General features: G+C 40.7%; 1 protein-coding gene across 1 annotated transcript; it reads right to left on the bottom strand.

Moving 5' to 3' along the window:
* Positions 1 to 2,178: 2,178 nt before the first annotated feature.
* On the bottom strand, positions 2,179 to 48,213 carry ZPLD1 (zona pellucida like domain containing 1). The gene is made up of 11 exons (XM_090058296.1): positions 47,738 to 48,213; positions 35,130 to 35,243; positions 29,685 to 29,905; positions 25,882 to 26,063; positions 25,145 to 25,217; positions 18,648 to 18,745; positions 18,022 to 18,102; positions 13,851 to 14,022; positions 12,133 to 12,241; positions 6,977 to 7,006; positions 2,179 to 5,813 (listed from the first exon to the last, which is right to left on the bottom strand). The coding sequence occupies exons 2-11, from the start codon at positions 35,233 to 35,235 to the stop codon at positions 5,638 to 5,640; spliced, it is 1,248 nt and encodes a 415-aa protein (XP_089914422.1). The 5' UTR covers positions 35,236 to 35,243; positions 47,738 to 48,213; the 3' UTR covers positions 2,179 to 5,637.
* Positions 48,214 to 72,089: the final 23,876 nt, after the last annotated feature.

Raw genomic sequence — 72,089 nt, forward strand, 5'->3', positions numbered from 1 at the left:
AAGTGTTTTAAATGAGTCCCCTTGCTATGATCTTCAATATCTGATCATCTCGCTTATCTCACCTGAACCACATTCTGGTCCGCCAAGTCAGAGGCAACTGGTGTTTTTAGTCCCAGGGTAAAAGATAAGAAGAATTAGAAAATGGATCCACATCAGGACTGTTTGCTTGCAGAGGGGGTGAAGACAACCATGGTCTGAGGTATTACAGTAAACTAAAAGAAGAATCTATGAAATACCTGGCCCAGTTAAGGCTAAAGAGGAGATGTTTCCTAATTAACTTCAGAACAGTTTCCACACACTAATATTTTAAACCTTGCCTTATGGCCAGAGATCTTCAGTTACAGCTGTAACTCTAGCAATCGTAAATCTACCCCTACTCATAAATCAGATTATTAGCATGAATAGTTCATAATTCAGAGTCAGAAGATGCTGACAAACAGTCAATAAAGTACTCACTATTCCTGGAATGGTGTTCCTAATTGTATGAATACAATTGCTTAAACTCATTCTGGAGTGTACAAGAATTAACTGCTGAGGGATAAAAATGTCGTAAGTTTCTGGAGTCACAGATATTTTCACAAATAGCAACAATCATATGAACTCTGACTCCATGAATACCAAATGAGGTCAATTTATTCACCAATATTTGTGCTTGTTGGGTCCCAACAATCACTCTCTGCACTTATGGTATTTGAAAGATTCAAGAGTTGTTTCCAAGAAAGTGGCAGAAATACAAACACTGATTTTCACGCTGCACTCAGAACTTGTCTTAGTTGATTGTTACATTCATTCCCTTTTTTCCCTTCTGATGAGGAGATGAGTAGTTTGAACTAGAGTTATCATCTAATCCTTTGAGCTTTCACAGGCAACCTCCCTGTGGAATGTTTCTGGTGCCTTAAAGATACCAAACAGTAGTAGTAAGAAACTCTGCAGGCCAAATAAAGTTGAATATGTGATTTACCCCTGTTCTCCTTATCCAGGAACTATTTCCCTAAAATAAATTCGACACTGACCAAACTAATGCCAATGATTTATGTGATGCATATCTTTCAAAATAAGGAATGAACAGCGTTTATAACTCTTCACATCTTTTCTTAAATTCCTTTGGATCAAGACCTACCTTCTTGAAATCCCATTTGGTTTTCGTGCCTTCCACCAATCATTTGGCTCACTGACTTTATAGCACTTAAGTTCCCCATGCTTGTTAGCTCCTGTGGACCTGAGCTTCCAGGACAAATAAAATGTTCTTGTTTTTAATAACTGGAGTTACCTTGAGGGCATAAGCAAACATTACATGCATCCTTAATACAAGCAATTTTATGAGTGCAGACACATTCTTCTACTATAGTATTTTCACTTACAACCTAGCAGACCCTCCTCCTCAAATATATATTTAACCAAGTTGAGTTTCTATGGTTTCTATACCAAACACTGCAACATAAAGTGCCTCTACGTTTCACCTACATGACACAGTTGATATTGGAGTTATGGGTAACCCTTCTCCATAGTACACTGTTAATACCCTTTTCAAGCAAAGGGATAAGGATATTTTTCTTCAATAACTACTCCTCTCCATCAACACCTTGTGCAAGCTGCAGGACATAGTAGCTCAGACAAATGCTGCATGGATCATATTTGCTTCCCCATCATGTAATGAATCCCATCTAAAGTAGAGTTTAAGGACACCAGAATAAAAGAAAGAGGTGGATGCCAGAAGACAAGGGCAATTATCATAGCTCAGTATGGTCCTCAAATGGCCCTAGTAGATCTCCAGAAATTAACCATCCAGCCTATTCTGAGATCTGGGAAATCGCCATCCTTGAAGATGCTATCATTTAAGATTTTTGGAATGACAACAACCTGCATAGAAATTCACTTTAGATTCTTATTATATATGTATTGGTTTGCATTATTGTATGTTGTGCTGTGCATATCAGATGCACTTCATAGTTTCATAGCTTGTAGGGTCGGAAGGGACCCGAGCAGATCATCAAGTCCAACCCCCTGCCATGGGCAGTAAAGAGTACTGGGGTCAAACGACCCCAGCAAGGTGATTGTGTAGCCTTGTCTTAAAGACCCCCAAGGTAGGAGCTAGCATCACTTCACTTGGAAGTTGGGTCCAGATCCTAGCTGCCCTGACAGTGACGTAGCGCCTCCTGATGTCTAATCTGAATTTACCCTCTGCCAGCTTGTGACCGGTATTTCTAGTCATTCCTGGTAGCGCTCGGGGGAACAGGGACTCCCCAATGCCTGCTGGTCCCCTCTGACTAGTTTGTAACTTCCTCAAAGGTTTGTTACTCTCACAGTACTCCAGTAATCAAGCACATATTTTAAAGGCACTGTTTACATATGTTGCCTGTAGCTTTGGTTTGGGAAGATATGAACAACAAAACCTGGATTCATCAGACTTACCCTGTGAAAAGGGATGGTCTTCAGTAGAAAAAAAATCCCAAGGAAAGGGGTTATTATTGTATAGCACATAAGAGAATTATAGACATCCAATGGATGATCAATACATGACAGTCAGATTTTACATGGTTATAACTCACTTTTCATCATGGATTCCCAAAGTGCTTACCTGTGTGGCACAATAAATATTACCACATGTTATGGATGAAGAAAGTAAAGCATGTGGAGATCTCTTCCCTGTAACTGGAGTGGCAGTCTGAGTAAGAAGACTTAAATGTGACTGCCAGTTTAGCATCCCATGCGTTTCTCCCACTGACTTGACTGGTGTGTGTTCTGTCTATACAGCAGGATATACTCATTCACCTAAATAAGGGAATCATAAAAGTTTGCAGAGTCTAAGCAATTTTAAAAAATCCTTACAGAAAATATTAAAGACCCTATGTAAAAGAGTGTTTGCATGCAATTTATTTGTACTACAGTAGCACAATAACCAGGCTGCCAGGAGACATGTGGTTAGTTTCTCGCTAAGTACTTTGGGTACAGAGAAAAGTCACAATTTTTGCCCAATCTGGCCACAGAAAGCGGTTTATGGCTGTGACCAAATACAAGTGCACAAATGCAGGCTTAAAAAATGGCCGATCTGGTGAAAATCTGACCCCTCATTACATAAGGTATCAGATAAATATGTTTCAAAATGGTAGTGTCTTCTGTAACTTGTGTCTGCAGAGCTCCCAGCCTGTCACTGTTTTCAGAATGGAGGGGTGGGGGAAGGAAGCAGAGGGAATTTAGTCTGGGTTGTTTCAGCCCTGCCTGTGCAGGGTGGTACAGGTGTATTGGAGCCCCCTGAGGTGCAGGCTCCAATTCATGCACCCCACACTTCAGCACCAGATGGGAAGCCTCAAGAATGAGCTCCCTTCGCTGGCCTTCCCCACCTCCCATTCTGAAAACAGGGAGCACTGGCAGAGAGCTGTGGCTGTTGCTGCAGGCTCCCAGCCCACAGCCAGATTCCCCTCCCCCTGGAACCAACAGTGAACTTCTGTCTGGTCTGGGGTAATGCTGTAAGTCAGAACGCTTTGCAGAAATAGTTCTGAGTTGCAGCTGGGAGCTGCACTTCTGTCTGCACCCATAGTTTATTGGTATTTACAGCACTTCCTTTAGGCTACCCAAGACTATCCCCAGGTGCATTCACAGCAGGATAGTAAAACTAGAAAATGTAACTAAAAGTGAAAAACTCAGATCTCAATTAACTTAGTTTACCAAAGGGAAGCTTAAAATGCAACTTTGCTGCAGCCTAAAAGTTCCCAGACAGGGAACATACATTTGCTAAAAGAACATTCTTCAGTCAATCAGGCAATGGTTTTATCAGCTTTGAATGGATGGAAGCTGAAGCTAGAAAATTCAAATAAAAAATAAGGCAGACATGTTGAGTTATGAAAAAAACCCATCACTGGAACAAATTAGGAAGGCTCAGACAAATGTTTCCTCTGATATTTTTTCAAATTATTTTATTAAACAATCAGGTTTTACATGTCATCAGAACTAACCCCTGAAGTGCAAAAATGTTTCTGAGGTATTAAGACTGGAGGAAAACATGCACAGAATCATTGTTAAAGATCCCACACTATCGCAGGTTGGAAAGTTTGCGAACAACAGGCCTTTACACAGCATTTTCTGGATGAGATAAAAGTGATATCATATGCTTGTATTTGCATTTAGTCTTGATATTCACAGGGCCCTGATCATGAACCATTTGTGTCGTATCACAGAAAGCACAGACAAGATTAATACAGGAAAGTGATAAATAACAATGAGGTGTTTCTGGATCTGGACCAATATATACAGAATGCAGTAAGTGAAATTAAGAGGTTAACTGCTGGGCCTGTAACCAAAATCCCAACTGCCTAGCAATCAAGTTTAATACACACTATATCTACCCTTGCCTCTCGTTTTCAGTACCACCAAGTTCTCTCAAGTCTAAGAGGCGGCATTGAGGTACTTACATTCCTATCTGTAGACACTTGTTTAATTCACTTAATTCAACTGATCTGAGGTCTAGCAGATTAGCTGGAGCCAATTTGGGTTACATACTTTGTCTGTTGGTTTTTAAAAGTTTGTCTTTAAAGCAGAGAGGAAATCTATTGCATGGGGGAAACCAGCAAGTATAATTCTGTGGAGAGTGGTTAGTGAAAAGACAACCTTGTTTTTGACCTATACAGCATTGTGGCTGTGGCTGAATTGGTTCTATCACAGGATGACGGAAGTGGAAGTATCACTCATTAACTGCAGAATTTGGCCCTAAAGATATTTTGGCATAAAAAAATTATTACTTTTGTTTGCTTGATTAATTCTTTAATTTTCTTTTTCTTTCATAAAAAGAATACATTCTTTCTACTTTTACATGACCTTGAGAGAGGAATTTAAACCCAGGCTATATGAGTGTTGGCTAAACCTCACTAAGCCTGAGTGGAAAGTAAAGAACCAATTATACACGCACAGCTCTCGTGGAAGCTATTATTCAAGGGGAGAGGCTTTTGTTAAAGTAAACCCTACAGAATTGTGCCCTAGGACTGATCTGAATATGCAGCAATAAACAACTGAACACACACAAAAAAATATCAGGCCAAATTCTGCTCTGACTTGCACTGTACAACCTCAATGGCTTCAAGGGACTTATAAGGGAGTGTGGTGTTCTGCCCATTGTGTCTTATGACCCCACTTCAAAATAAATGCGCTTAAAAACCACTTATTATTTAGAGTCTCTCCACAGTTCTTTTTAGTCCAGACAGAAAATTCTGAGCTACTATAAGTTGTTCAACAGGCCCACAGAATAAAATTGTGGCAAAATAAAGGAGTAGAAGTGTCCCTCAACAGAGAAGGTACCTAAACATCAGTACTTCAGATTTGACACGTTTGGTGTGTTTACAGAAGATTTCATCTTCAAGAATGCTTAGCTTTAAAAGCCCATGTGGAAGCTGGACCCCTTAGTATACCCATGAACAAAGTGTTACAGCACTCAATCATAAACACAATTGAGAATAAGCAGCTAGGATTTAAACCATCATCATTGCTTCTTGTGTCTATACTATAAAGTCTATAATGCTACACATAAGAATAGCTAATGCTCAGTATAGGCAGAATGTTGCCGTGGTAAATTTTTAATGGGAGCAGCCTTCATGGACAACAGAGGCAACCCCAAAAGAAAATAAAAGTGCAAATTCATTGTTGTTTTCAGTTGAAAACTGGGTTCCGTATCCCATCCAAAACTGAGTTGTTGGGCCACTTCCTGTGGAGAAGGGTGAGGGAGCATACAAAAAGGAAAATGCTCATGACTCCTAGGATGACTATCCCTGAAATCAGTGCACTGGTGACCGAGTTCAGGTGGAAAGGCGGCCCATTTGGATGAACTGCAAGGGAATAAAAGTACACCGAAAAGTGATGTTAGAATCTCTGCAGGGCGCAATGTCCTCTGCCTTCCTACTTCCTAGCTATAGAAAAAAATACAGTTTGGGGGCTATTGTGAAATGCCCAGTAAGTCTATTTAATATAGATAGGGTGGGTAGATGGTGCTTAGCCCCCTTCAGTCTCCATTTTGGCTAGTGTAAGAAGCTAGAACAAGAAGCATCCACAGGCAAGGCATACACACCATCATACTAATCAGAACTCAGTTCTCAGTTACGCAGGATGTCACCTGATAGGAATCTTGATGGATGCTACTTAACGTAACCTTGGCATTACATCCGAGCTGACAGTGGAGGAGACCCCCAATGTGCTAATGGGACTTCTCTGTATCCTGATGTGAAGTGGTGGAAGAAGGTTCAAGGGTTCCTTCTCAACAACTTTTGACATCAGAAGGGACCAGAGTGTGATTTTGCTGTAAATTGGTCTCTAACTAATATTTACTGAGATCAGGAAAAGGACGGTACCAAAACGACCATAAGTGGAGCAAAGGTGCATCCTGTTATCCAAGAGGATATATGATTGGGGGACCATTTCCACCAGTATCCCATATTTGCAAGCCACTTGTTTCCCTGCCTGTTTTCCCAGGAGAAGCACTGAGCTCTGTCGGTGCCCAGCCAGACTGTTCATGTGGTTCACTGGTTAAATCCAGGACAAAATACTAGGGAAGACAGAACCTGAAGGAAGGTTGCTTTAACTTTTTGAGCTGCAAAACTAAACTAGGCTGTACCATAATTTCCATTTTGTTGTTCACCTCATCTTTTGCATGACGAGGTCTTACTGCTTAAGCCTCCAATATTGCTTCTGGCAATTGTACTGTTTTCTCAGCCTCACATGCCATAGCAGCATAAAATAGGGTTGCAGCTGATTTTTATTTCAATTCCATAGCAGAGATTAGAATTTGCTAAGCTACTGGGGCTGGATACATGAACCACACAGAACATTCCAGATTTACCAATTGCTTTCTATATAACACATCAAGATTTTCTCATTTTGAATATGAAAAGCCGCATAACACATGCAGCTGAATCCAGATGGCTCATCTACTTGGTGCCGAAGCATACCTCTAATAAACTTTCCTTTTGTATTTCTTGGACTCTGATTAACTTACCAAGCTGTGAATTGTTGGTTGGTGTTTCATCTGTATAAAATATGAAAATATAAGCATTATATTTTACAGCACCTGCATCTGTATCTTCTCCTTCCCTACCCAAAAGCCAGGCCAGTGTACTTCTTGCTTATTTTTAAAACCTGCCCACTATGTTTGCAATGTCGGCTTGTCATTTTTAGTAAGCATTTTTAGTAGAATTGGAATAGAAATATTACTCATAAAAAGCCTTTTCATTTTTTAATGAAAGTGTACCGATATCACGTTACTGGTTATTCTGCTGCAAAAAAAAAGACTCTTAATTTAGGATCCACCGGTCTGAAAAATATTGCTAACTCTTTTTCTGACCTCTTTGACAAAAATACGATTCAAAACATCAAGCTGCAAGTAAGAGCCCTTATCAGCAGGTATTGCACCTCTGTGATGGTGAAGGAATTTTAATCTTTGTTTTAATAAAGAAATGTACATCAGGGACAGCAAAGGCAGATAAAACTTCCTCCTCCTCCACATATGCTTTTCTCTTGACAGTTGCATACTGGCATCATAAATAAGGATGAGCTGGGGTTTTTTTCCCCTGATTTTTACTCACTCACCATTGTCATTCTTGAAACTAAATTTCTTGGCAGTGTTTGTTTTTGCTCTTCTTTGTGTAAGCTCCTATCACCACTCAATAGGTACATCTTTCCAAGGACTTGAATGTTTGTTAAGTAGGCCATGCATTAAATTCTATAGAAATTGCACCTTTCACAGGAAAGTAACCATCTTGTTCCCATACAGAGAAAAATGTCTATTTTCTCTAAAATGACTTATTTCAGATTAACAACAAACACAATGCCTCTGAAAGCACAGTATTAGAAAAACTAGCTTAAAATACACAGCGGTAAGCTAGTCGCTAGCAACCGCAATCCTGTGTCTGACTAAATAATGGTATGCCCTCTCATGACTGTAATATCTGACAGCCCCTCACCCATTAATTAATTTTATTTTTACAACCTCACAAACTAAACCCAGAGCTCTTGAGTCCCAATTCAGGTCTTGGTCTACTAGACCTTATCTCTTGGACCTTAAAGCAAGGTTAAATGAAAAGCAGTTTTCTGTATGTACATTACATCAACCTTTCAAGCCTCATTTCTCAAATGGTAAACAATAAAAAAAATGACCTTTTCCCTTTTATACTCCTTCAGAATTAAGTTAGAATTCAGTGATGAGTTTCCAACAATTAATGTATTGACGAATTCAGTTGCTTCTTTGGCCATGTCACATCATGACTAGCTGTTCAACTTATACAATATCCAAAGGCAAACGATAAATACCTTCTCCAGTACCCCCTGCTCTACACCCCCAGCACACACTCCCTCTCAAAAGTGTTGCATATAATTGTTCAAATAAAAAAAACCAAACATGGTCTTGGTTTTTTACCATGACCTGATGAGCACTTCTGCTATAATTATGAGCTAAGGTAAATATCAAATTTTGTTTCTATAAGTTTTCCACAAATATTTTTCTGATGAATTGAATTGTCAAAGAAAAGACACGCAAAGGGGCTATGAATCTAACTGATGCAACTGTCTTCACATAAAACTTGTATTTGCTGATTTTTTCCAACATTCTCCCAGTTATATCAAAAAAGCACAAGCACACAAACAATAATAATGATGCTCCCTAATTCTCCAGGGCTAGCTTATCTGGCATATATATATACATGTGCATGTGGCATACACACAGGTGTGTGTGTGTGTGTCTCTGTGTCTCCATTATCCAAAGGAGATACTTCAATGCTAAATGCTGGAGAAATCTTTTACCATACAAGAGTAAATTCTGCTCTCAGTTTACTTTGTGTAATTCCAAATAAATGTTACTGATAGTAGCATAACTTAGCACCACAGTGAGAGGAGGGATTTGGCCAGCAGGCCCAGGCACTGCCTTTGTAAGAAGGTACAAAAAATCCCTCTACCACAGGAACAGTTGATCACACCACCGGAATCAGCATGGCAGCAGCCAGCACTGCCCTCTTGTGCATCATGACTGCCCTGGACACAGAACTGCCTCATGTATGCCCCTGGCTACTCAAGTTAAATGTTTTAATGTTTTTGGCTGATCCAGTGGTGTGATCTACATTAAAATGAGTTCCTTGAAAAGAACAATAAATAAGGTAACCAATTACCAGAGAAGATCAGAACGAGGTGAACAGAACCAAAGTCCACATATGGATGTTCCCAGGATGCAGTCTACAGTCATGCAGCTTGCTTTAAGTGGTGTGACTATAGATAGCATGCCAGCTATACAGAAGTTCAGTGGTGTCAGGAGCCTGATCTAGGTAAGTCAGAGTGGGGGGAGGGTTAGTGGGTCAACGAGGGAGGGGAGGTCGGTGGCATTCAGTGAGATTGGAGAGGCTGGGGAGGGTCTGGGGGGTCAGGGGAGGGAGGTGCAACAGGCTGCAGGTTTGCAGCCTGGATCAATTAGGCAGCTGGTAACAAGCCCTTTGCCTAAGGGGCCTCAGCTATCTTAAGAAATCAGCCAATAATGAGGGGAAGTTGACTGGATAATTGGGAATAACAGGGCAGGAAGAGGAAATGAGAGGAAGATGACCCTGGAGGGGGAAATGGTTACATGGAGAGAGAGGACTCCTCCAAAGAAGAAGAAAGGTTACCGGGTGAGAACTAACCCATGCTTTTTGGAGGAGGGGGGCATCATTTGAGATTGTTCTATATTTTCTGCTGAGCTCTGTTGTACAGATTAACCCAGGGCTTTAAAACCCTGTGTCGTGGGGCACAGAAAAAGACTGTGTTGCTGGGTACAGGCCAAAGACACTTATTTTGGGTTGCTTATACCTTTGGCTGATCCTTGTGGAACAAAATAACTCAGGACATTGAAAACCTGTGTTGTGCTGCCCAGAAAAAGACTGTGTTGCTGGGACCAGATTTTAGGAGAGGGGAAAAGGGTTTGGAGACTGATTTGAGCCTGGACTGAGCTACAGGGGGGGTGGCAGGATTCTTTTTTTGGGGGCGGGGGGAAGGGAGGTTGGTGGCACCCAGGGGAAAGCTTGGCAGGATCGGAGGGGTTGGTCTGTCTGAAGGGGGAACTGTCAATTCAGGGGTGAAGGGATTGGTGGGATAAAGACAGTCTTTTCAGGGTGTGGGGAGAAGGGAAGAAAAAAGTGCAGCTCCAGGGCTGGGATAACAGCTGGGCTTTCCCAGCCCTGGGGCTGTGTTGCAAATGTGTACACTCATTCCCAGCACCTGATCTACACTCGGGCAGCTCACTTTAAGCCACATGACTGTAAATCAAATCCTGCATGTATAAACATTTGCCAATGCTAGGAGTTGGGCCAGGAAACCTATCTAAGTAGGCTGGGGTGAGTGCAGGAAGTGGGGAGTTAGTAGATCAGGGACGGGGATGGTGAGATCCTGGGGGCAAAGGGCTAGTAGGTTTGTGCTGTACACATTCAGGTTAGATTGGCACAGGTTAAAATTATCCACTTAGTTCACCTCCTAAGCGAACTGAAGTCAGATTTAGAACTAAATGGGGTGACCATTTTTTGCCCAGTCAGTTCTTCCTAAAACGTTTGTATTGCTTGGCACTTAGATCAACCCAACCCCATGTTAGGTCAATCTCAGTGCAAGAGCCGCATGTTAGTCAACCCAGATAGACTGGGCAGCCATTTTTTTGCCCAATCTAACCTCCCAAATTTGTGTATAGTTTGGCACTTAGATCAATATAAACCTAGTTTAGTGTAATGTCTGCATAGACCCAAAGTCTCTATACTTGGTAGAAAACAAAATCATATTTGGAATTCAGGTACATTCATAAGCCATATTGATTAGTTAATCACAATGATCATCTATGTTTAGCTTTATATGATTGGATCATGTTATGCATGATAGGAAAGAAAGTAAAATGTGTAAAATAACTCATTTGCGTAAAAAACTTTGAAAGTAATGTATTCCTCCATTAATCCTCACTGACAGAAGTCTGACAGTGATTAAAGGCTCTTCCAGTGACAAACTCATGCTTTGTGTTTTCAAATTTAAGGACAACAGGTTGTGCTGACTACAACAAATGCCAGTCTTTTATGTTCTCTGGAAGGTGGAGTTTTCCCCAAAATATTTTATCTTTATTATGCTACCATCACTAGTCACAAAGTCAGTGCTTTTCAGAGATTGCAGGACATATACAATACTTTCAAATTCTTGGAATGAGAATCAATAGGAGTGGGATTTCATGCTGGATTTACCCCTATGTGCACAAAAGCAGAGCTTGGCCCACCAACACTAAACTGAAAATGCCTATTTAGAGACAAAGACAGAGAAAATGTATATTACTAGGTTATGCACAGTAAATAACATTAAAATGGAGGTAAAAGATGAAAGAAAGAAAATTTGGTGAATTTTAGCTTCTAAACAATATTTTCCATGTTTGTGCCTTTTTCCATCTTGATGTCTGCTTCTAAGGAAACAGAAAAGCATGAATTCTACTTGGTTACACGAACACAACTTCCATGATCTCCCATGAAGGCTGCATCCCTGTAACAGAGAATTCAGCTCAACTGAGTTTAAATTTTTATATGGGCCTCAAACACAAGCACATAACCTACTCTCATTAAACTACAAATCATTTTACCATCATTTTTAAATTTGTGCACTATGTAGTAGTGCAACACATCATGGGCCACTGCCAGTACTCTGATTCCACCAGACGAGCCATCGCCGGATCGGACCCGGAGGGGGACCACCTGAACCGCCCCCCTTCCCCTCCGCCTCTCCCCCCCCACACCAGACAGACCTTCACTTCACTCCATTCCATGAGGATTTTTCGACCATGGACGAAGAGGACCCCCCACAATGAGACTATATGGACTGAGGCACTTCCTTCAAACCACTTCCTTCACCATTGTAGACCATTGTAACGGGTTTGTGTGCATCTATCTCCTTTCTCTCAGCATCACGAACCCCCTCTCTCCCCTTCCCCCCATCCCCCACCCCCGGGCTTAGTTGGCTAACATTATATCTCCTGTTACCTAGTTGCATTCCCCTCCTTACCCCCATCTCTCTATTGTTAGTCCCTTGCTTGGGCGATCTGTATTTCCCTATCAGCTTTGTCATCTTTTTTCTGGATTCCCAATCCTAAACATTTACTAATAAAGGTCTAATCATTCCTACCACTCCTTGTGATGATGGGGCCAGCAGAGATTACAGCATTTCCAGAGGTGCTCAGGATGCTCCAGGTTGTTCTCCTCATAGCATCTCTTCTTTCTCTGTTGCTGCAAATCTGAGTGGTTAATCAAAACAATCAGTTTTAGAGTGGTGTAGAATTATTGCTCTTTTGTGCTTCCACTCCTAATGTAAGCTCTGTTATAAGCAAGACTACAACTTCAGTTCTACTTCTTGTCTGTATTATATTACTTTGCAATAAAAAGCTACAATATTCCCTGTAAATGCCTAGCTTACAGATGTATTTTGCCTCATTTCATTTAGAGAACCGCAATACTCTCATGTAAGATCTGTATTATGGTATATTAAACTTTTCAGCAGTTCATTTACCAAAGCTTTGTTCACAGCCAGCTCCCCTACCCAATGTTTTTGTACTAGACTAGGGATGTACAAGATGCAACAGTCCAGATTTTAGCAAACCTCTGACGTTAAGGAAAAGCTGTATTTGATCATGTATCTTCAAGTGACTTCATGATGATATGATGATGACCTCAATTTTTAAGAAATTCATGCTTTAGGCCCTGATTCAGCAAAGCATTCAGGCACATTATTTTAAATTCTTTGCTGAAATGTTTGTATAAGAGTTGTTTTGGGGGTGGGTTTCAAACAATTTTTATGATCAGGAAAACAAGTAGGTAAAGATGAGTGGGCAACAGAATTGCATTTTATAGGAAGTTGTATGGTTTTGAATTTTTTTCCCCATTCAAAACAAAAACCAAAGACTTTTCAAATTTCCCATAAAAATGGGGGGTTTAAATCTGTTTAATAGATTTGTGTCATTCAGTTGTAACTTCTTTACAACATAGAATTTAAAGTTCTAAATGAAAAGCAATTATGAAAAACCAAATTACTCTGTCCTCCAGATGTCAAAACAAAATGTTCAGAGCCTTGTTCTTATCAGGAAAAAAACTTGTCAAAATTCAACATATCACTGTAAAAAGATTCAGTTTTGACAAACTCAGCATTTTCCAACAGATATGTAGTCAGAATATTTTCAAATGGCTCTACTGCTAGCCTGGAGATATTAAAAAAAAAAAATCACACTCTACCATGGAAGGGTTAGTTGATTATGCAAGTTCCATCAACACCCTTGCACCTAATGTTCTTCAAATTTGATTTGCCAAGATAATGCCTAGAAATGAGTTGGTAGGTCAATCCAATGCTCAAACTTATTCCAATCTTAAGGTTTCTATTGCTGTTATTCCAAGATATTAAATTTGTCGTGGTGGTTCTTGTGACAGTTCATTTTTCTAAGAGCTAAAATAAGACTATTAACTCACTTTTTATAAAGTATTTGAATAGCTTTTGAAAAATGATTACTTTTGGTCAGTGTCAACAAAGTTAAATTTGAACAAATGTCTTAACAGGGGAAGGCCTCTTCCTTAAAGCGAGTTCCTTAAACTTCAGAGTTTCCAGTACTATTTCACGTGGGTCTGTTGGCTTTCAAATACACCCTCACCATCAACTATGTGCACACTTTCCAGACAGAAGACAACCTATTTGATTCAAAATCAATTGGTTGAGTTCACCTGTACTATCCAGACACTCTCTACCTTCCTTTAACTCAGTGTAAATTATAAATATAGAAAATGACCCTACAATTCTGCCTCTCTCAGAGTTCAGGCTGGTAAGAGAAGAACCCCAGTGCCAACCTCTCCAAAACTTACAGGCACAAGAAAGGGACAGTCGTCTGATCTGCACAGCTTTGTCACACAATGAAGGAAGACCGTAGACATCTTCTGGTTCTTGTGCTTCACAAAGCGGAACACTTCAAAGGAAAACCGGCCCATCTGACTCTTGCCATTTTCAATGATAGTTGTCTGTGGGTCCTTATCACAGCTAATTTGTAGAGAAGATTAAAACTAGGATGACCACATGTATTTCTGGGTTTTAGCTCCCATCTGAGAATATGGGAACTTCAGTGGCAAAATAAAGGCATTAACTGGGTGCATCTACACATGCAATTAATGCAAAGCAATAAACTCTGGGGCAGTTTAAGCTAGAGTAATCTGCTCCTATGCACAGCATCCATATGTGCACCTGAGACAGAAGCAATTTGAACCAGGGTAGAGCAGGCTCCCACCTAGCTGGGCTGACCGGGCACAATTTACACCCCCAGCCAGTGTCTACACATGCATTTCAGTGCAGTAAAGTACTCCGCCAGAAGATAGTACTGTCCCAACAGTACTAACTTACAGCAGAGTTAATTAGTATGCTGGGTTCTAATACATGTAGACAGCAATGCTTTACTGTAGAGCTAACTAGTCTATGCAGTAAAGTGCACATGTAGATGTACCCACTGTGAACAAAGTAAAACAACACCCCAATAACCAACTGTGAGCTTCTTCTTCCTGCTATACAAAGTCAAGAGCCTAGATGATAACAAGCTATAAGCAGAAAACCAGTCAGACAGTGAATCACCAGGGATATAGCTCTCAAAGTCATAATTACCATTACAAACACTCAGAAAGACCAATACTCATCTTTCTTAAATATTCAAAGTGTCATATTTCTAATACTTTCTTTAGGCAATGCACTCATCTATAACTGACTGGGATGCAGTGTTTTGAGGTAGCTAGGCCTGACCTTAAGGTCTTTGTTCACAATGATGCCACTGGGTTTTGCTTTACTGCCCGTATTTTTAGCTAATACAAATAGATAGATGTTCAGCAATACTGAACACTGGAAATCATGCCTCCTTAATATTATATGGCTAAGATTTTTGCAGGGTGACTTGATTTTTTTGGAGGACATGAGGCCACAGCACAGAACAGATAAGATGTCTTGCTACGGTACTAAAGGGGTGTGTTCTAGTTCTGCATTGGCTGTAAATGAGTACCTGGTCATTCAGGCTGGGAAGCCAATGGTGGCTGGACTTGAAACTCACTACATTACTCTCTTGTATGCCACTGAGTAAAGAAAAAAGTAGCAATTAACCTGTTAGTCTGAAGTCAGGTAGTCTGAAGTCAGGTCAAAGGCAAGGTAGAGATGCACCTTATAGACTAACTAAATCAGAGATACATACGCTTTTTTAAGCCTTAGCTATAAGGTACATTAAGTAAGAAACATATGCATCTTAACCACTCTAGTCTAATGGGCCATTTGGGTTAACCAGACCAGTGGTTCCTAACTTTTTTTTTTTTTTTTTTTTTTTACTGTGGCCCAGCGGGAACAGGACAGGGCACACAGAACCAGCTGCCTGCCTCCTGGGGCTCCTCCACCACCCAGCTTTAACCCCAGAAGCTCAGCCATGACCCCAGAAGCCACTCACCTGGGCGGACAGAGGGGGCTCTGAGCAGGGAGCTCGTGCCACAACCCTGCAGCCAACCCACCGCACCCAGTACCTCTGAACTAGACTTTCTTTCAACAGGGTTCAGCTGTACCTGTGTCAGATTTGGCCTAGCTCCCCAAGGGGAGACAATAAGTGAAAGGCACCCAAAAAGGAATCAGGAAATGAGACGTGTGGACACGTGACTTTAAATGCAATTTAAACCTGAAACAGACAGGCATACAAACCTATTAAACCACTCTAAAGAAGCTGCCTGAAACTGTTCAAAAGTGTACCTGGAAAATACAGTACTCTTCTAAACTGGTTCACAGTGCGCCAGTGTTACATGTGGACACAAAAAATTGCATGACATGGGTCTGGTCAGTCCTCCAGGCATCCCTAACTTTATTGCTTCACACCACATTTCCCCCTGCTGCAACTGGCCACTCTGGTACTTGGCCAAAATTTTACTGCTCCCTTTTTTTAAAAACCTTTGTTGGCACTTTTTAAAAAATCAGCAAGCTCTCTCAAACTGTTTGTTTAATAAAAGCTATCTTTTTACCAGCCAGCAATGTCCTTACTTCCTTTTTGACTGAAACCCCTCATCATGCCCCAACCCAGACCCTCAGGACCCAAAAGCATGGGTCTAAGCACTCCTGCCCACCCTGGGCACCCCCAAGTCAGGCAAGCATACTGCAAACAAACTTTGGTCAACTGCAGGCTAGTGCAGGTTACTGAATTCATGTTTAGGAGAGAGGGGAAAGCAGAAAAATGAAAATGCTCCAGCCATAGGCCATCCACCCTCTGGGACCTGTAAAATATGTGTACAAGAACTCTCCACAACCCACCCACTGTAAAGCATGCTGGGCTGGGCATTCCCTCACACATCTTGGTGTCAGAGCCACAGCACCTCAGTCCCTAAAGGTGACTGTTTTGCCTTGAACACTAAGACAGCATATGTCTGTACACCTCTAACCCACAACTCTGAACCAATTCCCAATCAGTGACCTTTGGGATTATTTCAATTGTTATGTGTATCCACCCCCTAGGAGTCAGGCCTGGTGAGGATAAAAGATAAACATAACATATGAGTATGTGCCTTGATGCTGAAAGGAGGGCTACAAAAGGGATGCTCTCTTCTGCAGAAACAATAGAAAGGTATGTGAGAGCTGAAGAAGAATAGGGTACATGAGAACTGAAGAAATCCACTAAAAGGGGTTGACTTTGGGCAAAGGGCAACCTGACTATGCAAAGGAGTTTGGACAGTTGCCTGCTATACTCTCTGGCCTTGCAAAAGCCCAGGAGCTTACATGGGGTAAGGCAATGAAAACATAACAAGTAACTGTATTTCATCTTCAATTTAAAATCCATATCTTGATATTAAGTTCTTCACCATTCTAAGTAGGAAACAGCCTCTAATTACCAAGTTTGATTCAACACTGAATTTCCCTAAAGTTCATGGGATCTTGGTTTCCAATTTGGCTTATATTTAACTCTGAAATTCATGAATATATAGGCACACACATTTCTTTGAAGAAGTACTTTTAGAAAAGAGACAGCTTTAAAATGTAGGTTTTCTTGTCTTCAAACAACTTCTCAAATGCTACAAATTCCCACCAAAAACAGGTTACCCTTAGTAACTGTAAGGGTTACTAAAACTTTGTAATTACAGCGCATCAGAGCAGACTCTGTTAATTAATCCAGTATGCTGCAGCATGCTAATTAGCATGCTTCAGCTGGGCTCTGTGTCTTGTGCATCAGTATCCCCACATTTCAAAATGGTGGTGGGAGTGTTTTAACTAAAGTTAGTTCAATGAGCTTTAGAAAGCACCTCCGCCACCATAAGTGTAGGGATGCTGATACATGAGATGCTGCAGGCACTTTAAAATGGAGCACATGTAAAATGCCCGGAATGTCTCCATGCTGGTTCCATTTAATTCAAATTTACCAAGCAATTTTGGGTTCCAAAGAAAAAAATTGTCAGGTAAGGTAATAAATGCATACAGGCACCTCCAACTGAATGTAGCAGCTCAGCCAACAGTCATTCATAAGATTTTATCTATTGTACTGCTAGGTGCCAAGTAGATCTATAGAATATGTTTTGAGTTCCCAATTCAAGAAACTATTCCTATGAATCAAAGAACTTGAGCATATATTTAATTTCAAGCACGTGCTTAAGTGTTTTTTCTGAACTGGAACATAACATGTTTAGTATGGTTATCATTTACCCAGAAGGCATTCTCCTACATACTCACATTAAAACAAACAATATATATCCATTAAAATCTTAGGAGTAGAGGACCTCCTAGTATAAGTATTCAGCATGCCCTTTTTTCTGTCTTCATATCCATTTCTACACCTCCACAGTTTTCACTTGTGTATACCTGTGTGACATTTATGTTCACAAATGCTAGATAAGTGGCTAACAAGGTATTTGTCAGATTGACCTTTAGCACTCTCTTAAGACCTCTCCTGTCTGTCAAGCAGTCAAGCCAAACAGTATTAGAGATATTTATAACAGCGGTCATAAACAGAGGTCATACAAAAAGGTGGGTTTGCAAAGTACCTACCTAAAGAAGAGATCATAACGAAGAAAGTCATTAGGATTACCAGATGGAGTGGTATAACAATAGTCCATCAACACATTCCATCTGCATGGGGAGGAATTTAATCAATTATCAGAAAAAAAGATTAAAAAGAGGAACATGATACATGCAGGTGTACAGACTGATAACACTGGCTTGGGAATTGAACCTATGTTGTTACATACAATTATGGGTTGTGCACAGAATTCTTGCACTCTCATTGAGACCATTTTATCTCAGTATAATTGCTTTTTATTTTTCTCCATCGCTTAAACTGCTCAGAAGTGTATATCATGATATATAAATGGTACAATACAGATTAGATGGTTTTACAACCCCTGTCTGTGCCGCAATGAAGGAGCTATAATAAATCAAAGGCCACATCACAATTCATGGTTATCACTTTGTTGCACATGATTTCCTCTCAGAATTTCATGGCAGCATTGGGATAGAACTCAGACTCTCCAGCAGATGTTAATGAAGCTCACACACTAGCTACTTCATTATTTTACATAAAAGACTGGGAAAAGCCACTCTTTATTCAGATTATATTTATGATGCCAAAGAGGTGAGACATTGGAAAGACAAGAAACAACATCCTTTTACAGTACCTGCCATCAAGGTTGGTTGCTCTCACAGCTGCATATATTTTTGTTTTCAAAGGTAAACCTGTACTAGGGATAATCAGCTGTTGGCTGTAGGTTGAGTCCTGGAAAAACAAACATTTGCTGTCACATACAAGAAATTTCAACACTGACAAGCTACAACTTAAAAGCTCCTGCTTAGTTTTCTGAATGACCTGTATCCTCATGCTTTTGGATGTTGTTTACTGCATTTATACCTCTCACTTCTTGTGAAAAGACCTAGCAGGATGGTATCTGCTGATGAATAGAGTGGAGCATTTCTGTAGCCATGATGGTCCAGAAAATATGCAAGAAATAACGTTTTTGGGTGATATCCCAACTGTATAATTGGAAGAGATGTTAGGCAAGTTTCTGAGTATCAAGCGTGCTTCTTTACATGAAGAAGATGAGTTGAAGAAGGGCTGAATGGTATATGATGCCCAAAAGCTTGTTTATATCCTTCTCAGCAAACCAATTGGTTCAATAAAAAAAAAAAATCACCAAAAAAATCTTGCTTCTATGAACAGGTTGGCTCTTGGTACCCAAATAGATTGGATCAGGTGAAATTAGTAGGGTATCTGTCTTTGTGTAGATGTGATTTTTGTTTAAATATTACAAAATTGTTCTATCAGCTTGTGCTCAATGTGTAACAAGTGTGTCATTGACCAGGCACGTCTCTACTAGGGACCTCACCCACCCTGTCTCATAGAAGCTACAGCACAAACAAAAAGGAATTAACCTCCCTGGACTGCTCAGATGGGACAATGAAGAGCCTCTGAGCTGAATGAAAATCAGGTCAAGCAAGGTTACATACAGGAAAAAAGGAGTAAAGTGTGGAACAACACCAATTTGGAGAATAAAGGGATAAGGGTGTCAGGACTGGAGTTCAAAAAAGACAAATGCTTTTAGAGGAAAAGAGTTGTTTTTATTTTAAAGCTGAGGGACCAGTTAAGGTCAAAGGGACATAAACAATCGGTGGACTCCATGTTGAAAGGGAAAGGACTGGTGGGTGTCCAGAAGGAGGAGTTTGACCAAAAATGGGACAATGAGCCCCTTGCTGCCCATGGTTTTACTGTCAGCTGAGTTAATGCAGGTGGCAGAATATCAAGGTTTACACACCACAAGATATGTGAGGATCTGAACAGATATTCTGAACCCTGCTACAGACAGTCATATGATAATAGAATAATAAAGCTGTACGGGGCCACATAGGGTCATGTAGTCCAACACCCTGCTCAAGGTATACTAAGGGTGTGCAAAGTGGGCCATATTCAATTCAGATTCAGCCCAGTTTTGGGGACAGTGATTCAATTGGTTGATTCAGATCACTGCCCCAATTCAATTCGGTCAAATCCAAATCTGAAGATGCGATGCTGATTCGGAGAATCAGTGATTCAGCCAGACACAGCTCTAAATGTTTTTTCCTACATACGTCGAGGTACTAGACGCATGGGGCAGATGAAGCATCCCACAGGAGCACAGGGGGGCCCCTTGTGTGCTCAGTGGCACAACACCCCTGCACTCGCCTGGCTCAGTGATTGGCCGCGGGGGAACCCCGGGTGCCCCTCAGACCAAGGAGGCACCAGTTGCCAAGCCAGGGAGCGGAGGGAGGGTCCCCTGCATGGTCTTCGGCGGACCCAGAAGCGGAACAGAAGTGCTTCTGGTCCACTCCTAGGTCCACCGCCAAGAGCACTGGAGACCCCCCCTGTGCTCCCATGGGACACTCCATCCACCCCATCATCTCAGCATTCATGAGTCACGTGGTGTCCGAATCATGAAATCTCTCCAAACTGATTTGGAGGGATCTTATTTGATTCAGAGAAATTAAAGGATCTCCTGATTCAGTTCGGATTCAGAGATTCAGCTGCCAAATCAGGCCAACTCTCCGCCAATCGAATCAGCGACCAAAGCTTTGCACAGCCCTAATAATCACCCCTGTCTAAACCATTTCCTCCAAGTGTTTATCTAACCTGCTTTTAAAGACTTTCAATAAAAAAGATTTTGCAACTTTAGATCATCTGTTTCAGTGCTTAACTATTCTTCTAGTTAGAAAGTTTTTCCTGATATCCGACCTACATTTCCCATATGACTTAAGATTATTACTTAATTGTCCTTTCCCTTGGGACCACGAGGAAGAATCCATCACCATCCTCTTTATAACCACCGTTTTTCTATTTGAGGATTATTATTAAATCTTTTCTCAATTTTGTCTTCTCAAATTTTTTCAACCTTTTCTTCCAAGTCATGTGTACATCTTTGCTGAAATGTGGTGCCCAAAGCCGGACACAGTATTCTGAGTGAGACCTCACCAGTGCTGAGCAGAGTGGAAGAATCACTTCCCTTGATTTGCAGATGACATTTCTGTTAATAGCTTTAATGGAAGCTAGTTTGCTGAAAGTTTTAGATAAATATTTAATAATATATATATAGCTAAAAATACCCACTTTCAAAGGCTTCATTTCAATCATAGTGTAAGATATTTTAAATCTGCTATATTATATCACTGAATTGTAGATTCTGGTTCAGAGGCTGAATCATGCATGCCACTTTAGCACTAATGTACAGTACCAGAAAATAAATATGGAGTGACAGATATAATTTATCGTGTCAAAATATACTTATGGGTAACATCATTTAATAATGCTGCCACTGAGCATCAGGAGGGGAGCTCAAGATATCATAAAAAAGGCCTCTGGAGGAGATTATAAACACCCAAGACATAGAAAAAACTGCAAGGCAGGATTTTGAAAATGGAAACTGTCCCAATAAAACCAACCTGGTATGGCAGGAAACACCAAAAATATGGTAAGGATTAAATTAATTATATGAGGCCATGTGGCTTTCTAATGGAACATAAACAAAAAAATCACGTATCTCAACCTATACTGTCAAATCCTTTAAAATGGAAGAGGGAATTAGATAAATTTGCTTTGGGATTTTAAACTGAGCTTCAAAATTTCATAGCAGGAATAAATATACTTTTCAATATCTTTTTAAATGGGTTAAAAAATCATTTATTCTTATTACTTGAATACCTGAGGTCTGATTCTGCTCCCGTTGACTTTAATTGGGCAGGAGCAAGCTCTTTAAGCACTTAATAAATGGGCACATCCAGGGAAAGGATTAATTTATTTTACTATTGTCTTACTGAGCTTTTTTGTATATATTCCTTTTGAACATACTCGTACTAGCACATGAAAACATTAAAATATTAATTAAAATGTAACCAGTAACAATGAAACATCAATCTAGGACTTAATGTTTGCCAAAGTTGAGATAATGAAATGAACAAAACATAAGTTTAGCATTTTTTCAAGATTGCACACATTTCTGTATCTAAAGTAATTCAGAATAAAGATTCTGTCACCCACACAAAACTCTAGCCCCAAATGCAATGCAGTTTGAACAGAATACGTTACATTTCAAATTTACAGCTATGAAGGTAGCTGACATGCATATTAAATTACATGCCCTTGTTAAGCTGTAATTCAGGAAGACATCGCTGTCCAGAATTGCACTTATATCCCACTGACTTCTGCAAATCCTGAAGCACATGCTTAAAATTATGCATGAAATTAAGTACTATCCTAAACCTAAAACTAAAGGCAGCCTCTTTACTTAGGAGTGTCCTTTGTAAGCAAGCAGTCCCCTGGAAATCAAAGGAAAATGTGTATTCATCAGTATGAAGACACTGGGAGACCTGCATGGCTAAAGGGGTGCTGGTCTATCCAGAATCAAAGTGCACCAGTCTTAGGCTCCTACATGTTAACCATAGCATAAAATGGCAAGGGTGCTATACGCACACCCAATTTAAAGCACCATAAAATGGCAAGCAAACCATAAAAATGTTCCACACACAAAGCAGAACATTTTTAGGGATGGCTTATATAGGACCTTAAAATTGAACAGGTTCTGGGACTGGGGCCAGCAATCAGCTGATTGCTGACTTTGGCCTTAGGACCCCATCCAGGCTGGTTTGAGACCTTGATATGGTTCTGGGCCTGACAATCAGCTACAGCCACATGGTCTCATTCCAAGCTTTTCCAGCACTGGCAAGTAGAAAGTATGTAATTGGGATCTGATCCCCAAGTCCAAAAACTGTACCTTTAAACGAACATGTGTCAAGGGCCTTAGTGGCAACAACCATGTTAAAAAGTGACTTAGATATGCAAGTAATTTCACTGGAATCAGAGGGAATAATATTCATTCTAATGCTATACTTTTTGAGGCAAGGACTGTCACTTTATTCTATGTCTGGAGACCCATAGTTGGGACTCTTAGACACTTTCACAAAAAAGTCTTAGGGTTGCAGGGTGGGCCACTAGCCATCAGTGCATCACCAGCATTCCCAACATTCAGTTCCTGTGCTTCTGAGAAACTTACCGCCCTCCTTTCGATTGCAAGCTTATTTAAAAATGCAAGAAATATTATCTTCCTTCTAACATATTTTAATTTGTTTTTCAGGACTCTGACCTGTCAAACAAACTTACAAACAATTTTAAAAAAAAAAGAATGCCTTTGGAAAATGTCCTGTTACAATATTTATAGCTCATTATATTCAAAGTATAAAGCATTGACTTTTAAATTAGTCGCATGAATTATAACTCATCGTCATCATGACATGAATAATAATGCAAAAATCGGATTCATAATTTATAAAAATGTTGCTTGATAGATTGAAAAATTGATATTTAAATCAGGTATTTAAAATGTATGAATAAAAATTTTAATCAACACAAAAATATCATTTCAGGGATTAATGTTGCTATTAAGTAGAAGTCTGTACTTTTTCATGTGTTACTGTCACTGTCCATATTTACATAATAAAAGTTTATACAATATTGTGTATTCAAGCCATATTATCTCAAAGGTATGAAAGAGGCATTAGCAATCAAAAGCTGCTATTAAAAATATTAACTCTTGCAATATTCAAAGTGCATGCAAATGAAGCAATATTTATAAAAACCTGTTTGAAGGGCAGGGGGCAAGGTGGAAACTTCATAACCTTCGATCCTATTTTATATGGTCAGTTTGACAAGGGTTGACCATATTCATGCTTGCAAGACATTTGGGCCAGTTACAGACTTAACAGTTTTATTGATGAAAGTGCTTGGAAACCAGTCAAAACTCATAACAGTGCAAAAGTTTGGTGCACAGACTAGTTTTAAAATGGCAGAACCCAGTCTAAGATAGGCCTGGATCAATGTGCATTCAAACTTAAACAATTTAGGTTAGACCAGAGGGATGAACTTAATAGATTTAGGTTAGACCCAGGAATTGGGGCTAGTGGTACTGTATCTTCCTGTGAGTGTGGGCTGGTGGGCGGCCGTAAAGGAACTTGGGATGCCAGCTGACAGTGACCTAACAGATCGCTTATCAATTCATATTAGATCACTTCCTGCCAGCATCCCAGGTGACTTGGTGGTCCCTCTCAGGGAGGTGCACTACCACTCGCCCTGCACTTCACTGTTCCAGTTGAGTGCCCAGCTACTCCCACCCCAGGGCGCTCACAGAGTCAAGTCAGCACAGCCACTGATGATGATGAGGGAAGAGGGGGAAGGGGTTCTCAGCAGTGTCCTGCAGCCCAGTAGGGCTCCCTGGGGCTGTGCCCACCCAAGAACCACCATGCTTCCTGTAAGTGGATTCAGCACCAGGGAGCATGAAGGGCAAATATGGGTGCCTCCACTGCCTGACCGCAGCTGACATGCCTGCAACTGATGATGGTGATGATGGGGGAGAGGGGAGCATAAAGCATGCTTCCCTGTGTTCAGCAGCCAGTCAGGTGTGGCCCAGCTGCTTGGCTGCACTCGGCAGTCTCCAACAACCTGGGGAGCCTGATGTGAGATGGACAGAAGCACCACCAACCTGCTGACCTCAGCCAGTGCAGGTAGCCTGCACACTCCTCCTCCCCACAATCACCAAGGGGTGAATGTGTGTTCTGTTCATTCCCAGGCTAACCTACTCTGCTTACAGAAACCTGCACAAGTTAGATCGATTCTGCCTCAGGCTTTTTGAAGGTCTGTATTTAGCCTAATATATCATCATCGTTAATAGTAGTACCATTTGATCAAATTTAGAATACATTTTCCAAATGTAACAGAAATATTGTATAGGAACTAGGGATACCACGTAGATAAAAGTTCTAGGGTATCACTGCTATTATTAGTTGTATTGTAATGGAACAGAGCAATCTCAAACATAATTCAAGACCCCATTGTGTTAGGAGATGTACAAATACAGATCAAAAAGACAATCTCTTTCCTGAAGGACAAGAGGCAATGGCTATGAGTGGGAAGTGGGGGGAAAAAAGGCCAGGTAAAAAGGAAATAAATGACACCTGTATGTAAGCCTCGTTTCCCTCATAAGGGAGAACAGGACATGATGAAAACATAAAGATCTTACTTGTGGTCTTGTTAATTGGAGTTATACCCATGAAAGTCAAAGAAAGATTTACTCCAGATAGCCTTACTGGTTTTTATACTTACATTGTAAAGCAGCAAATTCAAAGTGCTGATAAATGTACCATTGTTCTCTCTTACAGAAATAGCAGCTGATGACCTGAAACAGATTTAGAAACTACTGAAGAAGATGAAGGAATTCTTTTCTACTCTTGTGTTTTTACATTTCAGGGTTTCTTAACTGCTAAATCAGACCTTGCAACAAGGAGAAGTGTTTAGGATTGGGTTGTAAACCTCAGAAAATAAGGATTTATAGCGAAGACAACAGCAGAACCTTAGCTACACTGGAAGTAATAGATGCTATTAAGAACATGAATCAGGAAAATAATTAACAGAGGCAAAATGACTAAAAGAAGACTTTTTTCCATGATGTACAATTGCTACTCAGGAAAAGTATTCTGTTGCATACCCATTCATATAGTAGCCTTCCTAAAAAAATGTATTTCATAGGAATTAAAATGTGTATGCGGACACTTTTCTGTCATAGAAAAGAAGTATTTTGGAAGAAAATGTTTAATTAAATTAGGTGACAAAATATAGTAGCTTCAGTAAACTATTTTTAATAACAATTCTACAAAGTGTTCCTTTCACCTTTCTCCCTGTCACTGTCACATCTTTTACAATCTTGAGTGTTACTTATTTCACCAGGAGTAGACATCCACCATTTCATATAGACAAATCTCAATATTATATTCATGCTGATATGTGTGCATATTGTGTTTATGTACATGGCTGGGTGGTATGGCAAACTAACGCATACTTACGAAGCAAGCTGGGTATTGTTGACCAAGTACTCCAAAGGATAGCTACAACTAAATTTGTACAGAAGTCCAGGTAAATAGCTGATGATTGTTGGTGGATCTGGTGTATCTATATATCCTGAAACATTACCTATCTGTACCATTGATGCATTCCCATATGCATTAACTCCTGGAACTGTGGATACCTGTTGAGAGAGATATAAAGACAGGTGTTATGGAAAGATGTGATACATATCAAAAGGGAAGTCTAAAATAAAAGGGAGAACAAGGATTTTTTGGACCAGAGTCCCCCCAGTAGAATTCTTTGAATATTCCAAGGATACTTTTGACTTACTATGGGTATGGGCAAATGAACACATTATAGTGAATTAAAAAGAGCAGCAACATATATATCTGTCAGCTCTTCCTAAGTACTTGTCTTCATGCCTGCTTTTACTCAGCAGTAAATGAAAGCTAAACCACAGTCTTTTACCCCTTACTGAAACAGGGTAAATCTACCATGGATTTAGTTTTCACTTACTGCCAGGTGAGTATGGACACACAGGTTGCATCCATTCCACATACATTAGCTGTCCCCAGTCCCTTTCAACTCACTATGTTTGTTATATATCATCTTGTATATGAAATTCTATTTTCTCCTTTACCCAGATAACCTTACTGAAATCAATTTGAATTACAGGAAATTAACACCATGAAAAATACAGATTTGCTGCAACTCAAATGCAGAGATCTGGGCTACATGAAAAGTCATGAGGGTCCCGGGAATAATATGTCTCACAAGCAGTTTCTCTGAACTTTCCTGATGAATTCCCATGGATCACTGGGAAAAGCTGGAGAAACAAGTCCACTGGATTCCCAAGGTAATTTAGTATTTTTGGCTATTATTCTGAATTTTAAGGTTCAGAGTTGAAGCTACTGTGCAAAGAATCCCATTCGTTGAAATAATTCTTGACTACCAGTGGCATATTTGTTTTGACCCCTTTCAAAATCATTTAACAAATGACTGAAATAGGCAAGTTAAATAACTTTTAAACAACATTTTAAATGTGATTTTAAAACAAATTCAAACCCAGCAACTGAATTTCTGGTCATGCCTGCAGCTGTCTGTGTGAAGAAGGGTGTCTATATAAGATATATCACAAAACAATGCCTCAGCTAGATGGTAAAAGTTGCAAAGCCAGGCATTCTACAGCCAGGTACTCCATCTACGAAGTGAGGGAAATGATATCTATCTCTTGCTCAGTAATGAAGCTGAGATATTCAAAGAATTATCATCTCTAGTAAATGGAAGTTCTGAAATAAAACCATCATGGTCTTCTCTTCACTCAGGGCCAATGCACAGCTACAGCCAAGGTTGATGATGGTTGGAGATTTGTTTTTGGATTTGGCAGCTGATAGTTTGCCTCTATGCCCTCTGCAGCTGCAATGGGAACTTGGTAGAGACAGAAAACTCTGGGCAAATGTTCAGAGATTTTATCAGGAAGCTTTGAATAGGCTCCTCTGAACATGTGGAAATGGCAAGTTTCACACATTCATAATATGGCCCAATCTGAGTGTTTTTTGTTGGGTGGGGAATGACAACAAACGCAAAATTTTATAAACCTGTCAAGTCTTGAGTCATTGTTCCAAACTATGAAGGATTTGGATCTCCCTAGAGAGGCAGTTAGGAAATTTTTTAATTTCATTTCTACAGTCAAATCAGTTTCAAATTCTATTGGGCAAATCCCTATAGTCAAGTTCCAAATTTCGATTGAGCAGAGCACAGTCATTCAAATCTCAAGTCTGTGTGACTGTACCAGTGGGCAAGTATCCTCCCTCCAAGACTCATCAGTCTGGGACTTCACATGCTCCCCAAATCCATGGCATGCATCCTACATGCAAGCCCCAAGCCCAGAGGCCCTGGGGTTTGGATGCCCCCTACTTTTGCTTGCTCCTAGCCAAAATCCCAAGGAGCAAACCAGGGGGAAGCAAGAACAAAGTGCCCCATTCAGCACCATACCCAGAATCCTGGCAGCTCCTGGCTAACTTTTAGTATCAGGCTCCCCTTCACCACAGTTAATGATAATAATAATTTAAAAAAAAAAAAAAAACTTTCAGGCCCCCTTTCTGTCCAGGCCCCAGGAGCTGCCTGGTTCACCCAGGCCTGTGTCCAGCCCTGTCCCCCATTACCACAAAATTGTGCAGTCAAGTCTCCTGCATTTGGAAAAGCTTGCAGGGGTCAGCCTGCTCAGAGTGCAAGGGACAGGCCTTGCCCTATAACTACACTTGACCAGCTGATTGTGGTATGTCCCTCCCTAGGTAGGTAATTAGGGGAAATTATTGACATTATCAAAACTATTTATATTTTCATAAGGTCATTCTTAGAAACAGTTGAACAGCTTTGGTTGAAACTTTAAAAATAAAATGCATGCTGATACATATAATACTCAAAGGGCTCATCTACACAAAATGGTTAACATGGAGCTGCCTAATTAGCTCCACAGTAAATGTCTCAGCATCTACACATGAGGCTTTATTAGGGCCTGACTCAGCTATCATTTACACTGAGTCACACAGGTATGAAACAAAGCATCAAATTCAGGCTCTGACTGAGATATTGAATATAATAAATTTGTGGTTCTCTACTACAGACCAGATATCAGAGTAATTTATTCATCATAGAAGAGATACCAAACTCTTTGGCTCCAGAAATACTTCCCATTTCACAGCTTAATCAATTGTTCACACTATTCAAACACCCCTTCTGCACATTAAATATATGATACATTTAACTGGTGAATTGTGTAATAAGTTTAGCCCAGCCACATGGGCAAAGTTATTATCACACGATAAAAGTGACCCTCCATCTATAAAAGAGTCATCCAGCTACCAAGTTAGTGTTTGAAAATGTGTAACAACTCTATAGCTGATTTCTATCCAGCTTTAATTTGAACGTGAAGGAGGGCCTAGACTTCCTTACTTCTGCTAGCCAACCTCTAGAGAACAACATAAACACAGATACTTAAGCCAGCCTCATGCCATCCAACATAGCCCTGTGCTATGCTCCTGGATGGTATATAAAGTAAAAATTAAAGCTGAGTGAGAATAGAAATATCAGTCCCAGGGGAAATACTAACGTTTTTATAATTGTGTTTATCATGAACAGTGATGAAAAAAGATCCTTGGAACACATTTATTTTAATTTTTTATTCAGTTTCAATTCATTTTAGGTCCATTCAGCACCAAAGGAGACTGGTGCATTGTCTCATGTGAGGAACAGTTCAGATAGCTGCTGTCCCCATTCTGCTGGAAGGGTTGGAGTTCCTAACCAAGCTACATTTTCCCATGATGCACCAGTGCTTCAGAGGGGGAACTATGTTGCATCTCAGCCCAAAACCCTGGCCCACCGGAGAGAACAGAGCTATCCAACTTCCCATTTTGTCTAGGTAAAGAAAAGAAACCCCAAATTAAATATTTTGTTTTAGTTTTCTAAATGGAAATCCAAAATGTTTCAGTAAAATTCACTGTTCCCAAGGAAAATTCTAAATTTGCCAAAAATGGCACTCTCCATCAAATAAGTAAATAAGATAAATTAATCAGAGAAAAATTCTAACTCATTGAAGTCAAAATATAAATTTCTTGGCTATTACTCTTTCCTAGTCCTCAAATTCCTGTTCACCATCAAGATGCCTGGCTATCAATTAAAAGTAAATATTATTGTAAAGAATTATCTGAACGATGTCTGTCAATGAAAGATCCTGTGCATCACATACGTGTATTCCATTTACAAGTAGCATTGTCACCGTTTCACTGAGATCTTGCCTTACCACTAAAGTGTTTCCACAGACTTCCAAAGTGCTGAGATTGATGATGAAAATGACCACTGCTGGAAAGGTGTTGTTATTGATAAACCCCCTGCAGTGAGCATCCCCATGTTTCCCATTCAGTGCCAAATCTGTTTCAGAATAGCCGGAAAAAAGAACTGTGCAAAAATTAATCTTCATAGTAATTGCCTGTACTCCACAGTAGACATTGATATCTCGTTCAGCTGCAACAAAAATGCAGAAAGATGTAAGAAGTTGCATTTCAAGTAACAGCCCTGTATAAATACTAAAATAACAGCTACGACAATTAATTTGGACATATTCTAAATAATTCTCAACTCTGTCCTTACAGAGACTTGCTACTCTCAGAAGAATATCAGGAAAAGTTGCTAAAGTTTTGTTATAATTATACAGAACTTCACTAATCTGTTCTTTACCTTGGCAGAAGAAGAATCAAATGCCTCAACAGTGTAATCTACCATATAGTGAGATGACTACACAAAAATTCACTGTTCACTAAATCAAACAGACAGGCAATGCAACGAGATAGAAGATGTCAAGTGATCAAAGTCCACTCTGGCAATCCTCACATGCTTGTGGTGGCCAAAATTTTCAATAGCAATTCAAGAGGCTGAGTTTTGCCCCCCAGTACACTTGTACAACTCCTGTGGGAAACCACGTGTGCATATTTGAGGCAGGATGAGGTCCCCTTGGTGCAAGACCTACAGGCCCAAGCAGAACAACTAATCACTTTGAACTTAACAGTTCATGACAGCAACTTACTGCAGCAGTTCCATTTTTTTTTTTTAATTTCAGAACTGTCACCCTGAGCATTAACAAAAAAATCAGTTGGCTTGTGAAAGGTAATGATCAGTGCTGTAAAATACGTTGGCACTTGATCAGATCATACATTATGATGATCCAAAAGACGGAGAAAACGGCACTTATTACAACTAATCTTGTTTTGGCTTGGTTTGTTTTGATTTGTTCATATAAAACAGATGAAGATATTGCCTTTTTTCTTTGAAAATTCTGAGACTCCTGTGATCTCCAATGGAAACCTGAAAGCATCGCATTAGGAACAAATGATGGTTTTGTTTAGCTACTACGCAGGATAATGTAGCTCTTCTCTTCAAGCACACTTCTAATGGTAGACTATGAAACATTTTTCCTAGTGCTCTACAAAATGACATCTTTCATTGTGTTAAATGCTGGCATTACTCCTTTAAACAACAACTAATTTATTACTGCTCCTCAAAGATTTAATGCTATTAAAAATGGCAGAACAACCTGAGTCTGATTAAATGAATTGTTTTGCTGCATTGCCACAACAGAGGGGAACTGAAATCTTCATTACAATACACCGACTCTTCTGAATGACACAAAGGTACGTACAATTTCATACAAATAGCCATAATGGTGGCACTAAAGCAAAAAATAATCAAGGACAGTACATGATAGGCCAAGCACCATCCTGAAGTACATGATGTTAAACATTACACACAAGACATAATCTAGGTGGAAATGGGTATTAGAAGCAAAGCAGGACTTGGAGGGGTAGATTCAGTATAGGATTCTCCTGCATTCCTATTGAGTGGAATTACTTGCAATGCCTAATGAAGAAAATCAGGTCCTTCATATCCAGGAGGGGAGGATGAAGTGTAATTCAGTCCAGTTGGATCTCAAGAGGAGGGAGCAGCAGGATATGAGGGAATACCAGGACAATGTGTCATTAACCTTCTCTCTCAAACCTGCAAGCAGGATACAAAACTCCCTTCTTCCCTAACCTCTTGTAAAAGGTGGTTTTACTTCACAGTTGCAGTCACTTCCAAAATCCCTTATACTTTAAAGGACTTAAGGGGCTGTATGACTTATATATTATTACATCAGGTATACATTGCAATGGCTTTTATAAAACTGAGGCTTAACCCTGTCTAATTTGCCTGTTCTGCAACACCGAAACCCAGCATATATGTTAGAGGGATGTGTGAATCCAGGTGTAAATACATCTACATGTCTCTGAATGCTGTAGTTCAGGATCTTTTTTCTTCAGTTCATGATACTGAAAAATATTAACTGTGTTTGTGTGTGCACACATACACCCCTCCCCACCCAAACAAATTGTTTTCCCCATAAACTATGAGAAGTATACAAAAAGATTCATGACTGTTTAGCTAAGTACAGATGGTAAAAAAGCCTGCGGCTAAATTGCTTCATCTTCGCAAGTTAGCCTAGAGCACACCTCCCTGCTCAGCTGCAGACAGCAGACAGCTTGGACCAAGGGTAGCCCACCCACCCGATGAAGGGGGAGTTGTCAAGAAGGTACAAAGCATCCTGGAATGCTGGGAGACCATGAGTTAACTTGAATCTGAAAGGGATCTGGGACAGAATTTCAATAAACCAATTTAACCTAAATCAGTTCAGTCTGATACTATACCCATTCAGGTTTATCTTAAACCAGTTTCAGCTATTTTGAAAGTGGTTTTTGTACACTGAACTTCTGCTGTGTTATAGATTTGAACCTGTTTCCTATCATTTATAGCCTATAAGATAAATTCATAGCAGTCTGAGAGGTCCTTAGCTCAGTTTGTCAGGCACATTTTTTATCTGTTGCCTTATTCTAGAACTATGTGAGAGGTACTCAAACCTTTTTAAATTCAAGGCACCCCTTGTTACATTCAGGGCACCTCTCAGAAAATGCCAGCTCTTAGCATCCACTCAATTTTTTACTACAAAAAAATAATATAGCATTTTTTCTGCTGCAAGGAACTCAGAAAAATCACAATAGATTGGAAATGTTTTTGACACTATGGATTCCTATCTAAAATCTCTGGGTTTATCTTATGAATCACATTTAGGTGCCTGCAGACCTAACAGTACTAATATTGCATGGCATCCCACAGCACTCTTAGAAGGATTTTGCAACATCCCAGCTGGATCTCTGGATTTTGGAAAAATGTACTGAAGACTAAAGCTGATCAGAACATTGGATGGAATTCTGTTTTATCAGAAATAGCTGTTCCGTGGAAGTCAGAAATGTTTTGTGGGGATGTATTTATCTCGGGGAAATTTTCATCAAAATGGTTTTTAGGGTTCAGTGCTCTCTAATTGCTTCTGATGAGAGCTACCTGAATTGCTAACTTGAGTTTTACAATCCAAAACAGTCACTTTGACACAATTCTTTTCCTCAAAGCTTGTTTAGAAAGTATTTCTTTTCCATTCCGACTCACAAAAAAACCCTGAATCTCAGCTCTCGTCATGAAAAAAAGCTCTGTGAAGACCTCAGGTATATGATCCCATTACAGATTTGTAGACCAAGTCTAGTCTTCAATTAAAAGGATATATCCTTTTCAGTTCATTGAAATAATATTTGTCTTCTACCCAGTTGACTAGCCTTAGTTCTGAATCAATCTGCAAATAGCATAAATCAAAATCTGTATGATTAGTATTTATTATTATTATTTATGCAGCAAAGATGTGCATGATGTCACCCTAGCAATAAATGATAAAAATAAAATAACATGAAAAATGGATGGCTCGCTGCTGCCTTTCTGTGGCTTGCATAGAAAATATTTTATTTACAGAAGCTGTTTACAAAGGTTTGTAGAAGCCAAATTCGCCAAACTTTTTCCAGTCATTTTTGTGCAAAACACCTTTAAATCTGTGCCCAGGGCTCATGCCCCAGTCATCTACTCCTAATTAGGCTACTGTTTATTGTTGGTGGCAAACAAGCAGTAAGGAACCTAAGATGACTTTGAAGTTTGGCATAAATTTGGAGGACTAGCAGTTAGAGGGGAAAAAAGATGCTCTGCTTTTGAACTGAACAGTTTTAATCTAGAATTCCTGACACAACAGTCTTAGTATCCAACAGGACCACTGATGCAACAGAGTTGCACTTTAAAGGTGGATGCACAGAGTAAACTAACAGATAGCTAGCTGGAGTTCATGAGTATCAAGATGCAAATATAAACCTCCCTATACATATGAAACAGAAAAACTAATCATAACAGATGTAATCATATGCCAAAAGGAAAGTATAGTTCTAAAGCTGTTAAAACATTCTTAAGCAGTCTGAGTGCTGGCTTGTACATACAGTACAATAATTACAGATAGATTTGAGATGCAGAGGGCATGGTTCATTACTGCTTTACTTTGGCTTTCTGCCAGTGTAAGCTTTGGTGATAGCCAGCTTAGAAGGGCAGCAAATAACACTTCAGGGAAACTGTTATTTAACTTAAAAGAGGTGTCACTGGACACTCATTCCCTCCTTCCCATGGGCCCAGCATTGGGAGAGGGCAGGAGTCAGGTCCATGCCCTCAGATCCTCAAGTTGTGCTGTGGCAAATCAAGTCACTTTGGCTCAAAGGCAGAACCAACAGGGATGCAGAGGTGTGGCTTAATTGTACCCTTTTCAACTGGCTCCACTGAGGAAGGAGTCCCCATTTTTGTAGGTTTTCAGCTAGCTCATAATTTTAATAAAAACTGACTCTTGTCAGGAAAGCTCTTTAAAAAGTAACACAGCACAGTGCTGTCATAAGAGTTCAGTGCTATACTCTTTTCATTCCATTTCTATTGGTGACACAGGATATAAGTCACCTCTGTAACAATGGCTTTTTTTTCCAACCACAAAACAAATAAGGGAGGCAAATGGCAGAGGTGAAGTAGACAGAAATAGGCTGAAGTCAGTCAGAAGGGAAGGTAGAGATGCACCTTCACAGACTAACTAAATAAGAACGTGGGTTCATGAAACCTGGTGGGTTTTTTATGCATCTTATTTAGTGAGATGATTTTAGGAAAACATGCCCCAAAATACAGAATGCTAAAAAATGTCATTTCATTCCTGATTCTTGGTGTAACATGGCCCATAGCACTGGTTTTCATGGTATTTGATGTTTTCAGTACTTCCTTATTAAGTTACAGCTTTCTTAACTTAGACAACAATGTTTATATAGTTTCATTTATATGTATTCACTCTCTCTTTTTATGGCTTGATTTCTCTAAGTTCAAAGGCAAAATTAAGTTTGATTTTTAAAATTTATCATGATAAATATAAAGTTGGTCTCTTTCACTCTAACAAGGTGACATTTTGAAAAATACCAACTGAAAGCACCCAATTCTTTTAAATCTGTAAACAATAATTCTGCCAATATTACCTGTAATGAATGTCTTGGATATAACTCAACCCTGGCACAAGTGGGTCAATTCCCATTATGTTAATGTAGTTACACTTGAGGTTTAACTACAGGGCTAAATCTGCCCCTTCTGCATTAATATGGATATAAAGTGCAACTCTGGAGGTGTTTCATTATCATTTAGATAGTTAACATTCAGTTAGTGTGAAGTTCTGCCCATAGGCTTCACACACATTATAGCTTTGTATTTAAAAATAATCATTGCTGCAAATCAAGATGATAAAGAACCCACTATAAAAAGCCAATTAAACACTTACCAGGAAATCTGCTATGTAGGTTTGCATCACAGTTATATCCATTGAACTGCGCAGTCACTGAAAGCACCTTAATTGTCAGCAGGAGCAGTAACCATACCTGTTCCATTGCAAAACCTAGCAAAATATTATGTAGTTATTGCATGCATCTGTTCATATCATTAGAGACTTCCTACAAAAACTTAATGAACCCATTACCACTTCGGGGATGGCATGCAGCACAAGAATTGGATACCAGTTTCACAGGCTTAAGGGACAAGAGACCAGGGGTCCCATTTCTCAGAGTGCTGAGAAAAAGTAACTCCCATTGTTTTCTAGTGGGTTTATTTACAGACTTTAGCAAATGGATAAGGTTCAGGGAGGATGAAAAGAAGCCCCTAAAACAGCTAGGAAACAAAGTCTTCAAAAGTGAATTACACAGATTTCAGAGCACATTTAATAGTTTACATACAGACGGTAATTCTGTTGTTTTAATATTATATATTTAAGGATGGGCAATGCCAATTTAAAACAGCTTTGCTTCTGCAAGTCTTTGAAAACTGAGCAGCTATAAGGATTGTTAAGTTCTCTATGTCTTACTGCCAAATTCCACCTTGGGAAGCATGGATGCAGTTCCACTAGCCCTCAGTATAGAACTGGCTTTGTTTTTTCCCCTGTTCATTTTCAATAGAACTAGACAACCAGACTAAGAAATTAGAACAAACAGACTTTTCAATCTCCACCTTGAATATTCTCCCTGGGAAAAAACCGTCAGGAGATTGCATATGTGGAAAAGACACATACAGGCAACCAGAAGAAATGGTTAAATTTACCAAAACTTACACAATATATCCCAAATACATTTGACAACAGATCTAACAGTTGGGGAATTTAAAAAATATAACTTGTAATAATATACAAAGTGTAAAGTGATGTAGCTCCAACAATCCAGAAATTATGCAAGAGGCAAGATATCTTTTGTTGGACCGACTATATAGTTGCTTGAAAAAAAATCCCTGCTTCTCCAATAGTATACAAGTAGTAAGTAATTTCCCTCATTTGGAAACCTTGCACAGTTCTTGTACAATTCTGTGCATTTCTAGCAACACAAGCTCTCTAATTTTAAGAGGTTGTAAAATATAAGGTTTGTGCTTCTGTAGTGTGAGCATCACTGACCTATCACTCTGACATGACAGTCATCACTATCCTCTCAAAGGATCTCACAGTCTTTCACAAACTGTGTGTGTGTGTATACACACACACACACACACACACACACCAAAAATGCAGCCACTTCTGGCATGCTGAGTGGCAGCCAAGTATTGCCCCAGAAGAGTTGAAAACAGTGGAGGGAGGAAAATCTCTAGGCAGTGACTCTAGGTCAAATCTGCAAAAGTGTTAGTCAATCTTCAGTGTCTACAGAGGGTTCAATTCAGCGAAATTAATGGAGACTCCCAATGCCTTTATTTGTTTGTTGTTTTTATCAGATCCACAGAAAAAGTAAAACATTTTTTAAAGTCTCACTTGGGAGACAATGCCCATATGGCACTTTATTCTATACATAAACATCCCCTTTAGCCTGGCAGGAGCATGGAAAATATCAGATCAAATTCTGAAACCTGCAACAGGAGACGAGCAAGGGGTAGAAGATTCAGGATATGCCCTGCTAGCCCTCCCTCTCATGATCTTCTCTCTACCACCATGTGAGATAGGATATGGTGATAGATGGACCTATTGTCTAACCCAGTAAATATTTTTTATATTCTTATGTTTTGCTTTCATTTACACCTTAGCCATCCCAGTAACATTAAGGCAATTAAATCAGCACTGCTTAGAGAAATCTGGCCCATCAATTTCTGTTATATACTGCTGGAAGGTCCATTGAATAAAAACCAAGTACTGAAGGTAAGCAGTCTCTTGCTAAATGTGGAACATTCAAATAAGACTGTAACTTGTCCAAAAGCAGCTTGGTCTGGCAACATTTGTGCAACTTCTAGGTAATGATATTATCTGGCACAAAAGGGCAAGGCCATTTTGCTTCAAAAGGATTGCAAAGGAGTTAATGAGAAAAAAAGGTTTGCCCTCCATCTCTCTCCTATTATATCCTTCTGTAGGTTAAAGTTGATGGAGAGAGTTGAGAAAGCCAAGAGAGAAAAAATACTTGCTAAATACTATAAAAACACTTTTTTGCATTCATATGCTCTCCCCTCCTCACCTTCTGTGTTACTCCTTCTTGGAAACGTGTTTTTTTCCCTACACCACTTGATATGTTTTATTTTGTAAGAACCATATTCTTCCTTCAGAAAAATGAAATCTTTCCTACACTGAAAGATCCCACTTTACACTGCCTTTACACTACTGGATGGATACAGCAACAATTACTCTCCTGCTGTATATGAACCAGCTTCTTATCTTAGTTACACTGGTAGAAATGGTATAAATGAAGTTAGGGCAGAGTGCCACTTTTTGAGACCAAATGATTCAGAAAGGTAGAAGTTTTCATAGCTGAAGACTACTTTGTTAGATGCTATGAATGGACTCTCCTCCTATATATAAAATCACTTCATGGAATCATAATCAGGATTTACTTTTCTGACTGCTGTGTTACTCACTGCCAAAAAATTCTGCCTGACGAGCAGCTAAGGGATACACTGGCAAAAACATAATCCTTCTTAATTTCAACAGAAAACAGATTTTATGGTAAATTTTAAAACCTTAATGTAGTTAGCATAACCTCTGCTACTGCTTTGCACAAGGAGGGTAATCATTAATAAAAAATGTATTGAAATTAAGAAGAAATGCTTTTACAGTTCTAGTTTTCCCATGACAGCTAGAATAGCCCAGAATCTGAAATACCTCTTCAAGTTTTAGGGATGTACACTGTAGCCGTGTTGGTCTAAAGGCAAAAGTTTGGGTTTTACTTATTCTTCAGCTGTTGATTTCAATCTAAAATTGCTTGAAGAAAAATTGAGGTCTAGATCCTCACAGATAGTACCTCCCAGAGTTCCTATTCTTTTACATTTTACAAATTAATAAAGTTAATTCATCTTTATGTCTTTGGAGGAGTCACAGACTTCAACAGAACCCTGTCAAAGTGACACTTCTAAATTATGAGCACAAGGTTTCAAATCAGAAACCACTGAACTTGCTTTTGAATGGTTTCACTTGATTTCTTTTTTAAATCATAACTTCATTTAAAAAGAAGACTAAGTTCTCAAAATCAGACAGCCTGTGCATGAATATGAAGTGAAAAATCTTAATTGAGGGAAAGAAACATATTAATAGGGACATAAGTGACTACAAAGACAGTTACTGTGTTCGGTACCGATGGCTACCCTGACTTTACCTGGGTTATGGGAAACTCAGGTTCAAGCCCTGCACCAATGAATAACTATTTATGCTAAATAGAACAGGAGACATTCCTACCCCAAAGAGCCTGGATATCGGGTCATTGTGGAAAAGTTGTCTCTAGTCTTAATCAGGCAGAGCAGGAACTCAAACCTTGGTGTCCCTCATCCCAAGTCACTACCCTATTCCCCAGCTATACTCGGACAGGCACTCTTGTCTTTCACTGTCCAGAGCATGCATTCAGGACCCAAGAAGGCTTTCCTATCAGAAGTGATATGGCTATTAATGCAAGAAATTTTGATTTGGACAAATTGTCATTAGCTGAAAGAAGAAATATCGCTGGAAAACTCCAATCAACTCAAGTTAACTCTACTATCAACATCTGGATTCAAAGAAATTAAGCAAAGCAAAGAAATTAAGTCTTTCTCTTTAAAGAAGACCCCTCCCCCAATACCCTGTTCTTCTATATAATATTTATAATAATTGTATACAATAATAAATAATATATAGTACTTTTTACTTTTAAAAATATATAGTGTATGGCATACTTTTTGCTTAAAGAATAAAACACATTCCAAGCTCTTGAAAATACTTCTTAGCCTAGGAATAAATATATTCAGTTGTCAAAAAGACAGTTTGAAGTTTTACAATTCTAAGGATGCTGACATATGCTGTGAAGGAAATAGGGTCCCTTAAGACTATGAAATTCTTAGTTGAAAAACCTACTCCAGTTTACACTGAGCTCTCATTTATTTTCCTTAGTCCTCCTTTCCCATTTGCCTCTCTACTCAGCATTTGCTCAAGTAATCTTTAATGCTGAAATGATTTACAATGTTTTGTTTATGACATTTACTATGATGTTTTAGCTTGCCAAAGAAAATGACAGTGCAGCTCTAATCACTTCAGAAATCTTTTCCTAAAGAGTTTAATAATTTCACTTCTAAATGAGTTTGCTTCCATCCCCCAGAACAAAGTTTGGTATTTTCCATTTAGAAGGGATCTGTTCTCCCTGGGGATTGGGAGCAGAGGTGAAATCTGTGTGCAAGACTTCCATTAACACGAACCGAACTTCACTTGATAAATATCTCAAGCGCTAATAGGAAAACAGACCTTCAAAGCTAGAATATGGACAAAGGGACAGTCAGGGATTTAGAAACCTTTCAAACCTGGTTCATTAAGTCATTTCATATGCTGTAGTTTATTTAGAGTTTTAAAAAATGAATCAATTCAACTATAAATGGTCCAACAAACTCAGCTCCCAATATAATACAAGAGTAAGTTTTCAGAATATAGAACAGCTGGCAGATCTTTACTGAATCAAAGCTGTTTATAAATGCAACGCAGAATCTATTCAACTAGATCTGACTGTTCTATGCTGCACATCACAGAGAATACCTAGTAAGAAGAGAGACTGTTTGCAGCAATCCCTCTATAAATTTAATTTTTAACATTTTCCCAGAACCTTGTTTCTACTTTTATAAACTTTGCCCTTTCAGAAAATCTCCACAAACTTCCAGCAATAAATGTAAAGTTTTTGGGATCTGACTTAAAAATGTTTCTTTGTATTCATTTGGTTATTTGACTTTTGTAGCAAAGTGGATGCCTGTTGGTTATCTACTTAATGCCTTTCCCGCTCCCTATTTTGTGCCCTCTGATAACTGGACCTTGTGTCAATTATGTTCATTTTCTTTTCTTCTCCTCTTTTCTTTAAGACCCAAGAGGAATCTTCATTAGAGCTGGGGGGATTATGATGGCCAACACTGTTTGTAGCTAATCTAGCCCTATATTTTTATCATAATTCATTCATGGACACAGCTGATTTCGGTGAACATACTTGTTATTTTGTGGCATTTACTGAATAGCACATACAAACTGAATGACAAATTTCAATCTACTGCTTATTCTCCACATTATGTTCCTCATGGCATGTGGCAGATCACCAAAGCTGCATGGTAATGTGATCCATGATGGCGTAGCAACTGTTTCTTTAAAGGAAGCTAATTAACGACAACTCCTCTAACTATGAACCATGTTCAGCTATGAAAAATCAATGACAAAAAATTACGAAAAATTTGCTTACATTTTCATATGTGTTCAGCAGCTATCTCAATGTGCTTGAACAATATATGATGTGATCCTACAAGTAAGAGCATGTCAGAATTATACACTTTTATTCACATTGTTGAAAAAAGGTTTGCACCTACGACACGAAGGTGTTATAGCCTGTGTTTAATGAGACAAATACAGTTTGAGTGTACTCCACAATTAATGGATTGCTTAAAGAAATTACTGTTTCTCTTTTGAGATTTAGAGAAACTATAATGAAACTCTCATTTCAAACTGTACTGTGAAGCATTCATTTCAAAATCAAGCAATACACAAAGAGATCCTGCCCAGCTGCAGATCAGTATTCCCAAATGATAGACTGTAAAGCTAAATTTACTGAAGCTCACAAATATATTTTGCCTGTTCCCAGGACCGGGCAGCCTTTTTAGGGCACTTGGCACAGAAATAAAAATTTAATTTGTTGTTAAACAGTGTTTATGGAGAAACAGTGAAGCCAAAGATGCCAGAGAACAATTTGTTATGAAATGCTGTCAGTGAAATAGGATGTGACAGAGAATTTTACAAAGGGGAAAAATAGATTTTGAAAGGGTAAATTAAGAGTTGTTGTTTTGTTCCCTTCAGGCCAAAATCCTGAAACCCTACTTAATCAACCCCCATTAAAATCTAACACGAATTTTGCCAGAACATAGACTAAATAATTACCAAAGCCTGGTAGTGCCAAATACTTCATAAAGTTATATTTTACATACTTGTAAACTTAATTAGGTGCCCACAAGTTTTGTAGGATGAGGCCTTGTGTGACACCAGATTTAGATATTCTTAAATTAGTATCATTAAAACAAAGCAAAACTAAGTGTTTTCAGTGTTTTTGGTTACTTTCTAATTTCTATCTGCTAATTCTTTTTAAACAGGGTAAATAGAAGAAAGCTAGAAAACAAGGCAGCAAGTTATAACTCTGTTTAAATCATATTCTATATATGTTCTAAAACATAAATCCCTTAAAAAGAGGCCACGTCCAAGTTTTGTAGTTGAAATTATTATATTTTCTTGAATACAAGATTACCCTGACTATAAGACAATCCCCATAATTAGATTCTATATCTAGAAAATGTTTTAAAAAAAAATTATAATTTTCCAGATTTAGAATCTAATTATTGGAGGTTGGCTCTGAATTTCTTCCCCTACCACTGCTACAGCAGGGAAAATAAATAAGGGGAGGGCAGCCAGTTAGCCCCCTGGCCTTCCCCAACACCTTACTTTCTCACTGAGCGCATAGAAATGTGGGGCAAAATTTGAAAATTACTACAGATGGCCATAGACTTAGTTATTCCATAAGTGATGCATTTTCCCTTTTTTGAAACTGTGACAAGTTTTACCATGGGTAACTCCATAAACACCTTTTTAAGCAGCACTTTTGTACCCACTTATATAGTACAAACTATACATGATGTTGGTGAAAAGCCAAAAGGTTCATGATTTGTTGCACAGTTCATTGGGCTGGGCCCCAGTAAAGTCAGCATTTAAAGACAAGGTAACCCCAGCTCAGCACTGCTCAGTATGTGTGTAAATTCCAGATACCACCACAAAGGATCCATGTGCTAGTTAGTCCCCCACACATGACTGGAACCAAGTGTTCTTGTTACAAGTCCTGGGATCCTCCAAAAATGTACATGCAAGATGAGGCACAAGACAAACTGGTTCAGCTCCACATCATGGAGGGCAGGACAACATTATTTTTGCGCAGGATGCTGAGCAAGGGACAACAGAGGGATTCTGGCTCAACTGTTTGGGGCCCCATTTGATAATATTTGCCAGACATTTAAGGCTGGTGCAGAAATAGGAATCATTGGAAGTGGGAAAGGAAGATGCAGCTCAGATATGGGAGTGAAAAGGAACTTGAAATGTATTCATCATAGTGGCTCACCATGACCTGAAAAAGCACTGGCACTAAAGAGGATTCAGCACATTAGGCATTACTATATATCTTATTCAGATAGGCTACACTGACTTATCCTTGTGGCAGGTTCCCATCAGCATATCAAATGTAGTAATTTTGGCACAAAGAAGAGGGTGCCAGGGCTGGGCTCTGGCCCTCCTGACGGTGGCTTGATATTGCAGTGCCTCCAGGCTTGGCACCAGTTCCCTGTGAAGGGATTACCCACCCATTTTTAAGAGCCAAAAAATGTTAAGAACAGGTTCCCATCAGCATTTTTGGCACCAGGGGACGGTATCAGAGCTTGCTCTGGCCTCTCCAAGTGCCAGCCTCATATTGCAGTACCTTCAAACCTAGTTCTCATTCTCTCCTGGGGGAATAACTGTTTTTTAAGGGACACACACACACAAAAAGATGCCCTTTTGGCTAAGATTAAGTGAAACTGGGGGCATCTGAACCCTGGGGCCTGTAGGATGTGTTTCTGGATTTGGGCAGTATCTGAAGCCCCAAAGCAATGAGTATAAGAGGGAGGATATTTGCTGGGTGGTAGAGTCACACAGACCTGACGATTGGGCTCTGATTAGTTGACTTTTGAAACTTGACTATTGGGCTTTGCCCAACTGAATTTGGAACCAATTTAGCCTTGAACAGGATAAATAAATAATAAAAAGGTGCCCATCAGTATGTTTATCCCATATGGGCCATGTGCTTTACAGCCATGCTTGGTGTTGGCTGCATTTAATCAGCTTCACAGTTGGTTTCCATTACTGGACCACATGCTGGTTTTGGCACCATTTTAAGGACAGACAGTGTATTTAACAAAGTTTCCCTGTATGCAATTATAAGATGAGGGACTTTTTTTGCCATGCTAATTGGGGGGAAAACCTCATCTTGTATTCAAATAAATACAATTAGTGGTAACAGCCTAGGAAAGGTTTCAGACACAGACTGAAAAGTTATAGCAGTCTATGAATCCAAACTCAGATTTTGAGTGCAAATTGTCTGACAATTAAAGCACTACTGAACTGCCCAAAATCTAGCTCTGGATCCAAATGGGCAGCTCAAATTCAGCTTTATTGCACTAATGCTAATGGGCATTAATTGTGTGTCAGGTGGATCACAGAAGTCTCAATGCCATAGAATGCCCTCAACTTATAAAGACTTGTCTATGCAGTGAGCAAAGGAGTTTGACCATCTGGAGCTTCACCCTGCAATCTTCAGATAGGCAAAAACTCCAACTAATGTTACTGGGTTAGATAGGTTAAAGTCTAGGCAGATATATATAACCTCTATATATAACCACTGCACTGTATAACCAAAATGCTGTCTGCTACATATCATATGTTCTAGCATATAAGACCCCATCTGCCCTTACATCTCCAAAGTGGCCTAAGATTAAGGTGAGTCTATTCAATCAATGTACACACTGAAAAATAACTGAAATCATTGTAATAAGAATGGAGCAAAATTTAATCAATTAAAAACATTTTCTCTCACAATTTTATCTTTTCAGGGGTTCTCTCAAACACAGAAAATGCAGTAACCAATATGCTGTTGAATCATAAAGATACACATAAAGCTGAGTGAAGTACTCTGCATATTTCTTAAATAAATGCAGTCTCTATTTTACCATTACAAATTCTCTGCATGATAATCACTCACCTACTATTCTTTACATAAGAAGTGCCATATTGGGTCAGACCAATGGTCCATCGAGCCCAATATGCTGTCTCTAGCAGTGGCAAAAGTTGGTGCTAGAGGAGGAGCACTGAATATGCTTATATTTATTAATATTGTAATAATTCCCTAGAATATACAGATAGATTGTGATCTAGAGAGGAGCCAATCTACATTTCAAAAATTGACTGTTTGCGTGTTTGCACGTTAAAGGTAACAGTCATGGTCAAATAATTTATTAATTAACATTTGAAATGTTTCATTGCACTTGTATGAAGCAGAGTAGTGGTTTCCAAAAAGCCACTGACATCTGTCTGATTATTAATATTTGTTAATAATCATAACTAAAATGGGAGTATAACAGTGGATCAATAGTCTAGAAAAGACAGAGATCCTGCCTCCATATGTGACTACTAAAGAATTCTTGAGATAAAGCACAAACTTAAGCAACTCTGGCCAACTGTATCCTGAAAAGTTTTGGGTTTTTTTTAACTTCTTCCAGCTCCTTAACAATTTATGGCACAAAAGAAATGCTATTCATCCCACTGCACTCCTGACTATTGTTCCCAAAGAAGCTATTCTTACTCATAGAAAGGTCTGATTAAACTTTGAAAACTGCCAAAATAATTGCTTTAATGTCTTGCAATGCTGAGTTGCATATAGCTTCTTTATGTTACACACAAAATATTTTCAAAATCTAGAGAGAGGTTTTAACCCCTCAATGTGCATATTATTTAAAAGAGTCATTTTGCTTTCAAATCACTGCAGTAAAAACAAAACCCATTAACTAACAAGCCCAAAAATTCACACTGAAGTCTTAAACTTAAAACAGTGAGAAGCTCTTATTCTGTGGTCCACGGGGACCACAAATATTTTCCAAACAGTGTGACAGTGTGTGCATTTCCACAGTGCAGTTTTAGCAAGCTTCTACAGAAAACAAGACAAAAAAAAATCTCCTCCCTCTAAAGAGACCAACATTGTTTTGTGTAAATGAGCTAACCATGTCTACAGAAGATCCACACTAATAAAGAGTGAAGAATGTCACCGCCGGTGGCAAAGTTGAGATCAAGATTCTGTCAAAAGGGATTAATTCCAACAGGAATTCTAATAATTTTACATTTTGGGATAAAATTCTCCTCTTACTTCTGCACCATAGGTTCTCTGATAAAAAGAAATCCTTTATATTGGTAGAAGATTGGAGAAGGAAGAGAGCAGTTTATCAGAACTGAGATCTGCCACACTGCTGTGAAAAGAGAACTTTAGTTCAAATATTTGAAGTCCTTATTAAGCAAAAACTCCTTTCAAGGTTTAATTGCTCATATGCCACAGACCATGACCTTAGCCCTTACCTCTGAATTTACTCCGTGTGTGGTAAAATCTCTTAATATAATATTTAGATAGTTTGCTACTGAAATGCAGAGAACTAGCTCCTATACCAGCATGTATGAGGCACACATACATTGTCACCCTAAGACTCATTTCTGTATTATGAAACTCCAAAAAAAAACCATTCTGGATGTTTCTTCTTTTGAGTAACAGAATATCATATAAAGAAAACAGGTAGGGCTGCAAGCTTTAAGTGACTGAATAGAAAATGTCTATAAACACAAGCACTGAGTAGGTACCTCATACATACTACATTTTTCTTGAACACTAAGTCTACCAATATTATATCCAGCCATTTGTGATGGGCAAAATTATTTTAATGTTTGTAAAATAGATATTTTGTTAATTCTTTCTTTTTTAATGTATTTGAGAGACAGGCAGTCTGACTCTGACTTCATTCACGCAAGGTTTTCATTAGTGTTTCTCTACTGACATTTGTAGAATTGCTTCTGATTTCTGTATGCACAAGACTAATATTAGTCCAAGATTTCTTCCTTTTCCAAATGCATTCTTTTCGTGACAGGGGCCAGATCATAGGCATAGAGACTGAAGCCTGACATGCAAGACATAGGTCACAGCTGGGTAAAATTACCCCTATGGTTCCTGAAACCTGTAGTGAACAGGTCATGTTCAGTCCACTGAATTTCTCCTGAAACTGTTAATTGTGATCATGGCTGCATACTCTAGAAATTTTACAGAAATCTTATGTCAGTTCACACAGACCACCGAAGAGCCATCGGCCACTAATGACTTTCAGTCACTTCTAATCCTGGGATAAATTCAAACCAGTGATTTAGAGATGAGACACTGTTCACAGTAACGCCTGTGTCCCCAGTCATCCAGCCACAGGGGTAGATAAAGATCTAAATGACTATCGTTCTATTTTAATGACTCCTTTTACTCTTTTGAAGAGACCAATATAAACATAAATCTTCCATAAATAACTGTTTGATGTCAGTAGCAAATAGATTACGCTGCGGCCATCTGCTTCCTGCTCAGAAAGCAACTATTAAAATACGATTTCCTTTTACTAAAGTTGCAATAGCTTATAGAATCAGGATCACTGCAACTCCCCTGTTTTTAGAGAAACAAATATTTGACAATGAGGTCTTAAATAATTCCTAACAGTTATACTGTTTGGGCATATAATACTTCGTTTTGGGAAAGCAAGCAATACCTTAGGTTTCCTAAAGCATTTTAAGTCAAAACACATACACAATGTTACTATAATTTTTTTTTTGCAGGGCGGAAGGCAGGGGAGAGAGAGGCACACACACACAAATGGATTCTGTTCTGAAATGGAAAAATGATTCATTTAGGGACATTTCTTTCGCCTTGTTTTGAGTCCCTCTCATAACCATTTTGGACCCAAAACAAAGTTTGAAGTCATTTTTAGAGCCAGCCTCTATAAATGGACCTGACAGGGGCTGCTCAAGATCTAGGTGAAAGAAAACATAATATGCCAGGCACTGACAGAATATTTTTTGATCAAGAGCACACAACAGTACTAAGCAGAGCATCAAGTCCCATCAGCTGTCATCTTCAGACCGTGATAACATTCTTCTCAGGATACATCTAACATTTACAATAACCGTGTCCATTTGAACTATATCAGTTCATCAGTTTAACAGAGTCTTGATTTCAAACTGCAGCTATCCTCAATCAAGAATATATTGTCATTTTTTTAAAAAAATACAAAGCTGGTACAATCATTATGTCCATTTGTCGTAACTGGAGATGCTATTTCCAATCATGGAACTAATGTCTTTCAGTTGCAATGGGAGCCAGATAAGAAATCTCACTTATCAAAATTGTCTGTTTGTTTCTGTCAATGCAAAGATTGTGGGAACTGGCAGATTGACACCACAAATCGGATAAGATTGTTTCCTTGATGAAATTACTGAGAGAGGGTTTGCCAATGTTTGACCTGAAGAAGTAACCTCAAGGCTTCAAGGGACTCATTCCCTACTCCCATCAAACAACAATAAAACCAAAAAATAAACACTTGTTTTCACACTTGGATATGAATTTGTTTTCCTTTTCTAGTAATTGATTCCCAATGTAACTCTTTCTCCTCCACCTCCACAGCTAAAGTTGCCAGTGAGGTCAGTGTTGCCTGACAGGTGATAAAAAGATAAATAGAAAAGTATTCATTCTTTGATAGTTACCAAAATGTCAATAATTTATAAAGTTTTAGGTGGCTTACATGATGGGCACTTACCCAAATCCCCTGTAGCTGTTGAGTCAGCTGTACTCCATCTATCCTGTACTGCTGCATGTGATTAAGTGTTTGACTTCCCTGCATAGCAAAACTTTTTCAGAAATTACTCCGACCCTTCAGATGGGGGAAAGAGACACTCATTATGAAAATTCTTTTTAAAAGTATGCCTGGATTTTAGATGGGAAAATGTGACAGGTCTCAAAATGCTTAACAAGTCTGTTCATCACCAGACTGAAACCTGAGCAGGTTCTTTTTTTGGTGGCTTTTTCAATCCTGCTCTGCGCTCACTCTCATTTTTTTTTTTTTTGCACTCTTTTGATCTCCATCTTTCCACTATACAAATATCTCAAGAGGTCCATGTGGGGCAAACAATCAATCTGGAGAAATTATTCTGTCATCAGCTTGTTCAGGAAAAACCTTGTCTGCCTTTAAAAAAAATAATAAAAAAAGAGAGAGAGAAAGAGAGAGAGACAAATACCGAGATAGGATCAGGAACTAATCTGCAAGGTTATCAATGTCCCGTTGTGAGAAAAGTCTAGCCTTTTCAAATCTGGGTTAAACTCATCCTAACAGACAAAAAAAGCGACATTTCATGTTGTGATGAAAATGTGATATGGAGTGTCATCATGAATATGGGTGTCAGCAGAATGATAATTACCGACAGGACATCAATGCACACAAAGCCTACTGTACACAAAAGCAAAGATCAAGCTGTTAGAAACTGAACCTGCCTCACAACATCTATTCTCATATCTCTGGAATTCTGCTTTTTTCCCACTACGTTTTGTTAGTTCTTTTTTTTCCCCCTGCCCCTCTGGTTTTTATTTCAATAATCCATACTTATCATCTTTATTATAGTTCAGTTAAAGAAATGGTAATCTACAGTTCCTGGTGCCACTGAAAAAAGCTTTGATGTGTCTTGGCATATTAAAGTTTTTCTTTTTTTCCCTTTTTCTTTTTAAAGGGCAAACCCCTCCCTCTGCCGTCACAGTACTTAGGATACAACTTTAAAGACCAAAACATGCTGTGTAGGCTCAGAGTCCTATGCAAGGTGCCTTCATAATTTTCCAAATGTCTGCTAGTTACAGCTATGGCAAAAGCCAAGTGGGGCTGAAATAACGCATTAAAGTCTTGCTCATATCATTCTGTTAAACACTGGTGTATGAAGGCAACAGCAGAAGCAGAAAAGAAAAGCATACTATTGCTTTAACAATACAGTTGCTTTCAGTAGGCACTGTCCATAGTAAAGGGTCGCATCTCATCACACTTTTCTAGTTAGAGCACCAGGAAGCTTTCATTCTAGGCAAAATGGCCCCCAGAAATCCCAGAAGCTGCCGGACTAAGGGATACCGTCAGCCACAGCCATGTTCCAGCATGTAACGAAGCCGTGGCACAGTCCTCCTTCAAGGCACTGTGCAGCCCCAGTGGAATTAAGAAAGATGTCTATGATCCTCTGCCAATCCTTAAAGTGGGTCATCCCTCCCCTCAGTATTGTGATGCCTCAAGAGAGGAAAAATCTGGCCCTAACCAATTCAAAATGCTGATGGAGAATCAAACCCCACTGTCCTTATGTCTTCACAAGGCAAAAGCCTCACTGATAGCAGTGGATGGTTTGCTTGGATGCAGACTGTGGTCCATAATAAGAATTAAAATAAGCCAAACCCTGTGGGCTCGTGTTACCTAGGCAGATCCCTATACTCTGATTCAGGTAAATGGGTGTTTGGCTGAGTAAGGACTTAGTAAACACAAAAGTCTGTCCCATGACATTGTGATGCGGTACAGTCTAGAGTAAGGAGCCCAGATATGGCCTAATAAAATGAAGACAAACACAGCAACTCTTATTTATTAAAATGTAGACAAGCTAGCTCAGTGCTAGCACAAATCTACAGTGGAATATCTCCCCATCCCATAAACCTGATTGCTATATACCCTTGAGCAGATATCCAAAGCACAAATCTCCTGTTGGTTCTTTTTGTTTGTTTTTTTTTTAAAGACACCTTTAGCATAAAATAAAGGTCATGGCTTGCCTTTTGGCCATGAGATGAGATTATTAAAAACATCAAATCATCTTAAGATGCTCCTTGCAGCTTCTGTCTGTTGAAACAGACAGCAAGCTCAGCCTCACAGGGATCTCCAATGACATTTAGGCTGCTTTTCTTTGTATAGGAACACAATAAAACCCTGAGCTAGATTCATAGATATCATTTCACTTTTCCATTTCAATATAAAGCAAGTAGCACTTTCAGTAAATAAACGGTACAGCAGACTCCAGGAGAGGTCTTCAAACCCTACACTGCACTGAGAAGATGTGTAGCCGGTGTAACAGTGCTCAAAGGTCATTGTAGTGTTAGGCCTTTAAAGGGGGCAAAAAGGGGTCAATTTTTCTTACATTCTGCAGCAAGCAGGGAGTCGTTTCACCAAGAATAATGTAGTTTCACATTAGCCGCACATGAAAATGGCCAAATCAAAGGCCAGCGTGCTTTGCTATCACTGCACTGCAGTGGAAAGCAATGCTCTGCATTCTGCAGCTATGAGGCCCTGGTAAGACATGCACCTTTGGAGGCTATTACCACTGTCATTAGCACAAACAATTCCCATTGTATAATCTTATTAAAAAGATTACTTACATCGGTATTATGTTTGTGCTTTTGGGGAAACTCTACACTATTCCCCCTCAACCAAGGTACTCACTTTGGAGCAGCAACACAAAATGGATTAAAATCTGTTAGATTTGGTTGGGGGTGGGGCCGCAGAAGGAAAGCAAAACATATTCCCACAGTAATTAACTCAGCTTGTTATTTATAGAAAGCAATGAACAAACCTCTGTTCTACTTACCAACAAGCACTTCACCATTATCAGATTATGCTGTAAACAATCCATCCAAAGCACACGCCGCATGCACCCATAAAAACAGAGGTTTCATTCTCAAGCTCTCTGTAAATACTGGCACTCTGCAATTTCATTGGTCTATAACATGTTATTTATCTACTGTTTAAAGTTAATGAATTGAAATCCACTTTTTTCATTAACATAGAAAAATAAAAAAAACAAGAGTATTTCCCCATTAATTTCCATGAGGCATCCATCTCCAACTGAGCTGGCAAGTGACCGACTTTTTTCCAGAAAGCACGAGCTTGCCAAACGTTCGATTCTCTGACTTTACACTCTTTATTTGTAACAAAATTATTTTTGCTGTGTAAAACATTCACCCATTTTTCAAGCTTCCTTCAGCACAGTTGCAGAAGTTAGTCTAATCAGAACAACTGTACAAGCACGATACAAAGCATAACATCAGATAAAAAAAATCAAATCTATTTTACTTGATGTGGCTTTCAAATGTAGCTCATTATAACCACAAGACGTCTCACTCATTTATACGCTTAAAATTCACCTTCGTTCCAGGCAGGCCTTTTTTACTCTCACTACATATTTTTGTACATTACTTGAAATCAGAAATGCTGACATTGACTCTGACATTTCAGAAAACTTTTAGATATGGTCAATAAATAAATTCTACCTTATTTCAAGCTTTTTCTTTATATATTTGGAGTGGTGTTTCTTGATCTTTGGTTTCATTTTGTTTGTTTCTTAAACAGTGTTTAAAAGCACCACAGTTTTCACATGCTGCCTTCTACTTATGCCAAGAAGAGAGGCAGTGGCAGTTTCTGAAAATATGAAATAAGCAAGAAAAACATAATTAATTTCCAAATTAACTTACTTTTACATTTTTTTAAAGAAATAAACAATTCAAACTGTATATTATGTGCTTGGCACTGTACAAGGAAAAGCCAAAACAGTTACAAAACAATTGTTACACATTATTTCATTGTTTGCTTTCCCTCTTAGTCATCATCATCATCCTCCCCACTCCAACCCCGCAGAGCTCTGATGATATCTTGTATATGTCCTCACTGCTTTGAAAGCCAGAATATCTGAAACACTGTAAAAGATTCACAAAGAGATCTGAAACTGCAAAATACAACTACTGTGTTGTTTGAGCACAAAATACAAAACCAGATTAATTCTGTACATAGATTAAATCTTAAACACCGAACTCATTTGATCAAACTCAAAGCGAAACTTTTTAGTATCTCTAAATGGGGATTTTTTGGTAATCACTTCTACAAACCCATGACAGTAGCTGGATAATACTTCTAAGTACTTTCACTTTTCTTTAAAATGACTAATTCAACCAATTTTTCCCTCCTTATGTAAGAACAGAGGTATTCCCACACTGGATCAGGGCAGTGGTATCTCTACACCAGAATCTTGTCTCCAACAGTAACCAGACACTTCAAAGAAAAGTCCAAGGTAACTCATAGTAGGCAATTATGATGTAAGGAAATTCATCATTCCTTCATCTGTAAGGAAAGGGGTTTTCCTTGCCTAAATAAAGTTAGTGGTTGAATTATGTCACAATGCATGAAATACGCGAGCGCGAGCGCGCGCGCACACACACACACACACACACAAAGTAAAAGCTGTGTTAACCAGCATTTTATTAACTGGAATACTTTATTAACAGGAATTTCCAATATCCGCCAATACATATCCTCAGTTTTGCAGTTGGACTCTTTGCCAAGTCTATCCAGCACGTGCATCAAGTATTTCTGTTGTTTATTCTGTGTGGTGCAGCATGGGCTGCCACTGAGGGCTGGGGCCGGGGCAGCACGTGGCTCTTCCTGGCAGGGATGGCTGCACTGCACTCCTGTCTTCCTTAATAGGTTTAACTCTCAGATAACCAGAATTTTTAGATAACCAGCACCACCCCCTCTTACTCCACTCATGCCAGATAACAAAGTTTTTACTGTATATATACTTATACACACATACACACACATATATATGTCTCGACTTTTCATTCTATTACATGCAATTATGAATACTGTCACTCGTATAGCCAATCCTTCCTGGAATCATGGAAAGCTCAATCTCGCTGATATACTGTACAAAGATATCTCTGAGCTGTATTTCCATGCCAGGTGCATTGGCTGTCCCATTATCCTTCTGTTATAGAAGACAGTAAGCAAATTCAGTCTAAGTTGCTTTCTTTATGCCAATCATTATTATATACGTAGTATATATGGAATACATACCTCTTTTCTTGTTATTTGTTATCTCTCTAAACTAACCTACCATGGTCTTTTTCAAATTCTCTCTCTAAACTGGCCTCTCAAAGTCTTCATCCAATTTAATTTTATACTAAAGAATTTCCATGCCTCTAAATTTTTCATCACCTATTTTTGGTCTCCTCCTCTTTTTGTTGTATGACATAGAGCAGCCCAAATATAACATGTACCCCATTCATTCACATATATATGTATGTATGTATGTATGTATGAATGAAGGCATTACGCTCAGAATTATTTTCTACCCATTTCTCTGTGTATCCAACTGCTCAGTTTGCTTTATTAACCAATAATGTGTTTTGGGCTACTCACACTAACAATTAATCTCTTTCCTGAGAGAATATAGTTAATTAAGAACCAACTACATGCATATGGAGTAGTTTAAATTATTCCTTTGTATATAGATTCAGTGGTTTTGAAAACTGTAGCTGCAAGGGAAAAGTTTTCAATATTTTATGATTTTTTTTCCAAGTTATAATCAAAGACAGAAAAAAGCACACAGTATGGAAACTTTGATGTATGTTTAGATCATTTATTAACATCTAGACAGGGAATCTATCAGTTTTAAATAATTAAATAGCATGCACCCTAGAAATCAGACAGTTTATATTCTATTTCATTGAAGTAACTCAAATTCAAAATACTTCTCTAATGCAAACAGTTAACAGAGCTGAGAGAACCTGCAATAAAAAATGAGGGTATCTTAGTACTTGTACCCTCACACTGCTCTTCATTTTACAATATGGGGTTTATTTCACAGCATCTCTATAGTAGTAAGCCCCTAGTCACAAAGTCTGGATCAAGACTGAGCTGCAAATTTCAACAGATCTGAAGGACATTTTGATCCAGGGCTTCTATTTGGCACATTGCTGAGCTAAAAGACAGCTTTGAAATGCAGATCTAGAACTGAACTTCCACACAATTCAGGGATTTTTTTTTTTATTAATTTATTTTCTATGTGGCTTTCAGATCATCTAAATTAATTTTCAATGTGACACTTACCAACACATTTATGCATTCAAAATTATACTACACAAATATATGTGTACATTATGCAAAAGATATTAATAACTAAACATTGCCCATTTTAATCTTTCATCATGCCAGAGTCCTGTTTATGAACTGGGAGTGATCCCACTCTTTACTCTAACCACCAAGATCCCCACCCCTTTAATAACTGTAATACAAAATATTACCATGTTCCACTAATTTAATGCATTTTTCCTCCTCTGTTGAGACCCGAAGGTTTCCAAGAAGGGAGGTAGAGAAAGCACTTAAATTCTGAAAAATGAGACTAATCTATTTCTCTGCTGCTTGACAGCAATGCCCATACCCTCCCTTTGTCATTAGCTTCCTCAGATAAATGCAGACATCACCAGACTTTCTTTAGCAAGGAGAAAAAAGTGACCCATTAAGTACTTAGAGGAGTGGACAGATTCACCCATTCAGATGGCTTCCTACACACTCGCAGTTGCCGACCAGCCAAGCTTGTATTTCTGAGAAAGGGCCCGCACAGAGAGATTATTTTACTCTAAGTGGTTTCCTGATTTCACCTTTTCTGAAGTTTAGTGTTAAGTTGCTGAAAGATCACCTCATTGAGATGACTGGAAGCCAGTTAGACTCGAGAGCATAGGGCAAGTGAAGCAATAATGATTTGGTTGAAAAATATGAGTAGTTTAGCCTGTATTGCAAAGAAATATGCCTGCATTCTCCATTATCTGATGGATGTCTTGCAGCTTTTATTCCTTTTTCTGGTCAAGACACTCAACCTGTACTTGTACCAGTGAGAAATTACACATGAATGCTACTGTCTTGTGCATGATATAAATGTGTGAACCCAAGAACTGCTGTACAGGGTCAGACAAAGGTCCATCTAGCTCAGTGTCCTGTCTCCAACAATGGCAAGTAGCAGTTGCTTTTTTGGAAGGACATAAGAAACACAGCATAAGAAATAGCTGCGTGATCAATCCCATCACATCCTCCTAGTCAGCAGCAGTCAGAGAAGTAGGGTTATCTTGAGCCTGAGTTAAGGATGACCTGATTAAGACTAACACAGATGGACTGCTTGTATTGAATAAGTTGTTGCAGATAACAACCGCACAACCTATATGGGAAAGTAATGCAGGTATAAGGTAGTAAGGAGGGCTATAAACCAAGTTCCACAGGGGATGGTGATCAAGATCCTCCAGCAACAGAGCAAACAATCCAGAGGAGAAAGGACCAGAAGAAGCAGCTCAGTTCTGGGTAAGGCCCAGAAAGCCACAGAACTGCAACAAGTGGTGCAAAAAGGGAAGTGAGCAGGTCAAAATTCAAAATATATCCAATGTATGTATACAAATGTGAAAGGCATGGGGAATAAACAACATGACCTGGAAGCTAAAGCCTGAGAAAAGAACTATGCCCTGATTGGTATTACAGAGACCTGGGGAGACAGCTCTTATGACTGGAATGTCAACACTGAGGGTTACACTTCATTTTGGAAAGACAGGGTTAGGAGAAAAGGTAGTGGTGTCACCTTGTATATGAAATGCACAAACTCTTGTTCACTGATTCCGGAGGAAGAAAACAGAAGCATAGAATGCATTTGGGTGAAGATGAAAGGTGAAAGATGCAGCACCGATATCATGGTAGGGATTTATCATGTTGGAACAATTTCTTGTTGAGTTTCCAATACTGTGGCCTTTAGACTCTTCCAGCCTTCCTGAGTGCCTTTATCCTTAAGTTTGTCTTCCCATGGCACCATGCCTATGAACTTCTTGAGGCAGGTGAAATCCTCCTTTTTGACATCTACCATTCTTGTTTTGCTGACCTCTAAAGGTCACTAAATCAGGAAGAGGAGGTAGATGAGGCACTCTTCAGGAAGTGACAAAACTATCCAAAAGCTATATAGGATCGTACTGATGGGAGAGCTCAGTTTTCTGGACATCTTCTAGAAGAGCAATACAGCTAAACATAACATGACAAGTTGGTTTCTACCTTGTGTGGAGGACAATTTTCTGCTCTAAAGTTGAGGATTCAACCAGGGGATCATCTATCTTGGAACTTGTCCTGACCAAAAGGGAAGAACTGGTGGAAGATGTGAAAGTGATGGGCAACTTGAGAGGAAGTGATCACGTTATGACAGAATTCCACATCCTGAGATGGGGAAAGCATGAGGTCAGCAAAACAAGAACGGTAGATGTCAAAAAGGAGGATTTCACCTGCCTCAAGAAGTTCATAGGCGTGGTGCCATGGGAAGACAAACTTAAGGATAAAGGCACTCAGGAAGGCTGGAAGAGTCTAAAGGCCACAGTATTGGAAACTCAACAAGAAATTGTTCCAACATGATGGAACCATAAGAAGAATGACAAAAGACAATGCAACTACACACAAAGCTTATAGAATGCCTGAAATGCAAAAAAAAAAAAAAAATGCAATAAAATAAAATTAAAAAAACAGGCAATGGAAAAGTGGCAGGTCATCAAGAAAGCTTACTAGGAAATAGCAAAATCCTTCAGGGACAAAATCAGGAAGTAATATTAATACTAGAACTGCAACACGCCGCTCCAGCCCTGCCTCTGCCTGCAACAGCGCCGCTTACTTGAGAAGGGTGGAAGGGTAGTGCCCCAGATTTCACATCGTCTTATATGGTTAACCTAGCTAACAGGGATTATTTGGATAAGGAAGGGGACCAACTGAGGGATGAAACAACAGAAGAGATGGTAATAGACTTTTGAAGGGTCTGAAAGAATTCAAGTCAGCAGGGCCTGATGAGCTTCAGCCCATGGTACTGAAGGAACTGGCAGAGGACATCTCCGAGCCGCTGGCAATGATCTTCATAAGGTCTTCATGGGAGACAGATGAGGTACCAGAGGACTGAAAAAGGGGCCAACGTAGTGCCCCTTTTGAAAAAGGCAAAAAAGGAGAACCTGGGGAACTATGGACTGGTTAGGCTTACTGCACTACTTGGGAAGTTACTTGAGTATATCCTAAGGAAGGTCATTTGCAAGCAACTAGAGGAGAAAAGGCAGACTGAAAGCAGCCAGCACAGATTTACTCAGAATAAATGTATCAAACTTGATCTTTCTTTCACAAAGTTACTACTTCAGTGCATGAAGGAAATACTGTGAATATGAATATACTGTATGTGGACTTCAGCAAGGCTGTGGATAAGTTCCCACTGACCTTTTCACAAGCAAACTGGACAAAGGTGGGCTGGACAAAACTACTATAAGGTGGAGAGACAACTAGCTCAATAGCTGCAAGCAAAGGGTAATTATAAACAGGTACATGTCAGAATAGCAGGAGGTTTTAAGCAGAGTCCCGCAGGGGTCTGTCCTGGGCCCAGTGCTGTTCAATACGTTTATTAATGATTTGGATGCTGGCATAGAAAGCTTAAGTTGGTATATGACATAGAAGTGGGAAGGATTGTAAACACATTGGAGGATGAGAAAACAATTCAGAAGAATCTTGACAGATTGGAAAGCTGGCCAGAAGCTAATAGGATGAAGTTCAATGCTGACAAATGCAAGATACAACACTGCAGGAAGAATAATTTAAAAAAAAAAAATGCAAAATGGGAAATACCTGGCTAGACAGCAGCATTATGGAGAAAAATCTAGGAATCATGGTAGATCATAGAAACAATATGAGTCTGTAGTGTGATACTGCTACACATTTCATCCCAAAACTGCATTTGGGAATCATCAATAGAATCATTAGGTGCAAAATACAAGAGTGATGGTTCCTTTTTATTTGGCACTGGTTAGGCCCTCACCTAGAGTAACGTGTGCAGTTTTAAGTTCTACATTTCAAAAAGGATGTGGAGCAGTTAGAGAGGGTCCAGAGATGGGTGACAAAGATGATAAAGGCCTTGGAAAGCAAGTCATACCAGGAAATTCTGAAGGAGCTAGGCATGTTCACCTTGCAAAAAAGGCACTTAAGAGGTGACACGATAGCAGTCTTCAAATACGTCAACAGCTGCCATAAAGAAGCAGCCTTTTCTTTCTTGCTGCTGGAACTTAAATCACCCTTTCTCTCTTGTGTCAGAAAGCAAGACATGGACCAATGGCTTGAAGTTGCAACAAAGTAGGTTTGGACTGGATATCAGGAAAAACATCTTGATCCCAGCTTACTTCCTGCCTATGGCAGGGGCGGTGGGGCAGACTCAATATCACAAGGTCCCTTCCAGCCCCAATGTCTATAAAATCTATTAAATCTATGGACAGTGAAGCAGTGGAACAGACTTCCTAGGGAAGCTGTGGACTTTCCATCACTGGAGGTGTTCAAGGAGAGAGGTTGGACAGCCACCGGTAAAGAATGATATCGGCGTAGTTATGTGTCCCGGAGACCGGGATGATGCCAGCAACTCCCCTGCGGCAGGGGACAATGCTCCCGGGAAACCCGCGCAGCTTGTGAGCCAGCTTTACATACAGCTGCGGCCGGCCAGTGATGTCAGCACCAGATGCTGGCCGGCGAAGATAAAAACAGTGGCGGCTGCAGCGGAAGGGGTGGATGGCCCCGGAGTGGGGAATCCGTCGGCGGCAGAGAAGGAGTGTGGGGCCCAATGGCATCCAGAGGAGAGCAGGAACAAGGAGAACCAGAAAGAAGGAGCCAGCGGCAGCCTCCGGGAGCCGGCGATGGGCGAGAGGGGCCCGAACAGTACGTCGGCGAGGGGAAGCAGTTGCAGAGGACGCGCTGGGACCAGCTGAACGCCTGGCTTGGAAGGGTGACGAGGATCCTGAAGGAGAGTCGTGATCGGGGCGGAGTCACCGCCAGGACCACGGGCACCAGGATAGATTTGGCTTAGAGTCCCAGGGATAGGGGTTGGGAGCCGACTCTGTACTCAGAGGGGCTCAACCTGATATGTATAAGGGATAGGGGCAAGGGAACAAGGTGGACGGGCGAGACGGGCCACGTGACTCCACTGGGTCGACTCAAAAAGGTGGCATGAGGCCAGGGTGCAGGGGTGGTGGAGCCCCGTGTACGTCCACCACGTCAGACCCGGGCAGCGAGGGACCCGCTAGGTGACCCCCCCCATTGATGGTACACCAAGATGTGGCAGGAGAGAGTAGGGTTGGCGACATGGGGAAAGAACGCCTGCATTGCCCCCAAGGGCCCTAAGGCTTGGCGACAACAGGAGGGCCGTACCCTCGGGGTGAAAAAAGCCCAGTGGGCACATTATGCATATGTTCAACTATGGGTATTTACCATGTTTCTTTTCGTTGCTGGTTGCCACATGGGCTGGGAGAGAATTCCACTACCCCACCCCTCCTTACTGCTACATGTGGGGGGTTATTCCTTCCTTGGGTGCATTGCATGTTTACTGCCCCCAAGTCTGGGGATTTTGACTGGGGTGCTCCAATATTCATCCTGGAACTTAAATCTGGAGGTTCCTAGCTAGAGAGTCTTGCCCTTCTGCTCAGAGTCAGACCAATTGCCATATTTGGGATCAGGAAGGAATTTTACCCTAAAGTCAGATTAATATGGACTGTGGCTTTTTTTTTTTTTACCTTTCTCTATAACATAGCCCTCTACCTGATATCTCTTGAGCACATATTAAAAATCTTTTTTAAAAGCAGGACACTGGCTGCTGGGGTGCCCCTGTGGCAGTTTAGGGTATTAGGGTATTATATCTTGTCAACGTTGACTGTAGTTACTAAGACAGTAGATTGTGGATTGGTTGGATAGTGTTGATACTACCTCAGGCAGAAGGTTGGACTAGCTGACCTCCAAAGGTCCCTTCTGTTGTGGAAAAATTTGTTCCATTTCGATTCTGAGATGATTAACTCACTTGCTCTCTCAAAGCTTTACCTCATTTGTATGGAAAATGAAATGGCTGCACACATGTGCTGTGGACTGCATGAAGAGCTTGCTGGAATGTGGTAAATTTATGGCCTAGTTATATCAACCAAGAATGTGCAGTACCATACCTTAGTTTTGGCATGAACCAAGGCTGGCTCTGTCCAGCTCCTGTGAAGTAAAAATCAGAGATCATTCTGAGTGATAGTGAAGGCCTGAAGTGAGAATGATACCGACTGGATGAGACTGGAAAGTATGTTACAGGTAGGTGACTGACAGCTGACAATTGGATTGTGATTGGCGAGTAAGCGTGGGGTGATTGTGAGCCTTAAAAAGCTGGGTACCCCAGAGCCATGGGTTCTTTTGCCCCAGTTCTTTCCCCTGCTAGGAAAGCTCCAGTTCTTCCCATGCTGGTTCATCCATATCCAATCCTTGGGATCCTGCCTGACAGTTTGCTTGCTTTCTGCAGTGTGAGTATGTGTGTATCCTAATGTGATGCGTGAGTCACTTTAAATCCTATACTCAACCTCGTGCAGTTCACTCGGGGCTGGGGCAATAATCACACAGAGCAAGTATCCAAAATCAAATACGGAATCTTTATTCGCTCTCTCAAAGAGGCACCTCGCTAGAGCGAATAAAGATTCTGTATTTGATTTTGGATACTTGCTCTGCGTGATTATTGCCCCAGCCTCGAGTGAACTGCACGTGGCTTTAAGAGCGTAATTCATAACACCATACATGTGCTACACATTCCACTCTCATCCCCATAACTTTATATCCCTCCAGACTTCTCCCTGAAACACAGAGGTTGAGTATAGGATTTAAAGTGACTCACTCGTCACATTAGGATACACACATACTCACACTGCAGAAAGCAAGCAAACTGTCAGGCAGGATCCCAAGGATTGGATTTGGATGAACCAGCATGGGAAGAACTGGAGCTTGCCTAGCAGGGGAAAGAACTGGGGCAAAAGAACCCATGGCTCAGTGGGGCAAGCGACCCAGGACAGGGTCAAGGGGCCAGGCACAGCTGCGGCCACCTGAGCCCCAAGCGCGGGAAACGCGCGAGCGAGACCCCAGAGGGGGCAACGAGTGCGAGAGGCACGGCACAGGCCCCAGAGAGGGCGAGGGTGAGGGCTCAGCTTTGTTTGGGGGCGTGCTGGCCCAGCCCCGGAGCTAAAGGGGACAGCGAAGAGCCCCAGAGCTAGTGGGGTATCCCAACCCCAGCCCAGTGGGGCAGTATCAGGCGTAAAGCCCGAGTAGGGCATAAGACCCCAAAGGAGGGTCAGGGCCCCAGAGGGGGCAATGGGCACGAGAGGCGCGGCATAGGCCCCAGAGGGGGCAACGGGCACAAGAGGCGCAGCATAGGCCCCAGAGGGGGCAACGGGCACGAGAGGCGCGGCATAGGCCCCAGACAGGGGGCGCTGGTGGCGAAACCAGCTCGGGGGCGCCAGGTAGGGTGCTGAAGTGTAAGGGCTTGATAACGCCCGGGAATAGCTGCAAGGCTTGGGGTGTGCTGAAAGGGAGGTTGGAGGCACGCATCGCCCATAAGGCAGGGGTGCACTGGGGCACCCCAATCAGAACGAGGCATAGTGCGGAGTAGTGTCCAAGGCAAGACAAGGCAGCCTCCCTTACTGAACTTAGAACATCAAAGACATGGCGGGCGAGTTGAGGGTGCTGAATCACCTAACTGGACACGGCACGGGGCGCTAGCGGGATCACAGCCCCCTCTGCACCCACTCCGTGACAACTTCACCTGCCTTTTTTTTCCTCTCTCCTTTGTGAAACTCAAAGTTTCTGCAATTATCCATGGATCAACTCATTTAATGCTTTCCTCTTTCCAAACTTACTTCAGGCCTTACAGACTTCATCACTTTGAAGACCCCAGGTGCGGAATACAGGGTCCTAGTTGACCATAAATCAAATACTAGAGGGATCCTTCTCTCCAGCTGTCTTTAATTTACTCAGGGAAGGTAAATCAATGTGGAATTTTTTCTTCCCGGCCTCAATTGTTTCTAATTCCTTCACACACACACAAAAAAAAATTAATCGCTCTTGTTCTTTTCACAGTTTGATGGCTCAGTTAGGCTGTCATCACCTGATTTAAGCCTTGCTTTGCTTCTCCCTGGTGTGTCGCGCAAATCTCTTCTTTGCTCTGGCTGCCTCAGTTTCCCTCTAAGCTCTGCTCTTCTTGAAGAGTCCATACTCTCCCTCTTCCTGGTCAGTCCCTGCCAACCATCCCACAGAAATATCTCCCACTTGGTCCTGGCTCTAGAGACTTCCTGGGATGACCCACACTACCCCGCTATCCACAGTTATTTCTCTCTCTGGGAGGGCATAGTTAAGGCTTGCTCATGGCTTGTCTGGGTCTCAACAACTCATGAGGGTTCAGCCAGCTGGACTCTCATCTCTCCTGGTCTCCACAGCTCCCAATTTCACTGGCTATACCTGCTCTGGGTGAGGCTGAATACCGCATCTTTTTTGACATGCTCTTTTGAACTGCCTGGTCCTCTCTTTGGGCCAGCTGGTGCAGGCTCCCTGGAGCACATGTTCTCATGCCCCCAGGGCCTGCCTGTTTCCTGGGTTTTCCATGGACTTTCTTCCCCAGTGCACCAAGGAAGCGCCACTCACCCAGACCCATCCAGGTAAATTTCCCCCCAGTACAGCCAGATCCACGGGAGTATAGCGGGAACTTGGCGCCAGGCCCTGCTATCCCGGGCAACCTACCCTTTTTCCTGTTGTAACACCAGCAGGGGAGAGGTCAGTGGGATCCGATTGAGCAAAAATATCCACATACCACTTGGGGCAGGGGTGGAGTTGTAAGGATTTAACAGCCAGCCTTGCATCCTAGAAGTCTCCCCTCAACACCTACCAGCCCTACTTCTCTATGACTCTGGGGTTTTAGACTATGAATTAAAAGTATTATAGTTATATTGGTATACACCCTCCAGAAGAACACACCTATAAGAACTCATGTCACTTTGGAAAAAAGGGCAAGCTAAATCAAAACAACCACCCATAATCCTGAAGGGGAGTCCAAAGAGTGATGATAGGAGACTTGGCAGTTATAATGGGGAAAATTTTCCAATGTAAATAAGCCTTTATGTTTACTGTATTCTTTGGAAGATTCTAACTCACATCTGTGGGACTTTTCCTAGGTGACTACTGAGTAAGCATGGAGTGAAAAACACACTGTCTCGGAGGTTATTCAGGGACATTTGTTTTGTTTTATTTTGTTTGTTTTTGTTTACCAAAACAAATAGATAATTGAAATGTATTTATTTCAGTCCAGAAAGACATAACAACCATAGGTTTCAGGAAGTCAGGGAATAGCCCTAATCAAGTTTAAAAAAAAAGAAAAAAATTCAGATTCACCCACGAAGGAGGTATGCCCTGTTCTTGCTATGTTATACTTCATATAGAATAACAAAAGGCCCCTAGAAAGTAGAAAACTCTACGTATGACCTTCGCAAGCCAGACTGTAGATGTATACTCACTATTTTCAAGAAGGCATATTCATCTGGATCAATATGCCATCAAGATAAAACAATAATATAAATTGTCCTGAGAGTTGGGTAGAATTTTCTTTACTGTCGGCCAGGGAATTAAAAACTGAGGAGGAAGCATATTAAAACTATGCTTTTATAAGCTTATTCAGTAGGCTGGAAAATGAGTTTTACAAAGAGATAATCAGCTCCCAAATCATAATTTGCCAAGGGCATATTGATTTCACTGGTCCTTAGAACATTAGCAAGCATGGGCACTTGTACACATAACACCATTACCATGTACACATGACAAAAAGGTCGCTTCATATGACTTAATGGCATCACACTGTACACATGCAAGATGTTTTACATACTGTACACATCCCAATATAGTTTAATTCACAAAGTTGCAAATTGCAACGATGCAGCCCTCAATCCCCCTGCCCACCCCGACCGTGGGAGAGGCAGGCAGGCTCAGCAGACCCCTCACTGCTCCTGCCTTCAGCTAGCTCCTGTGGCTAGCAGGATGCCTGGGGACACCCAGGAGTGGGCTAGCTTGCCCCTAGGGCAGCATGGGAACGTGGCAGGAAGGCAGCTAGGTGGCAGGAAAAGGTGGCAGAAATGGTGCACAGGGTACTGGAGGCCCAGGTAGCCTGCTAGTTGGCCTGGTGCTGTCCCAGCTCAGAGGAGCCTGATCCAATGCTTCCCCAAGCCCGCCTTGGCTTTCAGCGCCCCATGCACCACCTCTGCCACCTTCTGCCACCAGCAAACCCAGCTGCCCTCCTGCCACTTTCCTGCACTGCCCCAGAGGCAAGCCAGCCTGTTCCCAGGCTGCCCCAGTCATCTTGCCAGCCTCAGGAGCCTGAGTAAGACAGAAGTGGCAAGGGACCCAATCCTTTTTTTTTTTTTTGGCGGGGCCTGCCCACCTCTCCCATAGCTGGGGGCAAACTGCCAGCAGGCTAAGCAGCCCCTGAGCTGTGAGGGGTCTGAGTTCTTCCCTCCACAGTGGTGGCACCCCCTGGAGCCATCTGGGTGGGCTGCCAGCAAGCTGGGTGCTGCCCCAACTTGAAGGTAGCACCTGACCCAATCCAACTCTTCCCCAAGCCCACCTGCTGGAAGCCCACCAGGTGCTGCTCCCCAGGCAGGCTCAGGGAACAGTTGTACTGGGCTGGGTGCTGCCTCCAAGCTGAGGCAGCATCTGACCTTCTAGCAGCCTACCCACATAGTCCCAGGGGGCACTGCTTCCACAGAGGGAAGGACTGGGGTCCCCCACAGCTCAGAGGTCACTTCGTCTACTGGCAGTTCACCACCTGGCCACAGGTAGGCTCCTAACTGGCCGCACAGCACTCCCCACTCCAACACCTGAGCCAGCTGGAGGGCATCAATTCAGTCTGCTACTCCACTGTCCATCGCCACCACCTCTACGTGCTTGTGCACCACACAATCCACCACACCACCCTCATGTCCTGCCTGGACACCAAATGGCAGGACCTGCTCAACAAGGGCATAGCTGGGGCACCCCAGTGGCTGAGTCTGTAGTCCACCCTCATCTCACAAGCCACTGGAGACCTCAGCTTGCAGCTCCTCCATGGACTCATTGCCATGGGCATGCATGTGGTGAGCTTTACCAACACCCCAGTCTCCTGCCTCGTCTGCAGGCAGAGGGAGACCCTGATGCACATGACACTCGAGTACACCAGGCTGCAGACCCTCCACCTCTGGAACCTCCTCCTGAGATTCTGGATGAACTTTACCCCTCATCTTTTTATTTTTGGACATCCCATCCACGGCCCCACCAAGTCCTGGGACCTCCTGGTCAACCTCCTCCTGGCCCTGGCCAAGTCGACCCTGTACATGACCAGGAAGGAGGCTCTGGTCAGGAATGTGCACGGGGACTGTGAGGCTGCTTTCCTCTCACTGGTTCGCACATGTCTCCAAGCAGAGCATCACTAGGCAGTGTTCACCAGCTCCTTGGATGCCTTTGAGGACTCATGGGCATGGCCTGGGACGCTCTGCTCGCTGTCCCCCTCAGGAGCACTCATTTTCACATTTTGACCCCTTGGTCCACATGACACTCCCATCCTGTTTTTTGCTTCTGTTGTCCCCAGAATTTTGTTTCATTCATTCATTAGCCCCCATACAGTAGGGCCTACTAGTTAGCCGGGTGGGCCTTAGGGCCCACAGTAATTGAATGAGACAAATAGACAGGTAAGCTCTGGCTCCAAAAAAAAGAAAAGAAAAGAAAGACCAGGCCCTTTGCCATAACAAGACAGAAAAGTTGAAATGGTGGATTTCAATTAAAAACCTCCATTTCAATTTAGGGAGTATAGAATAAAACCCTGAGGACTAAACCCCCCAGCACATGGAATTACAATATGGTCTTCAGCACAATTACTTCACATGGAACCACTTCCATGACTGCTGCCATTCAGCTGAAAAGGCTGGAACCAGGACTCAGGCAACAGCCATAATGAAGTTATATCACGAGAAAAAAAAAGACAGACTACAACCAGTAACATGGACATACGGCCCCCTGATGGATGCTTCCAACTACTGTACTTACTCAAATACAAGATGACCCTGAGTATCAAACAACCCTCTCTCCCCTTCAAATAACTAGATTCTATATCTTGCAAATGTATACATTTCTTATAATTTCCCAGATATAGAATCTAATTATTGGCATTTTGCACTGAATTTGTCCCCCTCACAATTTCTCCCCCTCACACTGCTACAGCATCAGGTAGTCCCCTTGCCCTCCCCAACTTCTTTCCCTCCTACTTTACTATGAAACCCTGCTTTCATTGAACACACAGAAATGAAGGGCAAGATTTTCATATATGCAAATTACTACAGGTACCCATAGACTTAGGGCCTTCTTACACAGTAAGTTTAGGCGGCTTCTGGAGCTCTTAACCCCTGGACTGGCTGCATGTTAATACCGTGTAAGTGGCTTAAAGCACTTGTTATCTGACTTAAAGTTACACCACTCAAGGGCAGGATTATCTCCAATCCACCTACTTTTGTTCCTGTTCCATTACTGTGTGGTCACTTTCCATAGCTATTCCACACAGGTTGAAGTCCTCCAGTACCCGAGAATGTAGTGGCACCTCCTGACTAAGGGCAAGCAGGAAATTTGAGGCACAGAAGGGCCAGGTATGGTGCTTCACCCCCAGAGACATTGGACAGAGTGAATCCCATAGCCCCAGAACACCGAGTGGCTGCAGTGCCTCCCACCACCACCCAGACTGGCTCTACTCCTGCCAGTGGTGGCATGGGGTGTAGGTGTGCTGCCTGAGCTCCAGAGAAAAAAAGGAACAGGTCCTGCAGACATCATGCGGCACCCAGCTGGCTGGCTAATATCCTTTAGTAGACCAACTGAATAGTTGGAGAACTGTATCTTAGCAAGCTTTCGGTTTGAAAACCCTTTGTCAGGCTGAGGAAGCACCTACATTTTGTGCGTGTACTCTTCCTGGATGGAAGGAATAGCAAAAAAGCCAGAATCTAGCATGCAATGCAGGCAAGAAAGCCAGTCAGTGACAATGGAAATGGAGGCATCAAGGAGCGAGGGACAGGCTGGGGTGGCTGGGTGGGGAAAAGAGGATGTAGCAGGTAAAAGTGAAGCAGTACCTGGGGAGTCAGGTGTGTGTTCTTCTGTAATGTAATCTGCATTTATGTAATATATGTATATAATTGGATGTATGTATGTGTTCCTGAAAAAAATATATATTATACTATGCAACATATGCTGTGCTTCCCTGCACAGTGAATGGAATGCACACTCTGAGAGAAAGCAGATTTCATTTCTGGGGGAAAAGAATCAAAATAGACTAAAAAAGAGGATTTGGGGGGAGGAATCAATTGAAAGGAATGACTATAACAATAAAGGGTATTAGGAAAGCAAAAGGCATTGGATCCCACTTGCTAGAAACAAGCCAGCAAGTAGGAAGTCATAGCCTTTCTGATGCTACTGAGCTGTTGGAAGACCCAGCTCAGTAAGGTGACAAAGGCACAGCTGACAATGCTCATTTCAAACAATGCTTTTATGCTCCTTTTCCATCCCTCCCCCAGAGCACTGGGATTGGAAGGGACCTCATGGAAGGATCACAGTCACTAGCCAGATACACAGTCAATATCAAAGCAGTCCTTCTCCCTTCTTCCCCCTCCCTCTCCTCAGTTTCTGTTTAGCTGCAAGCAAGCCTGGCTTCGAAACTTTCAAAACATTTCAAGTGCTCTCATTATGTTTTGAAACTGTTTCAAAGCCTTTCATTTTGTTTTGATTTTGTTGTTTCAAGCTCAAAATACATTGAAACAGCTTCAAAACGAAATGCCTTCAAAATTTTGCACAGCCCTAATGTTTATCCCATATGGGCCATGTGTTTTATGGCTGTGCTCAGTGTTAGTTGTATTTAATCAGCTTCACAGTTGGTTTCCACTACTGAGCACATGCTGCTTTTGGCAACAGTTTAATAACAGATAACGTATTTAACAAGGTTTCCTAGTACGGGCATACCTCGTTTTATTGCACTTCGCTTTGTTGTGCTTTGCAGACATTGCGTTTTTTTACAAATTGAAGGTTTGTGGCAACTCTGTGTCAAGCAAGTCTATCGGAGTCATTTTTCCATCAGCGCCATTTTTCCAACAGCATTTGCTCACTTTGTGTCTCTGTCACATTTTGGTAATTCTCGCAATATTTCAAACTTTTTCATTATTATTATATTTGTTATGGTGATCTGTGATCTTTGATGTTACTATTGTAATTGTTTTGGGGCGCCACGAACCACACCCATATAAGACAGCGAACTTAATCGATAAATGTTGTGTGTGTTCTGACTGCTCCACCGACCGGCCGTTTCCCCATCTCTCTCCCTCTCCTTGGGCCTCCCTATTCCCTGAGACACATCAATATTGAAATTAGGCCAATTAATAACCCTACAATGGCCTCCCAGTGTTCAAGTGAAAGGAAGAGTCGCACGTCTCTCACTTTAAATCAAAAGCTAGAAATGATTAAGCTTAGTGAGGAAGGCATGTCAAAAGCCGAGATAGGCCAAAAGCTAGGCCTCTTGCGCCAAACAGTTAGCCAAGCTGTGAATGCAAAGGACAAGTTCTTGAAGAAAATTAAAAGTGCTACTCCAGTGAACACATGAATGATAAGAAAGCGAAACAGCCTTATTGCTGATATGGAGAAAGTTTTAGTGGTCTGGATAGAAGATCAAACCAGCCACAACATTCCCTTAAGCCAAAGCCTAATCCAGAGCAAGGCCCTAACTCTCTTCAATTCTATGAAGGCTGAGAGAGGTGAGGAAGCTGCAGATGAAAAGTTTGAAGCTAGCAGAGGTTGTTTCATGAGGTTTAAGGAAAGAAGCCGTCTCCATAACATAAAAAGTGCAAGGTGAAGCAGCAAGTGCTGATGTAGAAGCTGCAGCAAGTTATCCAGAAGATCTAGCTAAGATAACTGATGAAGGTGGCTACACTAAACAACAGATTTTCAATGTAGACAAAACAGCCTTATATTGGAAGAAGATGCCATCTAGGACTTTCATAGCTAGAGAGGAGAAGTCAATGCCTGGCTTCAAAGCTTCAAAGGACAGGCTGACTCTCTTGTTAGGGGCTAATGCAGCTGGTGACTTTAAGTTGAAGCCAATGCTCATTTACCATTCCGAAAATCCTAGGGCCCTTAAGAATTATGCTAAATCTACTCTGCCTCTATAAATGGAACAACAAAGCCTGGATGACAGCACATCTAATTACAACATGGTTTACTGAATATTTTAAGCCCGCTGTTGAGACCTACTGCTCAGAAAAAAAAAAGATTCCTTTCAAAATATTACTGCTCATTGACAATGCACCTGGTCACCCAAGAGCTCTGATGGAGATGTACAACGAGATTAATGTTGTTTTCATGCCTGCTAAAACATCCATTCTGCAGCCCATGGATCAAGGAGTAATTTTGACTTTCAAGTCTTATTATTTAAGAAAAACATTTCATAAGGCTATAGCTGCCGTAGATAGTGATTCCTCTGATGGATCTGGGCAAAGTAAATTGAAAACCTTCTGGAAAGGATTCACCATTCTAGATGCCATTAAGAACATTCGTGATTCATGGGAGGAGGTCAAAATATCAACATTAACAGGAGTTTGGAAGAAGTTGATTCCAACCCTCATGGATGACTTTGAGGGGTTCAAGACTTCAGTGGAGGAAGTAACTGCAGATGTGGCGGAAATAGCAAGAGAACTAGAATTAGAAGTGGAGCCTGAAGATGTGACTGAATTGCTGCAATCTCATGATAAAACTTTAACGGATGAGGAGTTGCTTCTTATGGATGAGCAAAGAAAGTGGTTTCTTGAGATGGAATCTACTCCTGGTGAAGATGCTGTGCACATGAAATGACAACAAAGGATTTAGAATATTACATAAACTTAGTTGATGAAGCAGCAGCAGGGTTTGAGAGGATTGACTCCAATTTTGAAAGAAGTTCTACTGTGCGTAAAATGCCATCAAACAGCATCGCATGCTACACAGAAATCTTTCGTGAAAGGAAGAGTCAATCAATGCGGCAAACTTCATTGTTGTCTTATTTTAAGAAATTGCCACAGCCACCCCAACCTTCAGCAACCACCACCCTGATCAGTCAGCAGCCATCAACATCGAGGCAAGAGCCTCCACCAGCAAAAAGATTATGACTCGCTGAAGGCTCAGATGATGGTTAGCATTTTTTAGCAATAAAGTATTTTTTAATTAAGGTATGTATATTGTTTTTTTAGACATAATGCTATTGCACACTTAATAGACTACAGTATAGTGTAAACATAACTTTTATATGCACTGGGAAACCAAAAAATTCGTGCGACTCGCTTTATTGCGGTGGTCTGGAACCGAACCCTCAATATCTCTGAGGTATGCCTGTATGCAATTATAAGGTAAGAGGAGAGGCTTTTTTCTTTTTTTTTGCCATGCTGATGGGGGGTGGGGCTCGTCTTGTATTTGAGGAAGTACGGTATCCAGTGCCTTCTATTTCCTCCACAGAGCCAAAGAAGCTGTACACTTCCCTCTCCAAAATCACTGGTCCATTCCTAGCTACGGCATCTAGCGTTTTCCATCTCCTCTCCTGCTAGTTTTCTACATTGGAAGGCACGTTATAGTATGGTGACTCTAAGATACCTTTTTTTTCTTGCTTTCTGTCATTTTGTCCCTCACAATACCATATTTGCAGTACGAAATGGAAAAGTAAAACACTGAAATGCAGTGCTGTCAATTTTAGACCACAAGTTTTCTTGCAGCATTCAACATGTTTGTAATGCCTGACCCTTAAATATGAATCTGAGTGGATTAGTACCAGCTGTCTTCTGCCTCATTATCTCATTTTTTCATGCTCAACAGGTAAAAAATCATTCCCCTCCTATCTCCCACTACTTACGAGTTATGTTCAACTAATGATCTGCTTGATTGCAAGGCTGGAAATTATTTTTTGTTTGTTTACTGCAAATTTCAATAAAAACTCTTCGTCTCGGGTGTCATTTATCTCTTCTAAAAGGAAGAGAGAATTAAAAGAAATGTGTACCATATGTTAAGTATGTGAAAAATCACTGCGGGTTTTAAAGTCATTGGTACTCAAAGAATGCCACTTTGCAGAGGACTTGGGCAAGAAGAGGAACTTCTAAAGGGTTTTTACACATCTCTTTTCTCTGACCCACTTTATCCAAACTAATGTGCAACTTAATTTGCAAGCACTGAGGAAGCAATAGGCTAAACAGTTCTAGGCTCCTCTGGGACTCTCTGTCTTAGGAGGGGACAAGCAAGACCATAGTTTTCACTTATCAGCAAAGGTTAAGTGGGGAGAACACTGACTATAGTTATAACAATGTGGCCAGCTGCAAGCTGCAGCAGCACCTATTTTTGTTTCCCCACCAAAAGGCTGCACCCCTCCCCCTCAGTTACACTACTGATGCTAGGAACCATACAGTTACCAAAACAAGAGATGATATTTGCTGCCATTAATCATGCCGTTTAGAATAAAGGGGGGGGGCAGGAAATCTTGGCTAATAAAGTAGACTGCTTTGTTTTGCATGATCACTTACTTGACATCCTTGTCTCCAGTCCTTTGAAACTGGTATGAAAACCTTCCCCTGTTGAGCTGCCTTGCCCAGCTACACCAATGATTTTACCAGTCACAATTCTTTGCGATAGATCTGTGACCATAAGGCCTTAAGGTGAAATTCAAGACATGCATGGTGGACGATGCTTACGTGCAGCAATACCTGGTAAGTGACAACCTGTTACCGACAACATTTTCCCTGGAAATATTTTAAATGCCATTTTTGCAGATGATACTCTCTATAACAGCAACAGCCACTTAGGAGCAGCACAGCACCAGAGCACAGCCATATTGTTACTAAGCCTAGGGACAAAACTTACACGTAAACCAGTTTCAGTGATCGGAAACTGGTTCAGATCTGTAACACCACAGAAGTTCAGTGCACATAAACCACTTTCAAAATGGCCAAAAGTGGTTAAAGATAAACCTGTTTAAAATAAACCTGGATGGATGTAGTATTGGACTGAACCAATTCAGGTTAAATTGGTTTATTCAACTTCTGTCCCAGTTCCCCTCCAGATTAAAGTTAACTCACAGTCCCCCAGCATACCAGGATGCTTTGCACCTCCCACACAAACTCCCCATCGCAGAGTAGGTGGGTGTGACAAGCCTATGCCTGCCAACCAGCAGCATGCCCTGCTACCTTTCATCGCACTGGACCTAATCACGCACCATGACTCGTTATTTCTAATATACCTCTTGGAGGCGGTGCTCAGTGGTTCATTTGATGTCCAGGGGTGACTATCTTGGCACATTTTCTGTTGGACTCCTCCTCCCCTTTCTACTTGGGTGTTCCGATAGCTCCTGGCAGCGTCCTGGCACAGCCATGGTTTCCTTCTTCAGGGGTGAGGCTGTTGA

This window comes from Crocodylus siamensis, chromosome 1 (genome assembly GCF_052110815.1).
Source record: "Crocodylus siamensis isolate JL-2025a chromosome 1, ASM5211081v1, whole genome shotgun sequence".
Classification (NCBI taxonomy): Eukaryota; Metazoa; Chordata; order Crocodylia; family Crocodylidae; genus Crocodylus; species Crocodylus siamensis.

What these genes read in the sequence shown, in the direction of transcription:
- ZPLD1 (XM_090058296.1), bottom strand. Translation starts at nt 35,235, where the DNA reads ATGGAACAGGTATGGTTACTGCTCCTGCTGACAATTAAGGTGCTTTCA. An exon ending in TGAATTTGCTGCTTTACAAT is followed by an intron (nt 18,746 to 25,144) that starts GTAAGTATAAAA and finishes TTGTTTTTCCAG; the next exon opens with GACTCAACCTACAGCCAACA. An exon ending in GCAACCAACCTTGATGGCAG is followed by an intron (nt 18,103 to 18,647) that starts GTACTGTAAAAG and finishes CTCCCCATGCAG; the next exon opens with ATGGAATGTGTTGATGGACT.